This window comes from Gopherus evgoodei, unplaced genomic scaffold, assembly GCF_007399415.2.
Source record: "Gopherus evgoodei ecotype Sinaloan lineage unplaced genomic scaffold, rGopEvg1_v1.p scaffold_31_arrow_ctg1, whole genome shotgun sequence".
Classification (NCBI taxonomy): domain Eukaryota; kingdom Metazoa; phylum Chordata; order Testudines; family Testudinidae; genus Gopherus; species Gopherus evgoodei.
In genome coordinates this window covers 2,507,169-2,570,077 of record NW_022059983.1, presented here as the reverse complement: position 1 = coordinate 2,570,077, position 62,909 = coordinate 2,507,169, and the positions used below count along the sequence as shown (strand labels likewise).

The 62,909-nt window shown below is 49.0% G+C and overlaps 1 protein-coding gene across 1 annotated transcript; it reads left to right on the top strand.

Annotated features, from left to right (window-relative positions):
* Nucleotides 1–12,171: 12,171 nt before the first annotated feature.
* Nucleotides 12,172–37,002, top strand: LOC115640459 (IgGFc-binding protein-like). The gene is made up of 11 exons (XM_030543214.1): nucleotides 12,172–12,264; nucleotides 13,291–13,344; nucleotides 17,716–18,942; nucleotides 25,058–25,395; nucleotides 25,781–26,354; nucleotides 26,754–27,352; nucleotides 28,856–29,423; nucleotides 32,207–32,796; nucleotides 33,684–34,254; nucleotides 35,401–35,600; nucleotides 36,563–37,002. Exons 2-11 carry the CDS (start codon nucleotides 13,293–13,295, stop codon nucleotides 36,710–36,712), a joined length of 4,869 nt encoding a protein of 1,622 aa, XP_030399074.1. The 5' UTR covers nucleotides 12,172–12,264; nucleotides 13,291–13,292; the 3' UTR covers nucleotides 36,713–37,002.
* The last annotated feature ends 25,907 nt before the right edge of the window (nucleotides 37,003–62,909 follow it).

Below are 62,909 nucleotides of genomic sequence, written 5' to 3'. Positions count from 1 at the left end.
TTACTCCTCATTTGCAGATACCTATGTAACAAATGGATGCAGTCGACCCTTCCCTGCCTTAATAGGCCATCATTGGGTTTGTGGAACCAAAGCTTATACTGTATTACCAGCTAACTGGTCAGGTATCTGTTATCCCACCCAACTCTTCCCACAATTCCGAGTACTAGAGTCCCTCCCACGATAACGCCTCCGTAATTTCAGGCGAAAAAGAAGGGACTTACCAGATGCCCAATGATACATACATAACATAAGCCCCTTAACTTGGGAAGAGGCCATTGGCACTTCCTTTATCCCACTTGGGGGAGTAATACACCACGCAAGAAGACTCCTAAGGTTACAAGCAGTGGTTGAAATAATGGCAAATGAAACCGGAGAAAGTTTAAAAACCCTGGCCAAAGAAACAGGGGTGATCAGACAGGTAGCCCTCCAAAACTGTCAAGCATTAGACATAGTGTTGGCGGCCAAAGGAGGGACCTGGCTCTCATTTGGAAAGAATGTTGTGTGTTTATACCTGACAATACCAATGAGGTAATAGATCGCGCTAGCCCCTTAGAACAAATAGCATATCTTCCTCATGAAGAGCTGAGTTCTTTATAACCTGTTCAATTTCTCTGGCATAGGAAACTGGTTGTTTCAGGGAGCCCTAGCTATCCTGTTTGGAATCTTAGTGATTTTTGTGTGCTTTCAGTTAATCTCCTGTTGTATCCAGAATTGTGTCACCCAGATGACTGCCCCAAAACATAGTGCTAATATGATGATTTTGAATATCACTGATGAACAAAGAGATAAGGAACGGTTAATTTGTGGAACCCAGTAAGGGTTGGTCATGGCGTACACCTGACCAAAAGGAGGGATTGTGAAAGTAGAATGAATTATATAGTAAGAATAGAAAGGATTAAAGAAACGTTGTCTGTACCTTTAAGCAAAATTGTTGGAATGCTGCAACCAGGTGTCAGGAATAAAGACATTAACATCGAACAATTGCACCGTTTAAGGGCAATTGGTGAAGCATAAGCCTCAGATTGATAACAGTTGGTAAGGAAATAGGATATGCATGCTGTGCCCCAGGTGAATTTTACTGCTTTGATTTCTTTGTCCCTTTGTCTAATTCCCTCTCTTTTATCTGTATAAATAAGACTGTTTGGGCCTTACATGGCCACTCACATATTCTGAATGTTATTGGCGGAGCACTGCGCTAATAAACAGAGTGGTCTGACAAATTGTGAGTCCTGATTCTAACTTTGACATGTGTGATGAGAGGAGGCCAAAGACTCACAATGTGCTCCTCTCTCTCTGCCGTCAAAGGAAAAGTCCACACGGGTAGTGACACTGTCAGCTTGATTTCTGTGAGAAGAAGCTACAAGTATGGATCAAGGAAATATCCTGCATCTCTGGAGTGTTTGGACTCTGACAGGGAATTGTATCGGATACAAAGCAGAGATCCCCAGAGACAATCTGGATACTCTGAAAGGACTGTTTATTACATCACTGCCCCCAGCTGGAATTACAAACTGTGACTCACCTGTGCATATATTTTACCTGTTTCAACCCTCAATAACTCTCATGTCCTTTTCTTAGCTAATAAACTTTTACGTAGTTTACTGTAGAACTGGCTGCCAGCATTGTCTGTGGTGTAGGATCTAGGTACTCATTGATCGGGAGTAAGTGACTGGTCCCTTGGAACTGGGAGCAACCTACTGTGGTGTGATTTTTGGTGTAAGTGACCTTTTATCATGAAGTCCAGTTTGCCTAGGTGGCAAGACAGGCTGGGGAGTCTAAGGGGACTGTCTGGCTCCATGGTAAGACTGTACAGTGATCAAGGAGTTCACCTTTGTCACTTTCTTGGTGAAATCTAATCCTAGTCCATACCACCAGCTCGGGGTGTCTGCCCTGTTCTCTGGCACTCTGTCCTGAGGTAGCACTCACAGTCGTGAGGCACTTCAGACAGCGTGACAGCCCATGTCCCATTCCCTGGCTCCCTGAACTAGCATTAGGGAGCACTGAATCAGGGCCTTTTGCCTATGTCCAGTTTGCACCCTGGGTCTGTTGCCTTCTTTCTCTATCCACTGTGACAGACCCAGATCAGTGGGGTACAGGAGTCTGGTAGAGGGCAAATATACTGGTCACTGGATGAGTAGTTTTCTGTTCCCTGAGTGACCAGAGCAGGGGCTGCACTAGAGTAATCAGGAACCTGCTAGAACCAATTAAGGCAGACAGGCTGATTAGAACACCTGCAGCCAGTCAAGGCAGGCTAATCAGGGCGCCTGGGTTTAAAACGGAGCTCACTCCAGTCAGCTGGGAGGGAGGGAGCCAGAGGAGAGGAAGTTCATGTGAGGAGCTGGGAGCAAGAGGCACCAGGAGCTGAGAGTGACTAAGGCACCCAAGTGTTATCAGACACCAGGAGGAAGGTCCTGTGGTGAGGATAAAGAAGGTGTTTGGAGGAGGCCATGGGGAAGTAGCCCAGGGACTTGTAGCTGTCATGCAGCTGTTACAGGAGGCACTCTAGACAGCTGCAATCTTCATGGCCCTGGGCTGGAACCTGGAGTAGAGGGCAGGCCTGGGTTCCCCCCAAACCTCCCAACTCCTGATCAGACACAGGAGAAGTTGACCCAGACTATGGGGAAGATCACTGAGGTGAGCAAATCTGCCAAATAAGCACAGGACCCACCAAGGTAGAGGAGGAACTTTGTCACACCTCCCACAGTCCCCTGAATTCCTCTTAGCTTCTGTGCCTGTCCAGGGTGCAGCTAGCCAATGTCTCTGCCCCCACTTGGCTGACAATTGTACCCTTGTGCTCAGAGCCTGAGATGAAAGAAGAAGGGGTGAGAGGGAACCTTACAAAAGATAGGATAAGAGAATCTGAGTCCCAACGCTCTCATCAGAGTTTGTATTGGGGCCCGACCGAGAGCAGGGCCCCTGCTGCGCCGGGCGCCACAGAGCCCCCGACCGAGAGCACGGCCCTAGGGCCTGCAATAGGGTCCAGTAGGTTAGAGCAGGGGGCTGGGAGCCAGGACTTCTGTGTTCTACCCCTGCTGTGGGCAGGGGGAGAGTGGGGTTTAGTCATGGGGGTTAAGGCAAAGTGCAGGGCTGGGAGTCAGTCTGGGGATAAATGTTGTTCTTTGTGCTGAGAGTGAACAATTTTGACAGGTGTCCTGGCACCCATTCTCCACACAAGGTCCTTCTCTGTGCCTCAGTTTCCCCAGTCATCTGAAAGTCCAGTAACCCAGTATGGACCTATTGCCTGCTAGTGGCAAAACCTTGCACAGCAGCTCTCCCATCAGCTGCTGTTTTTAAGCCAGTGGTTTTCGACCTCTGGTCCATGAACCCTTGGGGATCCACAGACTATGGCTAAGATTTCCAAAAGTGTCTGCACCTCCATCTGAAATTTGTTATGGGGCCTGCAAATGAAAAGAGGTTGAAAATAGGGTGACCAGACAGCAAATGTGAAAAATCGGGACAGGCGTTGGGTATAATAGGAGTCTATATACGAAAGGCTCAAAAATCGGGACTGTCCCTATAAAATCGGGACATCTGGTCCCCTTGGTTGATAACCACAGTTTTAAGCTACTGCTTCTTTGGCTCAGACAGAGCTGGTCTGTGGTCGTAGATTTACAGGTTGCTAGTTCAGTGGCCTATGTGATCCAACTGGTGTTATTAGAGATGCAGGATAATAATACACCTCTGGGTTTGTAACGAGATGCGATAGCTCCCAATGAAAATCCTCCCCTCTGAGCTGAGTCTCACAGTATGAAATCATTGACCATCAATAATCCACAAACATTAGCTTGCGAAATCACATGGCGGGTCCAGGTGCAAATCCTGGAGTCCTCTTCCCCCAGCCCTTTCAGAGCCGGACCTGTTTATTCAAGCTGCTTTTTGGAGCTCAGGTTATTTACAGAGGCGAATACTCAGTTCCTTGGAAAAGCCCGTCCCCTGACCTGGCTGGGCTGCATTCCAGCCCTCAGCCCTCGCTCATTCAACCACCCCCAGGGGCTGAATTCCTTCCTTGTTTAGGTATCAGTTGTAATCTCTGCATTGCAAAGTAAACACTTTCTTCCTTTTCACTTCTATTGAATGGGGAATCTGATCTGGGGCCTTTCCCAGCCTCAAGGCAGAGCACTGGGCTGATGCAGGCGGGTGAGGAATGGGGCACTGGGTCTTTCCCCTCTAGGGATGTTCCAGTCCCGGCACTGGCTGGGCTGGGGAACATGATGTGTCAGTATAAATGAGAACACCCATCGCCAGGCAGGGCAGAACTAGCCCCAGAACAGTGGCCCTGCTGTGAATGAAGGGGGATCGGGCCCAGAGATGTCAGCTAAGGCCCTACCACTGGTCCAGCACAGACGTAGGTGTCTCTGTCTCTGCAGGATCCGGGCAGTTCTGGCCAAGAGCACGTGGCAGCCAGACTCGTATCACGAAGCATGTCCCCTGGGCTCCTCGGTTTGCCTTGGCAGCCTGCGTCTATTGACTGCACTTCCCTGGAGCTACAGAGCTTCCCAGGCCGGCACAGGAGCCGGGTCAGCTAAATATGGCCAGGCTAGCAGGACAGGAACACAGTGCCCTTCGATCCCGGGCACAGAGAAAGGATTATGATCTCAGCTTCTCTGGAGTCATACCCTGATTTCACTTGGGTCAGGGCCACATGCTTTTCATGGTCACACTTGACATGGTGGCTACAGGTAGGATCCCTGGTGGGATAGAGGCATTGCAACGCTGAGCGTCACAGCACCCCAGAAAATCCCAGGGACCCCTACCCAACGATGCACAAAGCTGAGGGAGGTGCGGCTGCTCCTAAGCCTCAGTCAGAGTAAGAGGGGTGCCTGAGAAGGGGATCCATGAAAGCCACCACACCAGGTGGGTCCCACCCTTCTCACAGAGTTTGATGCCTAAATCCAGGATGCAGGCAGGCCCCTGTGACAGGTGAGGGAACTGCAGCTGTATGTCCCTCTGTATGGTCCACCGAGGGCAGCCACCCTCAGCCTTCTGGCTCCCCAGCCATTTTGGGCAGAGATCTAAGTTTCTCGCCTTCCTGACGAGGGTACTTCCAGCAGCCTGCCTTCATGACCAGCCTCTCTCTGCACTTGGCTTGCTCTCCAGAGACTAAGAACAGAGCAATTGCTTACAGTTGCAAATTACCGCACAGCTTGCCCTAAGTAAGCACATTTATTCCAAAGGCAAAAGCAAGACAGAGAAAACATTAAAACAATAAAAGAACCTACCCAAGTGAGGAGATCCCTACTGCCCCCTGCCCCCCCCCCAGCTGTCTCCAGCATGAGTCTGGCAGGTGTCTTGCCAGCCCTGCAAAATGGTCTCTTTCGTGGTCCAAAGTTTCAACAAGCTCATAGCAACCTCAGCTCAGAGCCAGCCCACTCGTGGCCAGTTTAATCCCTCCTTTATACAGGTTGGGGGGCTTTGAGTGGGACTTTCCAGGAGCAGGTGATCACTGGGTGATGGGCCTTCCTCTGCAGGGTATAACTTCAAAAGGCCTCCAAGTACCTCTTAGGAAATACATGTCACACGCATTGTCCTAAGGAGTCCTTTGAAGGTCCTACCATTTCCCCAAGGCTGATATTAGACACGCTGTGATGTTTTGTACCTCGGGGGAACATCCAGCACCCCCATGTTTATGCTTATAACATGATATTGTTGTATTTAATGCAAAGTTTGTCATGTCGGGTGTCTTTGGAAGGCTCGGGATGTAGTGAGCATGGTTGTTATAGTAATCTTATAGTAATCGTAGTTATAGTAACATTATGGGTTGTCATTTCATGTATATAGTTATGAGGCTGAAAATGTGTCCTCATGGCTTAGGGCAAGCCAAGGCAAAAACTCCCCAAGAGCAGAGGGGCAGTTCCCACCTCATCAGCGCAGGTATGGGACAAACCCAGCCCAGCCTCACAGGGACAAAGGACACTGGCCTAGGCAGCAACAAAAGGAGCTGATGGGCTCTCGAGTGAGCCACCCCGCTTCCTTTGGTCAGTTTGGGACTGCGATGAGGTAATGTGGTCATCTTATTTGTACGTATGTATCACTCTTGTATCTGAAACTAGAAATATGAAACATAACTCTGAGGGCCTATTGTAATTATGCAAAGTGTGGGCCATTAATGGTGGTTTGGAATCTTGAGAGTGGGCATATCTGGACACTGCAAGATGGAGGTTCCTAGGGTTGTGTCTGGGACTGGAGATATTGGCTAGTGTCATTTGGTTGCACAAGCCAAGGAACAGCTGACATACCAGAGGCTGTGCGTGAACAGCCCATGAGTGGGGTTCTCACAGCAGAGCAGGGTAAGGCTGGCTCCCAGAGTCAAGGATTGGAGTGACCTAGCAGATCATGGGCCCAGATAACACCAGAGGGGAAAGTCACACATGCTCACCATAAACCATAAATTCAATCCAGGCCAGCTGAATTCAGTAAGATTTATTTTGAGTCAGTCAGGCTTGTCCAGGATCTCATCCTCTGCCACGTTGTCTGCTCTCTGTTTGCAGTCCACAGCCTGGAGCCAGCTGCCTGGGGTCAGACAGGCTCAGCGCCTGAGTTGTTACTTGAGGGAATGAGGTGGGGCCAGCCACTGCCCCACACAAACTGCCCAGTGAAGGAGGAGATGATGGAGCCTCCCTCACTTATAACTGGACCCAGGTTCAGTTCCCCCAGCTGGCAGAGGGGGAGGAAGGAGTGAAACCAGGACCTCCCACTGCTTGGGAGGCTGCTCTACCCCCTGCCAACGAGACATTCCCAGGCCAGCACCCCCCCGCCCCCCGCCATATGCTGTTTGGACCTGTAGCTCTCGGCATGGATAATGGAAAGTGATTGGAGCAGGAAGATAGAGCCCAGGGCTCTATCCTGCCAGGGGAGTGGGGGGGCTACCCTAACCCCCTGAGCTAAAGACTCATTCTCACACTCATTCACTCTCTCTGGCCCCATGTCTAGTGAAATGTTTATCCACAACTGGTCACCCCTCTTGTGGTCTAACTCCAGATCTAGAAAGAGCAGGGGGCGGGGAGCCAGGACTCCTGGGTTCTAACCCCAGCTCTGGGCAGGGAGTGGAGTCTAGTAGGTTAGAGCAGGGGGGCTGGGACCCTGGACTCCTGGCTCTGGGATGGGAATGGGATCTATTGGGTACAGAGGGTGGGGGCTGGGAGCCAGGACTCTTGGATTCTATCCTCAGCTTTGGGAGGGGAGTGGAATCTAGTGGTTGGAACAGGGCAGGCTGAGAGTCAGGACTCCTGGGTTCTATTCACAGCTCGGGAAGGAAGAGTCTAGTAAGTAACTCCTCACTTAAAGTCGTCCCAGTTAACTTTGTTACGTTGCCGATCAATTAAGGAACATGCTCTTTTAAAGTTGTGCAATGCTCCCTTCTAACGTCGTTTGGCAGCCGCCTGCTTTGTCTACTGCTTGCAGGAAGAGCAGCCCGTTGCAACTAGCTGGTGGGGGCTTGGAACCAGGGTGGACCGGCAGTCCCCCATCAGCTCCCAACTCCCCTAAGTTCCCTGTGCAGCAGCTGCCTGCAGTTCAGCTGTCCCTCCCCCACCACATGCTACTCCTGCCCTCTGCCTTGGAGCCGTTCCCCGAGACTCCTGCTTGCTGTGTGGCGGGAAGGGAAGAAAGAGGGGGGCTGTTGGGGGTGTCCCCTTCCCCCCTGCTCCTGCACCCCACTTACCCCATCTTCCATAGAGCAGGGGGGACACACCTGGGCTCAGGATGGAGGGAACTTGCAGCAGCTGGGGTCTCATCAAGCTGATCTAATTAACAAGGCAGTGTACTTAAAGGGGAAATGCACATATCTGTCGCACACACATACAGTGTGTGTCTCTGTCTGCAATGTCTCCCCTCCCTCCATTCCTGCTTCCTTGTAGAGTAAGAGGGTTAACCCTTGAGGGCTCAGCCAATTGCTAGTTCATCATTTAGCAGTAAGGAAAATATCCCACTCTCTGACTCCTCCCCCTCAACCAAGCTTTACAATCATCAGCACTGTGTGCCAGTATTAAATTGTTTATTTAAAACTTATACTCTGTGTGTGTGTGTGAGTGTGTATATATATATATATATATATATAGTCTTTTGTCTGGTGAAAAAAAATTCCCTGGAACCTAACCCCCTCTCCCTCCCTATTTACATTAATTCTTGTCATCATTTCACTTAAAGTCGCATTTTTCAGGAACGTAACTACACCGTTAAGTGAGGAGTTACTGTAGTTAGAGCGTAAGGGGGAAAATTGAGCATAAGGACTCCTGGGTTCTACCTGCAGCCTTGCCATTTCAGCCCACTCCCTAGCCATGCAAATCTCTGCATCCCATCCCCAGCCAGTCCATCCCCAGTCAGCACTTTGCTTTGCATTTCACGTTTAGCAACTGATCACTGGCCAGGCCTGGCATGATTTACTGCAGTGCTGCACCTGACCTATGCAACCAAGGGACATGTTCCCACTGGGTTATTTGCATTTGCCTGAGTGTTTGCTCTGCTGGAATATCTGCTCTTGAGCTGCATACCAGCGCAAACCACAGACTTCTTCCTCTGCAGGAAGCTCTGATATCCAGTGACTGGTCCCTTTGTTTGGATCTGGCTGGCAAGCACTTAGGAATGAAGTGTCTCAAGACAGAAACAGAAGCAAGGCCGGCCAGGGGTGGTTTATACAGGACCTGGGCAAAATTTTTCCACTAGAACACCCCCTCCCCGCCATGGAAAATACCTTTTCTACAAGTTTTTGCCAAAAAAATTGTTATTTTAGGTGAAAACGTTTAGGGGGTGGTTGTTAAAAAACAAAAACATAAATCTGAATTAGTGTGTGTGGCATGGGGGGTCTGATGATTCAAGGATGGTGGGCTGGGAGCCAGGGCTGCTAGGTTCTAGCCACAGCTGTGGGATCTAGTGGGTTAGAACAAGGGAGCTGGGAGTCAGAGCTCCTGGGTTCTGTTCCCAACCCTGGAAGGGGTGTGGGGTATAATGGGTAGGGCTGGGGGAGTCTAGTGGTTAGCAGAAGTTATTTCCCAGCCAGCTTTAGTTTCTCCATATTTTGTGAGAAAAGCATGAGTGAACTCTGTTAATATTTAGGGCTCCCTACTAGATTTTATATGAAATTCTAGCAGGAACAGGGCTCAGCCATGAATATTAGTCTGGTTCCCTTTGATTTTATGAATTAATTACATCAATTTCTGGATCAAGTTAAACAGGTGCCATACCCTGTGTAGACGCACTGATATGGGATTCATTTGCCTGCATTGATTTAGTCTCATGTACTCAGGACTTATCTACACACCAAGCTTGCCCTTCTTTCCATATGGGATTTGAAATCGATTTAATTAAACTGGTGCAAACGCCTTTCTCTTCAATGAAATGGTTCTGATTACCTCCAGTAGAGGGCAATGATCACACGCACACAGAGTTCAAGGCACTGCCAACCCTTGTGTCTCTGTGGTTAATTCAGTCTTGGGGTCTGACTGACAGACCCAAAAGAAACCTGCCTGGTAGGTGAGAATCCACAAGATCTCAGCTAGATCTGATGGGAAATGGAAATTTAGTGGCATCTCAGCAAATTGAAAAGAGTTTTCAATCGCCTTCATTTTTCATGATGATTTGACTTTATTTTGAGGGAATTTTCAGCAGAGCTGCCTTTTTCAATAGCTGTTTCCCCTTGATAACTGCTGAAAAAGAATTTTTTTTTAATTTTAGTAAAAATCTTGGCACCAATCAAAATCGCAATTCAGATACTCCCCCCTCCCCCTCAAAAAAAATAGAGGACAGAGGACAAAATTTGTGACCTGGAAATTTTTCCTAGCTTAAGCTCTGATTTCATTGCAAGTTTCTGTTGGAAAATGTTGATTCTGACAATTTGCCAATGGAAAAACATGTGAAACAACTTACATTTTCCCCCACACGCTTGTCTTGTCAAAAAAAAAATGGATGCAGGAAAGTACTTGCATTTCCTTTTCCTTTTTTAAACTCCTTTTCCAGGTGACAAAATAAAAGGAGGGAAAAAAACAATTTTTTTTGTTTCCAAACCCAACACAAAATGATATTTTAAGTGGAAACAAAACAACTGTTTTCATTTTGGAATCAAGGTTTTGAAATGGAATTACATTTTTTTGTTACAGTTTTATGTGTCCTGCAGAACACAAATTTCAAACTGTCAAAGGGGAATTTTTTCCATGGAAAATTTAGTAGGAAAAATTCTGGCTTCTCAAAACTCAAAAAATAAACAAACCCAAAAAACCTCTTGCTCTGTCTTTCTATCTATCCTCTACATACAAATCTCTCTCTCTCTCTCTCTGTCTCTTAGAAAGACCAGTAGGAAACCATTTTTTGCTTCGTATCAGAGGGGTAGCCGTGTTAGTCTGGATCTGTAAAAAGTAACAAAGACTCCACTGACTAAGTGGGTATTCACCCACGAAAGCTCATGCTCCAATACATCTGTTAGTCTATAAGGTGCCACAGGACATTTTTGATTAACATTTCCACAGAAAATTTTCCCCAAAAATAATTTTGGGGGGATGGAGAAAGAAATCCAAATGTTTTCATGAAAAATTCCAGTGAAGGGAGGTATTTGAGGGTGAAAAATGTTTTTCTTTGAAACTGGCAGCCAGCAGTGCTGATGTCACAAAATGGACTAATGGCAGACGAGACAGAGCTACCATAGGTTGCATGATGGGCTGCTATTCCCAGCTGTGCTACTGATGCACCCTGTGACCTTAGGCATGTCTCTTCTCCCTTCAGTGCCTATATCTTCCATCCCCCTATGTCACTGTTGACTGTAGGCTCTTTAGGGCAAGAGACTGTCTCTCAGTGGATGTCTCTGCAGTAACTGGCATGAAGGAGCACTGATCTCCGTTACTGCGTGTCTGTGCAGCGCCCAGCATGAGAGCCTGATCTCGGTTACCGTGTGTCTGTGCAGCGCCCAGCACAATGAGACACCAATCTCGGTTACTGTGTGTGTGTGCAGTGCCCAGCACAATGAGACACTGATCTCGGTTACTATGTGTCTGTGCAGCGCCCGGCGCAATGAAACACTGATCTCGGTTACTGCATACCTGTGCAGCGCCCGGCACAATGAAACACTGATCTCGGTTACTATGTGTCTGTGCAGCACCCAGCACAATGAGACACTGACCTTGGTTACTATGTGTCTGTGCAGCACCCAGCACAATGAGACACTGACCTTGGTTACTATGTGTCTGTGCAGCACCCAGCACAATGAGACACTGACCTTGGTTACTATGTGTCTGTGCAGCACCCGGCACAATGAGACACCCATCTCGGTTACTATGTGTCTGTGCAGCGCCCAGCATAATGAGACACTGACCTTGGTTACTATGTGTCTGTGCAGTGCCCAGCACAATGAGACACTGATCTCGGTTACTATGTGTCTGTGCAGCACCCAGCACAATGAGACACTGACCTTGGTTACTATGTGTCTGTGCAGTGCCTGGCGCAATGAGACACTGACCTTGGTTACTATGTGTCTGTGCAGTGCCCAGCACAATGAGACACTGATCTCGGTTACTATGTGTCTGTGCAGCGCCCAGCATAATGAGACACTGACCTTGGTTACTATGTGTCTGTGCAGCACCTGGCGCAATGAGACACTGACCTTGGTTACTATGTGTCTGTGCAGTGCCCAGCACAATGAGACACTGATCTCGGTTACTATGTGTCTGTGCAGCGCCCAGCATAATGAGACACTGACCTTGGTTACTATGTGTCTGTGCAGCACCTGGCGCAATGAGACACTGACCTTGGTTACTATGTGTCTGTGCAGTGCCCAGCACAATGAGACACTGACCTTGGTTACTATGTGTCTGTGCAGTGCCCAGCATAATGAGACACTGACCTTGGTTACTATGTGTCTGTGCAGCACCCGGCGCAATGAAACACTGGTCTTGGTTACTGTGTGCCTGTGCATTGCCCGGCGCAATGAGACACTGGTCTCAGACAGCGTGCTATAAAACAACTATGTAGATGCTGTGGCACAAGTACTAGCCACCCGAACTTGGACCCCGGGGAGCAGGAGAGTTTGGGCTTAGGCCAGTAGCTCACCTGTGTTGCAATGTCCACACTCCTTTAGCCCACTAGCTGGAAGAGATCTAGCACGTGCATGTCTCCCCAGGCTGGCCAGCTGCAGCAGACACATACTCTGCATGTTCTGGCACTCCAGGAAGCTGTGACTAATATCTTGCTCCATAGGTGTCACCTTAAGACACAGAGCAGAGTGTCTCTTGCTATATAAAGCCCTCAGGCTCCGGTTCTGGGCTGGCCAGGTGCACAGAAGAGGTAAGTCCAATTTCCTCCTCTCTTTCTCACCCCACCAGCCACCCCTTGGCTCTGTCTCACCAGGCATGGGGCTGGAAACTTGGCATTTGGAATTCCTTCCCCCGCCCCCAGTTCTCTGAGCTCTGGGGAAGTCAAATGGGCTGCCCAGGACAGCAGCGCCAGGTGCAGGGTGAGATAAGCCGGTGCAGATTTAGGCAGTGTGTAGCCAGATGGGCACTATGCAGAGACAGCCGGTACCAGAGACAGGACAGAGAGATGGGCATCGCAGAGAGAGAGGAGGCTAAACCCAGCCAGATTAGGCTCCCAAATCCCTGGTTTGGCACCTCACTGAATGGCCTTGTTGGATACCCACAGGTCAGGACGACGTCCCTGGGTTCACCCAGAGCCCCCAAAGGGAGGTCACTGAATGAGGGGCAAAATAAGGGGGTCGGAGTTTGACACTGAGTCGGAAAACTGTGACAGACAGCTAGACGGAGCCACAGAGCGGTGTGTTGGGAGGGTAGGGGTAGGTGGATAGGTAGACAGGTGGAAGGGTGTACATGGGGAGGCAGGGATGGACAAATAGATAGGTCTACATGGGGAGGGATACATAGGTTTTTATAGACATATATAAAGGTCACACAGTGAGTCAGCGGTGCAGCCAGGACACCTGGCCTCCAGCCCCCCTCCTTTCACTCACTAGACTTCACTCCCCTCCCAGAGCTGAGGAGAGAACCCAGGAGTCCTTAGTCCCAGCCCCACACCCCCCCCATACCCCATTTTAACTATTAGATACTCTGTGATACCCTCACATCAGATCAGGTCAGAAAGTGTCTGGGTTTGTCAGGGGTACCTACCCTCCATACCTATAGTCACTGAGACCCCTAGCATCCCCATCTCCACTCTCCAGGGGCTCCTGGGAGAATTCAAGGGGCTCCCCAACTCCTGTGGGTGAAGGTGGCCCCCAATTTCTCCTAGGGGCCCCAGGGCTGGAAGCCACAGCCTGTCTCCCCAAATTAACTGTCTCCCCTGCCCCTTGTTTTGCAGCCATGGCGACCAGGAGGAGTCTACTGCTTTGGGCCTGGCTGGCACTGCTGGGGGGTGAGTGTGACATGTGGGGCACGAGGGATCCCAGCATTCGGGGTGCAATGTGGGTGTCTCTGCTCAAGAAGATGCAGCCCCCTCCTTCTGGGCATCATCCTCAGCTGCCAAAGGGGACTGGATTGGAGCTAACAGGGAAACGGTTTTCCCATCCCAGGAAAGTTTTCAAGATTTTGGGGAGTGGGGTCTACTGTGGGGGCTGTGGGGCAGGACCCCTGGGTTCTCTTCCCCAGCTCTGGAAGGAGAGTGGGTCTAGTGGTTAGAGCAGGGGGGCTGGGAGTCAGGACTCCTGGGTTTTATCTCTAGCTCTGGGATGCAGTGGGGTCTGGTGGGTAGAGTGGGAGGAGCTAGGAGCCAGGACTCACACTGTGATTTCTGGGGCCAGTGACTTCCCCTTCTCTAGGACCCAAACCCCAGCCCCACCTTTCCACCAACCATGGTCTCTGGCTACTTGGTTTGGTGGGAGTGCAGGAGGACTGTGACTTTCATGTCCCCCAAGAGCTACAATCTTCCTCTCCCTCAGTAAACTGTTTCTGCCAGTGTGAGTGGAGGGCTCTGGCATGGTTGTGTTGCACACCCAGTTTGCACTAGTGTCACTGGGGACCCAACATGTAGGGCATGTTCTTTGAGTCACAGTGCTGGGAACGAACCAGTAAAGCCAGAGGGAGCAATAACCATGCCCAACAGCAGCTCAACCCCATCTTGCTGACCGCTGCCCCTGCTGGTAGGTTCAGATGTGTGCGTGTGTGTCTGTGTGTGTGAGAGAGAGAGAGAGAGAGAGAACACTCCTCCTGCTGATAGGTTCAGGCGTGTGCATATGTGTGTAAGAGCAAGAACCTCCTGCTGGTAGGTTCAGATGTGTGTGTGGGTGTGAGAAAGAGAGAACACTGCCCCCTGCTGGTAGGTTCAGACGTATGTGTGTGCGTGGTGTGTGTGTGTGTGTGTGTGAGAGAGAGAGAGAGAGAGAGAGAGAGCACTGCCCCCTGCTGGTAGGTTCAGATATGCCTCTGTGTGTGTGTGTATAGGCGTGAGCACAGTACCATGCTGGCTAGGTTCAGGGGTGTGTACGTGTGTGTGTGTACTGTACCCTGCTGGCTAGGTTCAGGGGTGTGTACGTGTGTGTGTGTGTGTGTGTGTGGCTGTACTGTACCCTGCTGGCTTGGTTCAGGGGTGTGTGTGTGTGGCTGTATTGTACCCTGCTGGCTAGGTTCAGGGGTGTGTACGTATGTGTGTTTGTGGCTGTACTGTACCCTGCTGGCTTGGTTCAGGGGTGTGTGTGTGGCTGTATTGTACCCTGCTGGCTAGGTTCAGAGGTGCGGGTGGGTGGGTGAGCACTCCACCCTGCTGGATAGAATTACCCAGGCCTCTCTTGGTGGAGGCAGAGTTCCAAGCCCCTAACTGGGGTTGAGGTGCTGCCTGGTGCCCGCCCTCTGCCCAGGGCTGAAATTCTGCTAGAGGGAACTCGCCCGGGGCTGAACAGAGCCTGGCCACAAGCCCTGAGCACGAGCCGGTGGCAGGCATAGGTGCTGGATCTAAGGGTGCTGGCAAGAGCGGCGCCAAGGTTTTTGGCACCCTAGGCGGGGGTCCTTCCACGCTCCCGACAATTCTGCAGCGGGAGGTCCTTCCGCGCTCCCGGTCTTTGGGGCACTTCGGCGGCGGGTCCCGGAGCGAGTGAAGGACCCACTGCAGAATTGCCAACGATGACCCAGAGCACGGAAGGACCCCCCGCCGCCGAATTGCCGCCAAGGTCGGCAAAATGCCGCCCTCCCAAATCCTGGCTCCCTAGGCGACCGCCTAGATCGCCTAAATGGAAGTGCTGGCCCTGGGTGCTGGGGGTGCTGCCGCAGCCCCTGCCTTGAAGTGGATTCCATCATACATAGGGTTTACAGTGTGATTCAATGGCTCTCAGCACTCCCACTGAAGCTGGGGTGGGAACAAGGTCTGAGTGGTGCATTTCCCTCCCCTTGGCTCCTATGGGAGGCAGCAATTGCTGCTAATCCTTACCAACAGCTAATTCCCTCTCCCCCACCCCCTGCCCCACACACAGCAGGGCTGATCCCCTCCAGCAGGGGGCAGCAGACAAACATGTACGTACACACACACACACACACACACACACACACACACACACACATTTCTGCTGGGCAATGCTTTGGCGGAGTGCCAGTGACTTCACCAATTTTTTGCCCAGCTGCTCCTGGCTGAAGGGCCAAGGGGTAGTGGAGGGGTCTCTGCTAAAGCATAAGTGGATTTCATGATTCACAGAGTTTAAGGCCATATCATAGGCCAGGGGAAATCACTCAGCCATTTCCCCCTACCCTCCGTACTGAGCCCAGTCGCTGTGAGATGGGAGGATCCCAGGCCCGGCCAAAGTCGGGCAGTTTACACAGCAATGAAAGAGCCCCGCAGCCAGAGCCCCGCGAGCCCAAAGTGGTTAGCACAGGCCAGCCGCAGGTTTTTCTCTGCTGTGCAGACATGGCTGAAGAAGAGCTGAAGAAGCCAGAACTTTCCTTGCAAGTTTGTGCCACAGCTTAATGCTGTCACTGTTAAAAAGTTGAGCCTACTTTCCAGTTGGAATATGTCTGGCTTGGACTCCCAGCCATTGGCTCTTCTGCCTTCCTTTAGCCCCTATTTTTCTCCCCACCAGGAAGTTATTTCAAGGCACCTCTCAATCTCCTTTTTGATCCGCTAAGCACAGCGAGCTCTGTACGTCTCCTGCTGTCATTTTTCTCCAGCCCTGAATCCTTTTGTTGGCTCTTCCCTGTCCTCTATGCAATTTTGCAATGGTTTTTTTAAAATGCAGGCACCAGAATTGGATGCAGGAGGATCCCAGTGGAAGTCTCTCCAAAGCCATACACAGGGGGAAAATCACTTCTCGACTCCTACTCACTAGTCCCGTTTATACAGCCAAGGACTGCAGTAGCCCTGGGAGCTCATGTCGAGCGGCTTGTTGGCTATGGCCCCCCTCAATCCTTTCCGGAGTCACTGCTTCCCAGTGCACAGTTCCCCAGCGTGGTGCTCTCACCTGCATTCCTTCTTCCTAGATGTAGAACTTGACATTCAGCGATATTAAACCACATTTTGCCTGAATGGGCCCAGCTCACCAAGCGACCCAGATTGCTCTGGGTAACAGCCCCGTCTTCACTGTTCTTTACCATTCCACCAAACTTTGCGTCATCTGCCAATTTTATCAGCAGTGATTATTTACTTCCAGATCACTGGTGAAAATGTACCGATCCCTGCAGAACCCCCCACCCAGTTCGACCATGATCCACCAGTTCTCAAGCTGTTGATCCATTTAACATGTTCTCTGTTGATATTGAATAGGGCTAATTTTTTAGACAGCACATGGTGCATTGCTAAGTCAAACCCTTACAAAAGTCTGCTACATCTACAGTTATCTCCATCAACCAAACTTGTAATCTCATCAAAGAATGAAATTGGTGTGTTTGACCAGACCTATTTTCCATGTCAAGGGATGTTGTGAAGGCCAAAAGGGTAATTGGATTCAAAAAAGAAATTGATAATTTAATGGAAGATAGGTCCATCAATGGCTGTTAGCCAATAGGTCAGGGACGCAACCCCATGCTCTGGGTGTCTCTAGACTCTTGCTGCCAGAAGCTGGGAATGAATGACAGGGGATGGATTCCCTCAGTAATTGGTCTGTTCTGTTTATTCCCTCTGAAGCACTTGGCATTGGCCACTGTCAGAAGAGAGGATACTGGACTAGATGGACCATTGGTCTGACCCAGTATGGCCGTTCTTACGTTTTTATCTCCTAAAATCAGGCTGATTGGCAAGAATTATAGCCTCATTCTTTAATCCGGTGTCAACTTTTCCATTATTTTGCTCAGGCTTGTTGTCAAACTAACCAGCCTCTAGCCATGACGTCATTAACATTCTTCCAGTCTTCTGGAAACTCTTGATGTTCTAAGTTTGTGAGATATAATCTAACCCCCCTAGCAAATCTCTGCTTCCCACAAAATTTCTTCATATTCAGAGATTCTTATATTCAAAGGCCAGAAACTATCACTGTGATCATCTACTTTGACTCCCCTGTACAACACAGGCCAGGGAATGTCCCTGAATTCATTCCTGTTTGAAGTAGAGCAGATCTTTCAGAGAAACAGCCCATCTTGGTTTAAAAATGGCCAGTGATGGAGAATCTCCCACAACTCTCAGTGAGTTGCTCCAATGGTTAATTACCCTCTAAGAATTTGCACCTTATTTCCAGTCTGAATTTGCATAGCATCAACTTCTGGCCATTGGATCTTATGAGACCTTTGTGTGCTAGATGCTCTTGGTGCGTTATGTGTTCAGGTGGTGTCTGGAATTGCCTTCGGTTTAGTTTGCTGTGTGTGCTCCTTCCAGGCCTCTGTGAGTCCAGCCACCTCGGCCAGGAGTTCATCACCGCCTTCATGCAGAACAGTGGCAAAGGCAAAGATCCTGACTTCCAGCTGCTCATCACCGGCTACTCTGCCATCACCTTGGTCACCGTCACCGTGCACAACTCCACTTTCCGGAAAGAGATCACAGTGGAACAAGGGCAGACAGTGACGGTGCATTTGCCACCTTCCGTGGAGATGGTGGGCAGCAGGACATTCAGAAGCACCGTGCTGGTCTGTGCCAATAAAGACATCACTGTTCTGTCTCTCAGCTACAAGCAGTATACGTCTGAAACCACTGTTGTGTACCCTGTGGAGAGCATGGGGAGGTTGTATTATGCCATGACGCCAAGCGGCAAGGCGGATGACCCCTACAAGGAGTTTGCTGTGTTGGCTTGGCAATTCCCCACTACGGTCAGCATCCAGCTGAAAGGAGCAGTGACTTTCCGAGGGGTCAGGTACGCAGCAGGAAGCAGACTCACCGTTTTCCTCCTGGCTTTCGAAGCTGCCCAGTTCCAAAGCCGAGAAGACTTATCCGGCTCTAGGATTGTGTCCTGGAAACATGTGGCCGTCCTGAGCGGCCACAGCTGCACCTCCAAACACAGCTCATGTGACCACGTGGTCGAACAGCTCCTGCCTGTCTCCAGCTGGGGCATCACCTTCATCATCCCGCCCTTATCTTTCCAACCTAAGTATGACTTGGTGTATATCGTAGCCTCCCAGAGGAGCCACCTGAGTTATCACTGGGGGAGAGAGACCTCCAGGAAGGACATGGTGGCTGGGGAGGTGATGACCCTTAATATCACATGCTCCAAGCCCTTGTACATCACCTCCAGTGCTGTAATCCAAGTTGTCTTCTTCTTCACGGGCAGAAGCAAAGAGGGCTTCACGTATGACCCCTTCATCATCAACATCCCTCCCATCACAAGCTATTGCAGGTCCTACCACCTGGATGGGATAAAGGGCTTCCAGAACTATGCACTGATCATTGCAAAAAGCTCCGAAGCTGATGGGATCACCACGGATGGACAATTGCTTGGCAGCATCCAATGGAAACCAATCCAGGGCACGGATTTCTCCTGGGCAGAGTATGGTGTGGGTGAAGGGGTTGGCTCCCACTCCCTGGAGAGCCCCAACTCCGCCTTTGGGGTGCTGAGCATTGGGATCTCAACGGAGTTTGCGGGGTATGGCTCGCAGGCTCTCTGCAGGTGTGGTAAGTCCAATTTTTTCTATCTTCGTTCCTTGTATGTGGGGTTCGGGAAAAGTTTCCAGACAAATGGCTTTTTTGCCAAAAAAGGCAGTTTTAGGATGACCCAAAACCAGTCAAAAATTTGACAAATAAAAAACATTTGGATAAGATTCATAAGGAGTTTTTGAAACCATCCATGTGATAGCTGGAGCCCAGGGGTTATGCCGCTCCCCTGAAATGGGGGAGACACCTCCCAGTCTGAGCAGCGATTTAACCATGGCTTGTGCTACGGAGAGGTGAATGACCTAACCCCAAAGCCGTGGGCTGAGCTGGTGCTGGGGGAATGTTTCAATGTTGAAGTGGTTCCATTTTGTATAAATAATTAAATATTCATGGAAGGCGGGGCTTGAATGCAAGCTGGGCTGTCCCAGGTAAGCACGTTCACCACCAGGCTAAATTGGGGAGGGCTGGGAAATGAGCCATGAGAGTGATTAAAGGATTAGAAAACCTTCGCTAACATGATAGCCTCAAGGAACTCCATTTACTTAGCTTAACAAAGAGACGGTTAAGAAGTAACTTGATTACAGTCTGTAAGTACATAAGAACATAAGAGTGGCCAGACTGGATCAGACCAAAGGTCCATCTAGCCCAGTATCCTGTCTACCAACAGTGGCCAATGCCAGGTGCCCAGAGGGAATGAGCAGAACAGGTTATGATCAAGTGCTCCATCCCCTGTTCCCCATTCCCAGCTTCTGGCAGACAGAGGCTAGAGACACCATACCTGACCATCCTAGCTAATAGTCGTTGATGGACCTATCCTCCATGAACTTATCTAGTTCGTTTTTGAACCCTGTTATAGTCTTGGCCTTCACAACATTTTCTGGCAAAGAGTTCCACAGACCAACTGTACGTAGTGTGAAGAAATACTTCCTTTTGTTTGTTTTAAACCTGCTGCCTATTAATTACATTGGGTGACCCCTAGTTCTTGTGTTATGAGAAGGAGTAAATAACACTTCCTTATTTACCTTCTCCACACCAGTCGTGATTTTATAGACCTCAATCACATCCCCCCTTAGTCGTCTCTTTTCCAAGCTGAAAAGTCCCAGTCTTATTAATCTCTCCTCACACGCAAGCCTTTCCATACACCTAAAGCACCTACCTGGGGAACAAAATATTTAATAACGGGCTCTTCAGTCTCATAGAGAAAGGGCTAAATGATCCAAGGGCTGGAAGTTGAAGCTAGACAATTTCAGGCTGGAAATAAGGCGTAACTTTTTAACAGTGAAAGTAAGTAGCTATTGGAACAATTTGCCAAGCATTGTGGTGGCTTCATCATCACTGGCCATTTTTAACTCAAAATTGGCTTTTTTTCTAACAGCTCTGCTCTAGGAATGATTTGGGGGCAGTTCTCTGGCCTGCGTGAGACAGAAAAATCTTCCGTTTGGGGGAAATTGCAAAACTTGGTTTCAACATGAAATGTTGGTATTGCAATTTATTTTAGAGTTTTTTGATTATTTTTATATTATTTCAAGACATCACAGGAGTAACAGTGCATAATATGACACAATAGAAAAACTGGAATATTCCATTTTAGTTGTATATTTTCTTTTAAAAAAAGCTGCAAGTGCAGTTGCTACTTAATAGGTACAGAAACATCTGATCTTCTTTTCCAGATCAAAGTCTCCTGCTGGGCTCTGTTTCTCTATGACACCAAATGGGTGATAGCCTTGCTTTAGTGAACCAAACCAAACCAACCAGAAGGCCGCTACCAAGTACAGACTGAAATATCTTATCTCATTCTTTAGATCGAAATGGCTCCTGCTTGTGCTATAAGGAAACACTCTGACACCGTGTCAGCCTGTCTCATTGCAAGGCAAACAGGTCACACTTTGATCTAGAAACGAAGATCAAATGTTTCGATCTGTACTAAGCAGCTGACCTGCGTGGGTTTTTTTTTTAAATGAAACAGACTATTGTAATGGTTGTATTATGTCTAGGCTGGGCAGAATTCAACTTTTATTGTTTTATAATTTTGACAGGTAATACTGAACTTTATTTTTAAATTTTAAATTTTCACCGGTGCACAAAATCATGGGTTTAAACATTACATTCATGTAAATATTCACAGTTGCAAGAAATTATGGGGTGAGAGTCAGACAATAATTATGTAATAACAGAAAACAGCACACACTGTTATATAACACTGAGAGATAAAAAGTTAAAGCTTTATCACCATCAAGACGCATATTGCCCCTATCACATATCAAAATAGACAAAGGAAATAATCTTAAACCAAACTCTAAGGTGGTCTCAGGCTGCCTCTTTCTTTCTTTGTCTAGCTGTACATTTCAATTATTATGGATGGATATATTTTCCAGCGGATCGTCTGTTCTGTGTTGTTGACATTGAACAACCAAAATAGAAACCAGCCAAGCCCAGTTATGTCACACAGGCTGTATAAAAGCTAGGTATTGTTACAGAGCAGCTGAGGATCTGAAACACAAAGGGTATGCCTACATTGTGCTGTAAATCTGAGTCTGTGGGCTCTGGGTTTGCAGACTCAGTGTTTCCAAGCCTGTGCTTGAGCATCTGCCTTGTTCTGTAAATCTGGGTTTACAGTTGCTGGACACAGATCTCACAGCCGTGCTTGTGTGTCCATATTGCATGGTACCGACCTTCTGACTTAGGTCTGCGGCTTGAGCCGCATCCACACTGCAAAGTGGCAGCAGGACTCGGGCTCTAACTGCCCACACCCCCAGTAGGGTCCTAGGACTCTTGTTGACCCTTGTCAGACTGATTTGTGTGTGGATGGAAAGGGAACTTGGGGTCAAACCTGAGTTAGAGTCCCGGCTTAGGGTACAGTGTAGACATTCCCAGAGAGGCTACAGACCATGTTTCCAAAGGTATTTTAAGCACCTGAGGATGAAAATACGTGCCAAAAGCCAGATCCACCAAGACTTAGAGATTTTTACACCTAACTCCCCAGTCTGTCCCGTTCTTAGGTGCCTGGCTGACATTTAGGTACCACTGACATCCTCAGCTGCCTAAATTTCCTCTGTTCAGTGTTCACAAAGCCCCTTGAGTTCCAGGTTCAGTGCCTAACTCCCATCACACTCACACAAGTCATCGATGCGTTGTGACTCAGTTTCCCCATCTTAAAAATGGGGCCATTATCAGTGTGCTAGTAGCACTGAGAAGCTCCATCATGGACCAGTATCAGAGGGTAGCCGTGTTAGTCTGGATCTGTAAAAGCAGCAAAGAATCCTGTGGCACCTTATAGACTGACAGACGTTTTGGAGCATGAGCTTTCGTGGGTGAATACCCACTTCGTCAGATGCATGTAGTGGAAATTTCCAGGGTCAGGTATATATATGCAAGCAAGCTAGAGATAACGAGGTACCCACAAGCCTCCTACTGCAAGACAAACCCAAGAAAGAAACCAACAGGACTCCACTGGCCATCACATACAGTCCCCAGCTAAAACCCCTCCAACGCATCATCAGGGATCTACAACGCATCCTGGACGATGATCCCACACTCTCACAGGCCTTGGGTGGCAGGCCAGTCCTCACCCACAGACAACCTGCCAACCTGAAACATATTCTCACCAGTAACTGCACACCGCACCATAGTAACTCTAGCTCAGGAACCAATCCATGCAACAAACCTCGATGCCAACTCTGCCCACATATCTACACCAGTGACACCATCACAGAACCTAATCAGATCAGCCACACCATCACCGGTTCATTCACCTGCACATCCACCAATGTAACATACGCCATCATATGCCAGCAATGCCCCTCTGCTATGTACATCGGCCAAACTGGACAGTCTCTACGGAAAAGGATAAATGGACACAAATCAGATATTAGGAATGGCAATATACAAAAAGCTGTAGGAGAACTCTTCAACCTCCCTGGCCACACTATAGCAGACCTTAAGGTGGCCATCCTGCAGCAAAAAAACTTCAGGACCAGATTTCAAAGAGAAACTGCTGAGCTTCAGTTCGTCTGCAAATTTGACACCATCAGCTCAGGATTAAACAAAAACTGTGAATGGCTTGCCAACTACAAAACCAGTTTCTCTTCCCTTGGTTTTTACACCTCAACTGCTAGAACAGGCCCTGCATCCTTCCTGACTGAACTAACCTCATTATCTCTAGCTTGCTTGCATATATATACCTGCCCCTGGAAATTCCCACTACATGCATCTGACGAAGTGAGTATTCACCCACGAAAGCTCATGCTCCAAAAGGTCTGTTAGTCTATAAGGTGCCACAGGATTCTTTGCTGCTATCATGGACCAGGAGCCTGTGGTTCTACAGCCACAGTAAAAAAAGCCAGCCCCTGCCCCAAAGAGCTTTTGGGAATAGCAATCATCCCTGCCCCTCTTTAGGCTTTTCACCGTGGGGACTGACTCTTTAGTATGTATCTGTACAGCACCTAGCACAACTAGAGGGGGTAAGGTAGCATGGGCAAATAGGTAGAGCACTGGTCGGCCCCTCATTACTCCTAGGGGTCTATTGCTGGCTTTGCTGCTGGGTGACCTTGGGTACGTCACTTGCCCCCTCTTTCCCTCAGTTTCCCCATCTGTCAAAAGAGAATAATGATACTGACTTCCTCGGTAAAGCCCAGGGACATCTATGGATGACAAGTGCTACAGAGGAGCTAGGTGGTGGTGGTATTATTATAGGTGCTACCAAATACCCTAACAATGTAAAAAGTGTTCAGTAAAAGGAATCTCATGGTGATTTCTTTTCTGTCAGGAGGAGTTACCAAACATTTTTGGCTTTAGCCAATGCCTTGTATAATAATTTTCCGAGAGAACATCAATTGTACTTTTTAATTTCTTTTTATTTTACTGTTATTGATTTAACTGTTAAGAGCTGCAGAGAATTTTCCATTTTAAGGTCTTTTTTATTTGTTTAAATGTGTGCAGTTGTGGGAAAAGATGGGGGCAGCAGATGTTAATTATTTAACGACAGACTTTGAGATTCAAAAAGTTAAACCTTTAGAACTGTTCAAACACAACTTGTCAACAGCACTTGTCAAAATCTGCCAAGTAAATAGCTGTCAGTCAATCTCCAATCAGTTCTCAAGCAGCCATCTTTTCCCTTGGCCTGTCTGTAAACGTGAATGATTATCAACGGAAATATTTCGTTAGTTTCCTGTGTGTAAGGGGAAACAGCCATTTATTGACATTTACTGATAAAAAAATCGAATCCTTCCAAGCCAAGCTCTATGCTACCAAATGCACTAACAACGTATAACTAGGCGTGAAAGGCCTAGATTGTGATGAGGAAATGTTGCTGGCAAACGTCGATTTCACTACACACCCAAAACCGACAAGAAAATATTTCCATTGGTGATCATTGAAATGTACAGACAGGCAATGTGAGAAAAATGCTACTTGAGAATTTATTAGAGTTTCATAGAATGCCTGGATTGGAAGAGACCTCAGGAGGTATCTAGTCCAACCCCCTGCTTAAAGCAGGATAACTCCCCAGGCAAATAATTGCCCCAGATCCCTAAATGGCCCCCTCAAAGATTGAACTCACAACCCTGGGTTTAACAAGCTAATGCTCAAACCACTGAGCTATCCTTCCCCACAATGTGAAGGTAGTTCCTTGGTAGAGCTGGACAAATGATGTGGACAATTTTTGTTTTATCGGTTCTAAAGCTTTTTGAATCTCAACATCTACTGTCATTAAATCATTTGCATCTTCCCCCCAGACCCTCCCCATAATTTCCCACAGCCATGGAAATAGAAATTGATTTAAATAAATAGAGGGGAAAGTGCTTAAAACCATGAAAATTTAAATTGATACTAATTGAAAACTATGCTTGAAAACAAATCGATATTATCATCAAAATTATAAAACAATAAAAATCAAACCCTGCCAAGCCTGTGTTTGTTAGCGAGACAAGATGGGTGAGGAAATATCTTTGATTGGACCAACTTCTGCTGGTGAAAGAGACGAGCTTTTGAGCTACAGAGCTCTTCTTCAGCTCAGGACCAGTTCTGCTCTTTGCTAGCTGGTGTGATGACAGATATGTGGGTCAATCATGATGCAATACAGTCCATCTATCACAGCTGGTGTGGGGGGTTTTGTGGCCTGGCAAACCTTTCTCTCCAGACAGCCCACATTCCTGCAGCACCATTAAGTGCAGGAAGAAGGAGAGATGCGAGATCACAAACTGCAGCCCAGCGTGCATCGCTGACTCAGAATCCACCTGCCGGGTGCAGGGAGAATCGCATTATCACACCTTCGATGGGCAGGCTTTCAACTTCACGGGCACCTGCACCTACGCCATCGCCAGGACCTGCGGCTCGGACACCACTCTCCCATCGTTCAGTGTCGAGGCCAAGAACCAGAAGCAGGGCAATACACGCCTCTCCTCTGTTGCTTTCGTGACAGTCTATGTCTACAATGTCACCATTTCGATGGACAGATTCACAAAGGGGCTGGTGCAGGTGAGTCCGCAGCGTGGTAGGCCTTATTTCTGGATTTCCTTGTGGTCCTGTGAATCTCAGTGTGCCCTGCTATCCCATCCCTCGGCTCCCTGACCCTAGAGCTCTGCTGGTGCCCCTCACTCCCGATCTGCAGCCTATATCCAAAGGGGAATGATGAATTCTTGGGTGGCCTCATTCATCATGGCGCAAAATGGGCTGGATTTCATGGGTCCCTGGGGGAGAAGCACCACAGGATAAATGCCCATGAGAGGTCAACCCGGTCTGGAGCCAGGACTGTCTGGAAGGCTGCTAAAGGGGGGAGCTGCAGTAGCCAAGCTAAATGGAGCGGGTGGACTTGGGGTCTCAGCAGCTTGGATAGTCAACAATTGGTTTGTACACCCTGCAGGTGAATGGCCAGAGCTCCAGCCTCCCCATCTCCCTGATGGAGGGGAAGCTGAGGGGGTATCAGAGTGGGGGCTCCGTGGTCATCGAGACTGACTTCTCCCTGAGGGTCTCCTATGACTGGGGCAGCTCCCTGGCGGTGCAGCTCCCCAGCAGCTTCTGGGAGCATGTGTGTGGCCTGTGTGGCAACTACAATGGAGACCCTGGGGATGACTTCACCACCCCCACGGGGGTGCTGGCTGCCAGCCCTGTGGAGTTTGGGAGGAGCTGGAAGGTGGAGGATGGGGACAGGTTCTGCTGGGATGACTGCCATGGAGAATGCAAGAGCTGCTCCCCAGAGATGGTCAGCAGGTACAAAGCTGAGCCCTTCTGCGGCTGGATCAACAAAGAGGCAAGTGGCCCCTTCAGCCGGTGCCACTCCGTGATTGACCCCAAAATCTACCTGGACAACTGCGTCTATGACCTGTGCATGAATGACGGCCTCCAGGAGATGCTGTGCCAGGCGCTGACGAGCTACGCCGATGCCTGCCGGGGAGAGGGGGTGGATATCGCTGAATGGAGGACGCTGGTGGGATGCTGTGAGTACACCCTGGTAGAGGGGAATTGTGTAGGGTGGTCCCAGGGTGATTGGATGAGTATGAGCCTGGGGAAACCAGTGGGGGGCACCAGCTAATGGGCAGATCTATGGGGCCAGGAGACCTTCTCCCCAAAGAAGTCCCCTTGCTAAAAACATTTAATGCTAGATGGACAGACCTGAGAACAGGGGACAGTTCGGCCCTGGCCAAGGGTGCTGGAGGAGATGGGACCTGAGGGGCTCTGCCAGCTTCAGTTCTGTGGGTCAGAACTCATGGTGCATTCGAGGGCATCGCTGGGAGCTGCTCAGCTGCACAGAGTTTGCCAGGCCCCCTCAGCACTGTGCTAAGCTGGCCAAATGCAGCAATATTCCCAGTGACCCCCATGTCCCTTCCCTTTGACAGCTCTGCCCTGCCCGGAGAACAGCCAGTACCAGCTCTGTGGCTCCGCGTGTCCTGCCACCTGCAATGACCAAGTGGCCCCTAACAACTGCTCCTTGCCCTGCGTGGAGACCTGCCAGTGCAATGAGGGCTTTGTGCTGGACGCTGGGAAATGCATCCGCAAGGCCAGCTGTGGGTGCGAGTTCCAGGGGCGTCTCTATGCTCCTGGAGAGCAATTCTGGGGGGACAGCACCTGCACCAGACGCTGCATGTGCGACCCACAGAGCAGACAGGTGAGCTGTGAGGCTGCAGGGTGCAGGACTGGGGAGCAGTGCCAGGTGAAGAAGGGCTTCCCAAACTGCTACCCCACTGGCTACGCCAGCTGCATAGCCAGCGGGGACCCCCACTACACCAGCTTCGACGGGCACAGGTTTGACTTCCAGGGCAGCTGCCTGTATCAATTGGCCGGACGGTGCCAGGAGCGGGAAGAGCTGGTGGATTTCCAGGTCCTGGTACAGAACGACAACAGGGGCCTCCGAGCCGTGTCCTTCACCAGAGCCGTGGAGGTCCGAGTGTACGGAGTGAACATCACGGTCAGCAGGGACTATCCAGGAAGAGTTCTGGTGAGTTCAGGCATTGCCCAGTCCTGAGACACCATTCATTAGAGCTTCTGCTTTGCGTTGCATTTGTCCACAGCTTCCTGGTTTAGGTCATTATCCAATTTTCCCATCGTCTTCTTTATTGTCTTCACTCATCATTGCACTTTTCATCTTCCTTCTGCATGTGTCATCAGTGAAGCTGGGTGGAAAATGGCGAGAGGGTGGAGATTCTGCAGGGAAAAACTCAAGTTTTGGGCAAAAAAAATCTAAATCTGAAACATTCTGCCCCAAAACCAAAATATTTCCTTTCTGAAATGCCCCTGCAGTGCCTCAGGGGAGTTGTAGTTTGGGTTCCTCGGTAGTTTGGGCCTTCAGGTCAGACTACATCTCACATGATGCATCAAGGGCTGTCCTCTTGGCGAAGAAAGGCAATACATCATGGCAGCACATGACCACAGGGCATCATGGGAGATGGAGGTCAGCTGGGGGGCTCTGCATATCAAGGAAAATTGCAACCCAAACTACAACTCCCATAAAGCAGGATGGTGGTATTTCAGAAGCAAAATATTTCATTTTTTGGACAAAATATTTCAGTTTGAGGCACAAACCAACTGATGGGGTTGAAAAAGTTTTGCTGCAAACAAAAATCCAATTTTTTGTGGCCAGCACTTTTGCAGTGAATGTCATTCAATAAACCAATCAATTTTCCATCAAAAAATAGTTTTCCCAGGAAAGTTGTGATCAGCCCTGAATCAGCCACGGTCACCCCTTTGTTCAGGTATTCACGTGTCATCATTGGGACCATTGTGATCATCTAGTTCACATTGTCAGAGATTTCAAAGCCAGAAAGGACCGTTGTGGTCACTTAGGCTGATGTCCTGAACAACACAGCCCAGAAAACTGCCCTGAAACTTTTTCCCACAAGCCTCTTCCAACTGCCAATCCCTTATTCAAAGTCAGACATTTTCACACCCCTCTTACATTTACCATAAGAGTCAAAAATGTATCATTGACTTGGTGCCACATTTTCAGGAACTGACAAAGAACACCCCTGACCTTGGAAGTTAACGGGGTACAGAAAGGAGACGAGAGAGTTTTTCTTTGCTTTAGATTTTAATAACATTCTCAATGTTTTCTTCAAGTTTGTGTTTGATCATTGTCCTCCTGGGATGTTGTGGGGTTTCATTGTGGTGCTGCTTCTTGCTGATTTGCACAAGGCAGGATTTATTCAAAAATGTGGGGGGAGGAGGGGGAGAAGAAAACCAACATATTCCACTGAAAATTCTGAGCATTTCAGTGCTTGGTGTGTGATGCCCATGTGGTGATTCTGCACCGCTGTTAAACATGCCCCACTCCAGCAGGGGCTGCATTCAGTGCTGGGTGGGTGATCCCTGTGCAGCATTTCTGCACAGCTGTTAAACATGCCCCACCCCACAGGCAGCTGCATTCCACTGCCGGAAGGCACATTGGGGCTTTGCAGGATGATGTCTCTGCCACTCTCACCGGTCCTTTGCCCATTGCTCGCAGGTGAATGGAGTGCTCATCAATCTGCCGTACAGCACTGACGATGGCAAAATCTCCATGTACCGGAGAGGGCAGGATGCAGCGATCCAGACCAACTTCCATCTCACCATTGCCTTCGACTGGCAGAGCCATGTCACCCTCACTGCCCCAAGCACCTACGCTGGGGCCCTGTGCGGTCTCTGTGGGAACTTCAATGGCGACAAGGGAGACGAGCTGACCATGAGGGATGGCAGAGTAGCCCCGAATGCAACAGCCTTTGGGCAGAGCTGGCGGGTGGCAGAAACACCTGACTGCGCTGAACCTGAGAAACAGGAGTGCTCCAACCTAGCAGCCGTTGAGAGACACCAGCGGAAAATCCAGGGGGAATGTGGGATGATCCTAGCGACAGCTGGGCCCTTCCGAGAGTGCCATCGCAAAGTCCCTCCAGAGGGCTACTTCCAAGACTGTATCTATGACTATTGCTTCTTCAGGGGGCAGCAGGCTGTTGTGTGCCAGATCCTCGCCAGCTACGCCGCAGCCTGCCAGGCTGCTGGGGTGACTATAGAGCCATGGCGATCCAACAGCTTCTGTGGTAACTTGGTCTCTTCTTCTGGGATGAACACTAATTCAGGGTGAAGGGAAAACTTGCAATCAAAGATCCTTAAAGAGGCCTCTGGGTGAGATCTAGTGGGTAAGAGCTGGGGGCGTTGGGAGAAGGGCTGGGAGTCAGGACTCATAGAATCATAGAATATCAGGGTTGGAAGGGACTTCAGGAGGTATCTAGTCCAACCCCCTGCTCAAAGCAGGACCAATTCCCATCTTCTATCCCTAGCTGAGTGGGGTCTAGTGGGTTAGAGCAGGGGAAACTAGGAGATTTCCAGGTTCTAGCCCCAGCACTGTAAGGAGAGTTGAGTGGTTAGAGAAGAGAGGCTGAGAATGAGCACTCCTGGGTTCTATCACCCAGCCCCAGGAGGGGAGTGGTCTCAAAGAATCATAGGACTAAAAGGAACTCTGAGTGGTCATCTAGTCCAGTCCCCTGCACTCACAGTAGGACTAAATCTAGACCACTGGTAGGCAACCTGCAGCTGGGAATGGCAAACCGTGGCCCCTGGGAGCTGCGTGCAGATAGTCAATGTAAACAAACTGTCTCGTAGCCTGCCAGCAGATTACCCTGACAGGCCGTGCCTGCAGGTTGCCCACCACTGATCTAGACCATCCCTGACAGGTATTTATCTAACCTGCTGTTATATATCTCCAACAATGCAGATTCCACAACCTCCCTAGGTGGTTTATTCTAGTGCTTAACTTCCCTGACAGGAAGTTTTTCCTAATGTCCAACCTAAACTGTCCTTGCTGCAATTTAAGCCCGTTGCTTCTTGTTCTATCCTCAGAGGTTCAGAAGAACAATTCTTCTCCTTCTTCCTTGTAACAACCTTTTATGTACTTGAAAACTGTTATCATGTCCCCTCTCAGTCTTCTCTTCTCCAGACTAAACAAACTCAATTTTTCAATCTTCCCTCATAGGTCACATTTTCTAGACCTTTAATCATGTTTATTGCACTTCTCAGGACTTTCTCCAATGTGTCCACATCTTTCCTGAAATGTGGCATCCAGAACTGGACACAATACTCCAGTTGAGGCCTAATCTGTTTGGAGTAGAGCAGAAGAATTACTTCTCGTGTCTTGCTTACAACAGTCCTGCTAACATGGCCCAGAATGATGTCTGCTTTTTTTGCAACAGTGTTATACTGTTGACTCATATTTAGCTTTGATCCACTATGATCCCAGATCCCTTTCCACAGTGCTCCCTTCTAGGCAGTCATTTCCCATTTTGTATATGTGCAATGGATTGTTCTTTCCCAAATAGAGTACTTTGCATTTGTCCTAACTGAATTTTATCCTATTGACTTCAGACCATTTCTCTAGTTTGTCCAGATCATTTTGAATTTTAATCCTATCCTCCAAAGCACTTGCAACCCCTCCCAGCTTGGTATCATCTACAAACTTTATACATGTATATGCTAGTGTCTAAATCATTGATGAAGATATTGAACAGAACTGGACCCAGAACTGATCCTTGCGGGATCCCTCTCGTTATGCCCTTCCAGCTTGATGGTGAACCACTGATAACTACTTTCTGGACCGGGAAGGCGGGTGGTCCAACCAGTTTTGCACCCACCTTACAGTAGCTCCACATAGGTTGTTTTGCCCTAGTTTGTCTAGGAGAAGGTCATGCAAGATAAAAAAAACTTTTACTAAAGTCAACATCTACCGCATACCCCCCATCCACAAGGCTGCCAACTCTCTTGAACTGTTTTTCCCCTTAGACTTGCTTCTCATAGGATCTTACCTATCAACTGCTTGAGTTTGCTAAAGTCTGCCTTCTTGAAATCCATTATCTTTATTGTGCTGTTTTCGCTCCTACCTTTCCTTAGAATCATGAACTCTACCATTTCATGACCACTTTCACCTAAGCTGCCTTCCACTTTCAAAGTCTCAACCAGATCGTCCCTATTTATAAAGATCAAATTTAGAACAGCCTCTTCCCTAGTAGCATTGTCTACCTTCTGAATGAAAAATGGTCTCCAATACATCCCAAGAACTTGTTGGATAATCTGTGCCCTGCTGTGTTATTTTCCCACTAAGTTCTGTGCTTTGGATGATTTTGTTAGTTGTTTAAAAACAGCCTCATCTATCTCTTCTTCCTGGTTAGGTTGTCTGTAGTAGACCTCTACCATGACATCACCCTTGATTTTTATAGAGTCTGATGGTAAAAGCAGCGCAGTTGTATAGGAATCAAAACATTTGAGTTTCCACAGAAAGTTTCAATTTTAACAAAATGGCATCTTCCAGCAGAAAACCATTCTGATGGAAAATTCTTGACCACCTCCAGTTTTGTTGTCCTTCATTTTCATGTTGATGATTCTATCATTCTTCTTCTAGGTGTTTGAATTTTGCTATTGCCTTCTTTTCTTCTCCTTTTTCCTCATTCTATTGTCCTTCTTTTATGTCTCTGGTGGTTATATTCTCCTCCCTCCTTGTCTTACTCTATCCCTTCGTCACTTGGCTCCATGCAGATCGTGTATCCTTGAGGGACTGCTTGGACCACGGAGACTGATCTTCCACTGAAGGGTTTGATCTTTGTATTTTACCAAGCAGAATATATTCATTTCAGAAAATGATCAATTTTGGAAGCAAACAAATTAATATAATTTAAAAAATCAGCAGAAAAAATATTTTAAAAATGAATGGAACCAAAGTGCTTTAAATTCACATGAAATTGTTCGGGAGGGATTTTTCTTTCTGACAAACTCATTGATTCCACAAGCTTTTTCTCACCCTCATCTGCACATTCTCTCTCATCATCTGCTGCAGACGCCACCTGCCCCCGTAATTCCCACTACGAACTCTGTGGGAGCGGTTGCCCTGCCACCTGCCACGGCCTCTCGGCGCCGGACGGCTGCGACGCCCCCTGTTCTGAAGGGTGTTTCTGCGATGCCGGGTTCCTCCTGAGTGGAGACCAGTGTGTCCCCATCGAGCAGTGCGGTTGTGTGCACCAGGGCAGGTACTACAGGAAGGGAGAGGTGTTCTACACCAGCGCCTCCTGCCAGGAGAAGTGCCGGTGCCAAGACAACGGAGTCGTCGAGTGCCAGGAGGCCTCCTGCAGAGCCAGTGAGGAGTGCAGGGTGGAGAGAGGCGTCCTGGGCTGCTATCCTGCAGGCAGATGCACTGTGGCTGGTGATTCCCACTACCTGACCTTTGATGGATGGGCTTTCGTCCTACATGGCAATTGCACCTACACCTTAGCCAGAGTCTGTAGCAGCGATGCTGGGCTGGTGAACTTCTCCATGGTAGTACAGAAGGAGAATGCTGGTGATGGTCGCATGGCTCGGATGAGGACAGTGGCCGTCTCCATTCATGGTTACACCATCATCATGGAGAGAGGGAGGAAGTGGAAGGTCATGGTAAGTTTACATTTCAGATTAATGTCACCAACATCTGAGGTCTACTCCGTGACTGACCCAATGTTCCCCAGTGAAATAAAGTTTATTCAGTTCAGAAAGTGGAGAGCAAATGAAAGGGTCTAATGGGTGAGGTTAACCCAGGTGACCACATCTGCAGCTATTCAAAGCCTCAGGGAGGGAAGCGTTTGTAAGGCCACGTCTACACTTACAAGCTTACAGCGGCATGGCTGTACCGTGTAGCCATGTTATGCCGATAGGAGAAAGCTTTCCCGTCGCCATAATAAAACCAGCTCAATGAGTGGCAGTAACCATGTTGGTGGGAAGGCGGGAGACGGTCTCCCACCGACATAGCACTGTGCACACGAGTGCTTATGCCAGCAAAACTTGTCTCTCAGGGAGGTTTTTTTTTCACATCTCTGGGAGACAAAAGTTTTGCGAACGGAAGTGCTAGTGTAGACAGGGCCTAATTCCAGCCCAGATTCTGCTCACACCTGTACAAGTGTAAATCTATTGACCTCAATGCAAATCCACAATGACTCTATTGACAGCAGTGTATAGCTGGAGGTACTCCATTGATGCCGATGTAAATCCCGAGTTACTCCATTGACATGATGAATATCTGGAGTTACTCCACTGACACCAGTGTAAATCCAGAATAGCTCCATTAATGCCAGTGTAGATCTGGAGTTATTCTGACACCACTGTACATCCAGAATAACTTCATGGAGGCCAGTATCTATCCACAATAACTACACTGACGCTTGTGTTACTCAGCTGACTCTAGTGTAGTTCTGACAATATGTGTAATCCTGTGCGTGTGTGTGGTGCCAGGACACAGTTGCTGAGTTCCCACCAGTGACAAGTGAATTTTCTACTTATTGGCACAGGTGGGCGGTGAGCTCTACAATCTGCCACTGGCTATGGACGAGGGGAATCTTCTGATCAATCAAGAGGGGAACAACATCATTGTCCAATCAGCCTCTGGCCTACAAGTCCTTTACGATGTTGCATCCTACCTCCTACTGTCCATCCCCAGCAACTACAAGGGACATGTATGTGGCTTGTGTGGCAACTTTAATGGAGACAAGAACGACGACTTCCTGCTGCCCAGTGGGAAGAGCGCCCAGAACGCGAATGAGTTTGGGAGCTCCTGGAAGGTGCCCGTTGATGGTGCCACGTGCGCCGATGGCTGCAATGACAGATGCCCTATCTGTAATGCAACCCAGACAGAACCGTACCAGACTGAGAGGTATTGTGGTCTCATTAGAGCAGCCTCAGGTCCCTTCAGAGACTGTCACTCGCTGGTCAGCCCTGCCGAGTACTTCAACCACTGTCTCTACGACATGTGTGCTACCAATGGGACAGGCAAGACCCTCTGCCAGAGCCTGCAGGGCTACACAGCCGCATGCCAGGCAGCTGGGGCCAAGATCAGAGCTTGGAGAACATCCTCCTTCTGCCGTGAGTTTATAGAGCAACCTGTAGCCCTGATTTCACCTTGTTGCATGTCACTTAAAGCATGTGCAAACTGCATGCCAGTCCAGGGAGTGTGGGGGAGGATGCCAGCTGGGTCAGACTGAACTGTGGAGGAAAGGGAAATGACTCTATCCTCAGTCGTCACCACATTTCACATCTGGGGCCTTCTGCACAGTGCTACCACTTGAGTGCTACTGCTTGAGCTAATTCAGAGATTCATAGATGCTGAGGCCAGGAGGGACCATTAGATCCTCTAGTCTGCCCAGTCAATCACAAGACCTTAAATTTCACCCAGTTACGCCTGAATGGAGGCCAATAACTTGTGTTGGCCTAAACACGATGGCATCCAGTCTTGATCCACCACTTCCCTTGGGAGTTTGCTCCAGTGTTTAATCTCCTCACAGCCCCACTGTTAAAAAAAAAAAAGTGCCTTATTTCTGATTAGAATTTGTCTGGCTTTTGCTTCAAGCTGTTGGTTTGTGTTCTGCCTTTCTCCACCAGACTAGAGGACTTTAGTACCCATTATTTTCTCCTCTTGAAGTTATTTACATACTGTAATCAGGTCACCATTTGATGAGCTGAACAGACTGAGCTCCTTAAGTCTCTTACTGTCCGGCATTTTTTTTCAGCCGTCAAATCATTTTTGTGGCTCATTTCTGCACCCGCTGCAGTTTTGCAACATCCTTTTAAAAATGTGGGCACCAGAGCTGGATGCAGTGTTCCAGTATCAGTCTCACCAATGCCTTATACAGAAGTAAAATCCCCTTCTTGTGCCTAATTTCTACTCCCGGTTTATATATCCAAAGGATACACTAGGCCTCTTTGCCACAGCATTACTCTGGAAGTTTGCATCTGGCTGCTCATCCAGATCCTTTGCTGTTCAGGATACAGTCCTCCATTCTGTAGGTGTGGCCTGCATTGTTTGTTCCTACATGTGTAACCTTGCAGGAATAAGTATTTCTTAATGGAAAACTGGGATCAATAGTAGGCTGTTATCCTCTAGAGGCAGACAGAGTGCACACACTTAACCAGAGTGTTTATAGGAGAAGTCAGTGGAGAGGAACATGGTTACTATCTATGGTGGAGTTTGTGTTCCATGGATCTCTGCATCTCATTTGTTTCACAATCTAGCTCTCACCTGCCCAGCTAAGAGTCACTACGAACTCTGCACCCGCTCCTGCGATTTCACCTGTGCCGGCCTGTCCAATTCACCCCAGTGCACGAAGAGATGCTTCGAAGGCTGCCAGTGCGACAACAGGCTGCTGTTTGATGGGGAGAGTTGTGTGTTTCCGGGTGGCTGTGGATGCTTCAGATATGGAAGATACATCAAGGTAGGCGACTGGTAACTAAAGCTGAGCAAATAACTGACAAAATAATTTGTGGGGCGGACGCGGGGGAAATTGCTTCAGGTCAAATGGAAAACTTTTTTGTTTTCTCGTGCCAAAAATAAAAACTGGAGAAAAAAATTATTTTGGGTGGGACAAAAAGTTTCATTTCATTTTAGGGTTTTTTTTATCTTTTTAAAAAAAATTCTACATGAAATGATGTTTAAAAACAATGGCTCAAAATGTCTTGTTTTGAAAATCTTGAAATTAGACATCTAGACATTTTTTTTTCTTTTTTTCCCAGAACTCTGTCAAATTCACCCCTATTTCCCAAGAGTTTCCATTGATCCAAAGCTGCATTTCTGGCAAATAAATTATTAATTCAAAAAATTTTCACCAAGCCCCTCTGGTTCCAGTGAAGCCTGTGTCTGGTTAAGATTCTCCTGGCTGCCAGAATCTTGGCACTTAGGTTGTTAGAGCAGTTAAGCTAAAACAAAATCCTGTCGGGCACTAAAGAACCCTTTCTGACATGCCTTTGGAGCTGAATATCAGTTACTGCACACAGTCCAGCCTCTTAGAGCCCAGTTCTTCCTGAGCTACTGTAAATCAACATGTTCAGTCAAAGAATAATGTCTTTGGTAACTAGCCATTTGCAGAAGCTTGGTCTTGTGAGGAAGCCACAGGATTGGCAGTCAGGACTCCTGGGTTCTATTTTCAGCTTTGGGAGGGGCTGGGGTCTAGTGGATCACATAAGGGGTGGGATGGACTGGGAATCAGGATTCCAAGGTTCTAGTCATCCTTCTGGGAGGGGACTGGGCTCTAGCACAAATCTGGTGTAAGTCAAGTGATGTCAATGGATACTGGGGGTGGGAAACATTTACAGCATTGAAAGGTCGAGTGGAGACAGTGAACGCATGTTTCTGACCAAGGACTAATGCGTCACATTTGACTCTTGCTCTCTTCCCCAGTCAACGGAGACTGTGATTTCTGCCAACTGCACTGAGAATTGTACATGCTATCTGAGGAGCAATCTTGTGTGTCTGAAAGCCACCTGTGAGCCGAGACAGACCTGCATGCTCAAGAACGGCACACACAGCTGCACAAAGGAGAGAGAATAGTGAGGGCCATGGCACCCAACAATGGACAAGTTAGAATGTATATGATTTAGAGCTACCATTGCAGTCGCTTTGTTTTATTGTGTTCTGTGGTGCTATCCATGACATGGGTGCATGTGCATTGTGCTTCTGAATTATTTTTTTATAATATTACTGGCCAGCCACAAGATGGCGCCGTTACAATAGTTTTGCCAGTTCTGTTAACTGAATGTATAGGAGATCTTGAAGAATGCCATGTGGTAGTTGTGGTGCATTTCTTTCTGTCTTCAGTAAAGTGGGTTCTTTCTGCTGCAGTGTCTCTGATGGACTATAATTTCTATGGGAACAGCTGCTGCCCACATCTTGTACCTGCAAAAATTAACAAAGATCATCCAATGATGCCCAAACCTTGCACTTTGTTTCACTCTGTGAAATCTTGCACTATACAAACCTGGACTTCATAAAAGCTAGTGCATTGCAACCTCGACCTTCTCAAAGACATTTCTCTCCCAAACTTTCAGCACATAAATTGTGAGCTTTTGGGGGGCAGATTACATATCTTTCACTTCTCTGTGAAGTGATATGCACACCTGTAGCACTGTAGAAACCATAGGCGCTGACTCCGTGTGTTCTCCAGGGCTAATGGGACTTTTCAGCATGGCCATGCAAAGGAGAGGAATTGCAAGTGGGCGGCTGCTGCTCCATGGGGGACAGGGCACAAGACGGCAGGGAGCCAGGTCCTGGCAACTAAGAGCATGGGATGTTTCCTCAGTTGGAGGCAGCAAGACCATCTCCAGTGAGGACAGTGACCTCTGCCCTTCCACCACCCCATGAGCACTGGCTATCTACAGCCCTTTATTTTCATTTTTTACCAATTTTCACTCTTTTTAAAAGAATTGTAATAAGCACTGATAAATTCCTGGGAAATATTAAACAAAATAAAAAACCTAAAATGCAAGGCCTGACTTCTCCACTCAGTGTATAGCAGCATGTGGCCCAGAGGGGAACTGAGGGGACTTGTAAAAAAATATTTCCCAAATTCCCACCCAAATATATAATTGACTCTACAGCAATAACCTGACACTCCTGCTCCCAGACTGAAGTGATTAACGTGGGCACCCTCTCCCCCAGCAGAACTGGACAGCGGGTGCCACAGACGGGGCAGAATTAGAGGGGTTCAGGGAAGGGTGACAAACTGGACTCAGAGAAGGAGGCCAGGTGTCATTCCAGACAGCTCGGTGGAGACCTCTGCTCAGTGCACAGCCAGGGTCATAAAAGCTAACACGTCGATAAAGACAAGTGCAAAGTCCAACACTTAGGCAGGAAAAATCAAATGCATGACTACAAAATGGGGCATAACTGGCTAGGGGGTCCTACCACTAAAGAGGATCTGAGGGTGACAGTACATTGAATATGAGTCAACAACGTGATGCAGCTGAGAAAAAGGCTAATTCCTTTCTAGAGTGCAATAACAGGTGTATCTTATGTAAAACATGGGAGGTCATCGTCCCTGGTGAGGCCTCAATTGGAGTACTGCATCCAACTCTGGGTGTTGTCAGTCGGTGTGCGTGTGTGCTCTCGCCACATGCTGTGCCAGGCCTACACTGATAGCCAACCCAGCAGACCTCGATAGCACTACCCAGAAAGACCACAGGCGCGGTTCAGTGGCGAAGGTTTATTGGCCTCAGGAAACAGTATTAGCTTCCCAGATCAGTGTCCACAGCTACACTAACACATGAGTGCCAAGTGGCAAGGAACAGCTCAGTCAGCAGCAGGACGTTTTGTGGCTCCCTAGGCCAGACCAAGGGGAAAGGTGAGGTACCCGGACACTCACAGACTGAGAAAAAACAACTTATGTACCACCTCACGTGTTGCATGACAGCAGCTTGTTACCGCCCCTGGTACCTTACTCCAGGTGTCTCGGGCAGAACATCTCTGTCCATCACTTCTGTCTAACCCTCCTATCTCATGCTAGGTCAGGATGTCCCGGGCTAATCTTGTGGAGTGTGTTCACACACATACTCAATATCTGCTGCTTCTCAGGAGTGACTGTGTGCCAGCCACACTCATAGTCCCTTTGCCAAGGCGTGTACCCTCACAGTGAACTTGTAAATAACTGCTTCGATCCATGGCCTGACTTTGGTTCACAGCCTCTGGTTCAGGCCTCAGGCCTTGCCCCAGGGCCCATGCTCCAGGCTACACTGGGCACTGCACTGTAGGAAAGATGTGAACAAATTGGAGCAAGTCCAGAGGAGAGCGACAGAAATGCTCAGAGGTTTAGAAAACCTGTCCTCTGAGGAAAGGGTGAGAACACTAGCAGAAGCAGTGGTTTTCAACCTGTGGTCCATGGAGGCCTGGGGGGCTGCAGACTATGTCTAAGATTTCTAAAGGGGTCGGCACCTCCATTTGAAATTGTTTAGAGGTCTGCAAATCAAAAAATTTTGAAAACCACCGATCTAGAGAAAATAAGACCAAGAGGGGACTTGGTAACAGTCTTCAAATAAGTTACAGGCTGTTACAAAGAAGAGGGGGATCAATTGTTCTCTGTGTCCACTGAAGGCAGGACAAGCAGGAATGGGCTTAATTTGCAGCAAGGGAGATTTAGGGTAGTTATTAGGAAAAACTTTCGAACTCTAAGGGGAAATAAAGCTCTGGAACAGGCTTCCAAGGGAGGTTGTGGAAGCCCCATCACTGGAGGATTTTAAGAATAGGTTGGACAAACACCTGTCAGGGCTGCTCTAGGTTTACTCGGTCCTACATTAGCGCAGGGGGTTGAACTTGATGAATTCTCTGATTCTATGTTGGGGTGGCAGGGAATGGGGAGAGAATAATACAGAGATTGTTGTCATGGTGTTACATTAATCAATGGTGTGAGCTCACTGGGAAGTGAACACCCCCATGTCCTAATGGATATTGCCAGGACTTCAGAGACGGGCAGTGAGAACAATGCATGGCCTGGAAAAACTCCCCTGGGGAGCAAGATTGGGAAGATTGGGATTGTTCACGTAGAAAAGGAGATAGGTCAAAGGGGATGTGCTCAAAGTCTATAACGGGTCGGCAACCTTTCAGACGTGCTGTGCCGAGTCTGCATTTATTCACTCTAATTTAAGGTTTTGCGTACCAGCAATAATGTTTTTAGAAGGTCTCTTTCTATAAGTCTATAATATAGAACTAAACTATTGTAGTACGTAAAGTAAATAAGGTTTTTAAAATGTTTAAGAAGAAGCTTCATTTAAAATCAAATTAAAATGCAGAACCCCCGGACCGGTGGCCAGGACCCAGGCAATGTGAGTGCCACTGAAAATCAGCTCACGTGCTGCTTTTGGCATGCATGCCATAGGTTGCCTACCCCTCCCCTGGTCTATAAAATAACAAATGGGCTCAGACATTCACCCTGTCCCATCGCTCCAGAACCAGGGAGGGTCAATGAAACCAAGAGGTGGCAAATGCAAACTGATCAAAGGAAATATGGGCATTGGGCACTGAGTGACAAAGAAACCTTTCCTTCTTTTTGCTGGCTCAGTGCCCATGTGCTGTCTAGGTCTCAGGCTAGGCAAGCCAATTGTTTCCTTTCGCTTACCCAGCTGCTGCTTCTCGGCTCCTGCCCCCAACATAACAGCAAGGGGGGAAACCAAGATGCAAGGAGTCACTGAGAGAGAAAGGGAAACAGAGGGGCCAAGAAACAATGGAATGGCCAGTCTGGATCAGAACCGAGGTCCAGCTAGATCAGTATCCTGGCTCCAGCATCACACAGGCACCAATGATCCAGAAGAAGGTAGAAGAACCCCATAGGAGCAGCTGTGGGGTAATCTGCCCCCCACATTAGCTCTCATCGTGACCATTAACAGTCAGAGATTGGCTTAAACCCTGAAGCATGAGGGTTACTATCCCTTACAAAGTTTTTATTTAGCATTAATGACAAACAACATCAATATACAGAGACAAAATTAGAAAGGCCAAGGCACAAAGTGAGATTAAACTAACAAGAGACATAAAAGGTAACAGGAAAATATTCTACAAATACATTAGAAGCAAGAGGAAGACCAAGAACAGGGTAGGCTCATTACTCAATGAGGGGGGGAAAACAGGACAGAAAATGTGGAAATGGCAGAAGTGTTAAACAACTTTACTGTTTCGGTTTTCATCAAAAAGGTTAGTTGCAATTGGACTTCTAACTCCAGTGAAAATGAGGTAGGATCAGAGGCCAACATAGGGAAGAAAACAGGAAAAAATTATTTAGACAAGTTATATGTCTTCAGTTCACCAGGGTCTGATGAAATACATCCTAGAGTACACAAAGATAAGTGACTATCTTTGAAAACCCATGGAAGATGGAAGAGATACCAGAGGACTGGAAAAGGGTAAATATCGTGCCAATCTATAAAAAAAGAAATAAGGACAACCAGGGAATTACAGACCATTCAGCTGAACTTCAGCACCTGGAAAGATAATGGAGTAAATAATTAAGCAATCAGTTTGAAAACACCTAGAAGATAATAAGGTGATAAGTAACGGTCAGCATGGATTTGTCAAGAACAAATCGTATCAGACCAACCTAATAGCTTTCTTTGACAGGATAACAAGCCTTATGGATGGGAGAAGAGGTAGATGTGGTATATCTTCACTTTAGTAAGGCTTTTGATACTGCCTCCAATGACCTTCTCATTAACAAACTAGGGCAATACAACCTAAATAGAGCATAATGAGATGGGTGCATAAATGTTGGAAAATTGTTCCCAGAGAGTAGTTATCAGTGGTTCACCGTCAAGCTGGAAGGGCATATCAAGGGAGATCCTGCAGTGATCAGTTCTGGGGCTGATTCTGTTCAATATCTTCACAGTGATTTAGATAATGGCACGTACACATATAAAGTTTGCAGGTGATACCAAGCTGGAAGGGGTTGTAAGTGCTTTGGAGGATAGGATTAAAATTCAAAATGATCTGGACAAACTAGAGAAATGGTCTGAAGTAAATAGGATGAAATTCAATAAGGACAAATGCAAAGTACTCTATTTGGGAAGGAACAATCAGCTGCATACATACAAAATGGGAAATGACTGCCTAGGAAGGAGTACTGTGGAAAGGGATCTGGGGTCATAGTGGATCACAAGCTAAATATGAGTCAACAGTGTAACATTGTTGCAAAAAAGGAGAACATCATTCTGGGGTGTGTCAGCAGGAGTGTTGTAAGCAAGATACAAGAAGTAATATTTTTGTTCTACTCCGTGCTGATTAGGCCTTAACTGGAGTATTGTGTCCAGTTCTGGGTGCCACATTTCAGCAAAGATGTGGAAAAATTGGAGAAAGAGCAACAAACATGATTAAAGGTCTGGAAAACATGACCTATGAAGGAACATTGAAAAAACTGGATTTGTTTAGAGAAGACTGAGAGTGGACATGATAACAGTTTTCAAGTACATAAATGTTGTTACGAGGAGAAGAGAGAAATATTGTTCACTTTAACCTCTGAGGACAGGAAAAGAAGCAGTGGGCTTAAACTGCAGCAAGGGAGGTTGAGGTTGGACATTAGGAACAACTTCCTAACTGTCAGGGTGGTTAGGCACTGGAACAAATTGCCTAGGGAGGCTGTGGAATCTCCATCAATGGAGATTTTTAAGAGGAGGTTAGACAAACACCTGTCAGGGATGTTCTTGATAATACTAGAAGAAGTCTTGAGGTCCCTTCCTGTCATATGATTCTATGATTAACTATTCTAACTCTGGCTATTTTTGTTATCCATTGAAATGTCAGTGCCTCTTTGATCTGGCTGTGTTCTTGGCCTCAGCAACATCATGTGGCAATGAGTTCCACAGGCTAATCACACATTGTGTGAAACAAGTCTTTTCATGGGTCATTTCTGAGTTTGCCACCTTTAAGTGTCCCCTGGTTCTGGTGATACAGGACAGGGAAAACAGAAACTCCCAATCTGCTGCCTCGATCCCAGATGTTGTTTTACAGACTGTTATCATTTCCCCTCTTGCCCCTCTCCTTTTTAGAGAGAACAATCCCAGTCTTCTGAGTCTCTCCTCACATGGGACATTTTCCAGACCTTGGCTGGTTCTCATCACTATTCAGACACAATGTCGTGAAGCTGAGAAGTACCAAGCACTCTCACAAAAGAACAAGTCTCATGGCACAGTTGGCTAAGATCTCACCCTCTTTAGGAAACTTCTCCTTTGAGCAGGTCTTTCCACTATAAGTAACACTCATAATATGAACACCCGGTTCCTTCCCCAATCCCCCACCAGCTACATACCCCCAAAAATCACCAATCTTGACAGAGGGAGAAGCACCAGAGACTCCATGAAGTCTACTGGAGACTTCACTATTGATATTGACTTCATGTGGAAGACAGCTAGATACTACGGTGATGGATAACAGTACACAACTGAGATAGATAGATAGATAGATAGATAGATAGATAGATAGATAGATAGATAGATAGATAGATAGATAGATAGATAGATAGATAGATAGATAGAAGGACAGTGGGTATGTATGGGGATAAATAGATACAAGGGCAATGGCCGAGTATGAAAATAGATAGATGTGGAGCTAAGCCCCTCACCACTTCCTCAGACATCTTTCTCTGTGTCCAGGATCTGACATTCCCAGGATCCCTGCACCCAAGGGCCTGCTTGTAACCCAGCAGCTGCACCGGCCTCCCCAGCACCAGTATTGACACAAAGCAATGGGTGCCTATAACTATGCTGCCTTTGGTGGGACATTACTGAGAGTATCAAATCAGGACAAATTGCTTAGAACAGGGGAGTTACAGCCCAAGGCTGGGGGTCCTTCACTACAAAGCCACAGCAAACCAACCCAACAGGGAGGACTTCGGTTTTACCCCACTGGTTAACCAAATGGCACACAAGCAAGTCCCTCAGACACTCCAGTTTCCCAGTATCACCGCTAGCGCCACTTGTTATGGGGACAAATGGTTATGAAAACCAACACCCCAGTAAAAGAAAAAAGGTTCTCCGGATCCTAAAGGACCAAGTCCCCGACCCAGGTCAATATACAAATCAGATCTTACCCACAAATCATGCTGTTGCCGATTCTTCAGAATCTAAAATCTAAAGGTTTATTCATAAAAGGAAAAAGATATTGATGAGAGCTACAATTGGTTAAATGGAATAATTACAAACAGTAATGGCAAAGTTCTTGGTTCAGGCTTGTAGCAGTGATAGAATCTGTAGGTTCAAATCAAGTCTCTGGACTACATCCACAGCTGGGATGGATCACTCAGTCCTTTGTTCAGAGCTTCAATCTGTAGCAAAGTCCCTCCAGAGGTCAGACGCAGAATAGAAGACAAGATGGAGGAGATCAGTAGCCTTTTATAGTCTCTTGCCATGTTGTCTCTGCTTTATTTGTCCCAAAGACAAGCTATCCAGCACATGGCATGGAAAAACCTTAGAGTTCTATCCATAGGCTTTTCTCTTCATGTCTTCATAGAATCTCAGGGTTGGAAGAGACCTCATGTGCTCATCTAGTCCAACCCCCTGCTCAAAGCAGGACCAATTCCCAACTAAATCATCCCAGCCAGGGCTTTGTCAAGCCTGACCTTAAAAACCTCTAAGGAAGGAGATTTCACCACCTCCCTAGGTAACTCATTCCAGTGCTTTACCACCCTCCTAGTGAAAAAGTTTTTCATAATATCCAACCTAAACCTCCCCCACTGCAACTTGAGACCATTACTCCTTGTTCTATCATCTGCTACCACTGAAAACCGTCTAGATCCATCCTCTTTGTAACTCCCTTTCAGGTAGTTGAAAGCAGCTATCAAATCCCCCCTCATTCTCTTCTGCAGACTAAACAATCCCAGTTCCCTCAGCCTCTCCTCATAAGTCATGTGCTCCAGACCCCTTATCATTTTTGTTGCCCTCTGCTGGACTCTTTCCAATTTTTCCACGTCCTTCTTGTAGTGTGGGGCCCAAAACTGGACACAGTACTCCAGATGAGGCCTCACCAATGTCGAACAGAGGGGAATGATCACATCCCTCGATCTGCTGGCAATGCCACTACTTATACAGCCCAAAATGCTGTTAGCCTTCTTGGTGACAAGGGCACACCATTGACTCATATCCAGCTTCTCGTCCACTGTAACCCCTAGGCCCTTTCTGCAGAGCTGCTGCCGAGCCATTCAGTCCCTAGTCTGTAGCAGTGCATGGGATTCTTCCGTTCTAAGTGCACTTGTCCTTGTTAAACCTCATCAGGTTTCTTTTGGCCCAATCCTCTAATTTGTCTAGGTCCCTCTGTATCCTCTTCCTACCTTTCAACGTATCTACCACTCCTCCCAGTTTAGTGTCATCTGCAAACTTGCTGAGGGTGAAGCCCATGCCATCCTCCAGATCATTAATGAAGATATTGAACAAAAATCGGCCCCAGGACCGACCCTTGGGGTACTCTGCTTGAACCTGGCTGCCAACTAGACATGGAACCATTGATCGCTACCCTTTGAGCCCGATGATCTAGCCAGCTTTCTACCCACCTTATAGTCCATTCATCCAGCCCATACTTCTTTAACTTGCTGGCAAGAATACTGTGGGAGACCATATCAAAAACTTTGCTAAAGGAAAGGAGTAGCACATCCACTGCTTTCCCCTTATCCACAGAGCCAGTTATCTCATCGTCTTACCCTTCCTGAACAGTTTATATCCATCCATGACAGTACTCCAGTCATGTGAGTTGTCCCACCAAGTCTCTGTTATTCCAATCACATCATAGTTCCTTGATTGTGCCAGGACTTCCAGTTCTCCCTGCTTGTTTCCCAGCCTTTTTGCATTTGTGCATGGGCACTTAAGATAACTCACTGATCATCCTGCTTTCTCAGAATGAGACAAGAATCCTCCTCTCTTACGATCTTCTGCTCATGCTTCCTCCCAGTATCCCATTTCCCCACTTACCTCTGGGCTTTGGTCTCCTTCCCCCGGTGAACCTAATTTAAAGCCCTTCTCACTAGGTTAGCCAGCCTGCTGGCGAACATGAAAACGTTTGCTCACCTATATCTCCATTGCTGGTACATGGACGCTCCTCTTTCTTCTTCTGGAGGTCACAGGCTGCCAATTTTCTTCACCATCCTTCTGTCCCCACTGCGTCGCCTGATCTGATTCTTCAGAATGTTGTGCCCGTAGAAGCATATCCTGACGTCTGTCCAGGAAATCTTCATTTTCTCTTATGTAACACAGGGTCAATACTTGTTTCTCCAGACCTTGCACCTTCTCTTCCAATAAGGAGACCAGCTTGTACTTTGTACAGACAAAGTCGCTTCTGTCCTGTGAAGAAAGACAGACATGGCACATCATGTGCAGGTCACAACAGCTGAATGCTCACCCTCCAGATTACCTTCCTTCTAAGAGTTTCCTCAGCTGTTGCAGAAACTACTCAGAGAAGCCTGCAAAACGAAAGCCTCAGTGGGCTCTCCCAAGGCGAACTCCCTGTATTAGCCTCCGCTGTTCTCAGCTTAGCTGGTTTGCTGCTGACTGCCTTTTTATAACAGGCAGGCCCAGTCAAGGCCTACCGGGAACAAAGCTCTCCCAGTTCACACTTTTCAAGTACACGTTCAAACTGACAAACTGTCCCCGCAACAGACACTCAGATACTCACCAACACAACCCCCCAGTGCAGCACATAGCATACCTCCTCTCAGACAGATCCTAGGCAAACTCCCTCTGTCAGCCTCCACTGTTCGCCGCTGAGTCACAAGGTGTATCTGCCTTCTCTCAATGGGTTAGTTGTACAGCTGATGTTCCTTAATGGGCCATCAAGCAAGCTAAGCAGTGCTGACAGCAAATTGTCTGGGGTGTCACCCAGAAGCATAGCACAAGTTTGAAATACAGATAGTACAGAGCCAATACTTATAACTTTAAATACAAAAATGATACATGCATACAGATAGAGTAATCATAACCAGCAAACCATAACCTTGTCTTAGACACCTTATTTGACCCCCTTTATACAAGATTTGGTGCCACTACAGGACTTTGGTTGCAATAATGATCTATATGGTCCCAGTTTGTGTTAATAACCTCACAGCACCTGGCAGGTGTTAGCAACTGAGCTGGGGAAATACCCTGGGCAGGAACAAACCCAGCTCCAAGGTGAGGGAGCAGTCTTTCCTCATCAGGATACGTGGCAGAGGGAGTCACTCCAGGGCCTCAGCCGCAACAGGAAATAAGTCAACTTCCTTCTACCCTGGCTAGTTCTCATTAGCTTCAGTTTGTGAGCAGCAGGTCAAGAAGAGCTCTGCCCCTAGTTGGTTCCTCCAGCATTTGCACCAGGAAATTGTCCCCTACACTTTCCAAAAACTTCCTGGATTGTCTGTGCACTGCTGTATTGCTCTCCCAGCAGATATCAGAGTGATTAAAGTCTCCCATGAGAACCAGGGCCTGTGATCTAGTAAATTCTGTTAGTTGCTGGAAGAAAGCCTCGTCCACCTCATCCCCCTGGTCTGGTGGTCTATAGCAGACTCCCACCACGACATCACCCTTGTTGCTCCCACTTCTAAACTTTAATCCAGAGACTCTCAGGTTTTTCTGCAGTTTCATACCAGAGCTCTGAGCAGTCATACTGCTCTCTAACATACAATGCAACTCCCGCACCTTTTCTGCCCTGCCTGTCCTTCCTGAACAGTTTATATCCATCCATGACAGTACTCCAGCCATGTGAGTTATCCCACCAAGTCTCTGTTATTCCATTCACATCATAATTCCTTGACTGTGCCAAGACTTCCAGTTCTCCCTGCTTGTTTCCCAGGCTTCTTGCATTTGTGCATAGGCACTTAAGATAACTCACTGATCATCCTGCTTTCTCAGTATGAGGCAGGAGTCCTTCCCCCTTGCACTCTCCTGCTCGTACTTACTCCCAATATCCCCATTTCCCCACTTATCTCAGGGCTTTGGTCTTCTTCCCCTGGTGAACGTGTTTAAAGCCCTTCTCACTAGGTTAGCCAGCCTGCTTGTGAAGATGCTTTTTCCTCTTTTCGTTAGGTCAGTTAAGGCCAGTTAGGCCAGTAAGTTTCCATATGATCCACTGTCTCCTGCTCCAAATGTATTATCTAATTCTCCAGAATCTCAGCGTTCAGTTAAAATAAAATTAAGTTTCTTGTAGTCAGGGCCGGCTCTAGCCATTTTGCCACCCCAAGCACGGCAGCACTCCGCGGGGGGGCGCTCTGCCACTCGCCAGTCCCACGGCTCTGGTGGACCTACAGCAGGCGTCCCTGCGGAGGGTCCGCCGGTCCTGCGGCTCCGGTGGACTGCCCGCAGGCGTGCCTGCGGAAGCTCCATCAAGCCGTGGAACCAGTGGACCCTCCGCAGGCACACCTGCGGGAGGTCCACCAGAGCAGCCTGCTGCCCTCCCGGCAACTGGCAGAGCGCCCCCGCGGGATGCCGCCCCAAGCACGAGCTTGGCGCGCTGAGGCCTGGAGCCGGCCCTGCTCGTAGTTATAGTTGTGAAGAAAACTTCAGAAATGTGAACTGAGTGTAACTGACACAGAGATGAGTCTGCAGAGAGCCTGAATACATCACTCCAAGAGGAAGGAGCCTCCTCTAGTGTGAGCGATGCTGCCTGGGTCTGCAGAGAGCCTGAGCCTGCCATTGTGACCGTGAGATGGGGGAGCTGCCCAAGTGTGACCCATGCTGCAATGAGTCTGGAATAAGAGCTTGGAGAGGTGTGATTTGCCCCTCTGCTGATGTCAGTGCTAACTCAGATGCCTGTGATGATCATTTAAATGCTCACACCCTCAACTGCTTCATCCCTCATGAATGAGAAGGAGGCAGGAGGGTCCCAGTTCACTGTCTCATCCCAAGGCCCCCGGGAGGGTGGCATTAGGGTGATGCCTCCACTCAGGTTTTTCTTGCCATACAGCAGCAGAGCCCATGACGCAGGTTCACAACACACTGAGGGGCAGCCAAGCCCAAAGACCTAGCAGCCACATCATCAAACATATGCAAAACCTACCCCACAGGGGCACCTCATTCTGGAGCCTCACATAAGGTGGGGTTTATTTTATGGGAAGAACTTAGAAGAGCTCCTCCTTCCTTCCAAAGCGTTCCCCTGTGACCTGTCCCTACAGACAATGGAGTTCGGATTTAAAGGGGTAGTACCTGTCAATGCCCACTGGACTAGATGGGGTTTGAATGACTGCCCACAAGGAAAGAGTTTGGCTCTCCCTATCTCTCGTGTTTCATTTTTCACCTGAGATAGTTTTATGGGACTTAGCTGTGCATCCCACCTGTCTGAGTTACTTTATTGACCTATTTAGGGTCAATGCTCTGTTTAAATACAAATACTATGCACATAATTAATGCAGTGCCATAAACTCATTCAGAGACCAGCTGGAGTGTGCCTGCTGCAGTGTAAACACTCTGGGCTCATTCCTTCCAGCCACCCTGAGTTGAAACCAATGAGCCTGAGGAAGTGGCTGACTCGGGAGGGTAGGAAATGGGACATGGGGAATTTCCCCTCTAGGTGGTACCATTTCTGATCTACATTTCCTTGAAACATTTGCTGCCCCAATATCTGAGCAGGAGGGCCCCAGGGGTGGAAGAAGAGTCAAGCTCACCCCCTGTGCTCACCCAATGAACAAAAAGTGGGAGGGGAAACAGAGGCCCGGACAAAAGAAGGAACTTGCCCGAGATCACCCAGCAAGTCAGTGAGAGAGCTGGGAATACAGCCCGGTCCCTGACCCTGAGTGCCAGCCCAGCACTTTGTCCAGGAGGCCGCAATGGCCACCTCTCTGGCCTACCCATCCCCATTCATATCTACCTACCCTGTCTAATGTGCACACACCCTTCTATACCCATACAGAGCTATGCATCCCCATTCACATCTATCCATCCATCTACCTATCCCCATACATATATAATCCATCCTGATTCACATCTATCCATCCCCATACAGATCTACTCACCCCCATTCATATCTATCCATCCATCTACCTATCCCCATACGTATATATCCACCCCCATTCACATCTATCCATCAACTTACCTATCTCCAGACAAATCTATAGATAGATAGATAGATAGATAGATAGATAGATAGAGGGGGTGTGTGGGGATAGATAGATAGATAGATAGATAGATAGATAGAGGGGGTGTGTGGGGATAGATACATAGATAGATAGGTAGATAGATAGTGGTTCTCAGTCTTCCCCACACTGGGAATGCCTGCCCCGGGAAAGCCTGCCCCAGAAATGCCCACCCACCTCGCTGGGATCTGTCCTGGATTCCCAACCCATGTTGATCACCATGATCCCAGGTGAGGATGCCCTGATAATTAGAGTTAGCCCTAAGCTGTCCTAAAGGCAGTGTTACCTGGTGGGTAGAGCACTGTGCTGGGACTCAGAACTCCTGGTGACCTTGGATGAGTCCCTGCCCTGGTCTGTGCCTCAGTTTCCCTACCCATGAAATAGGGGTAATGATACCGCCCTCCTTTGTAAAGTACTTTGCAATCGAATGATGATAAGGGCTATAGATGGAAAGATGATTGCAGCCATTAAATACACCTGGCTGTGACTCACAGCAGGAGATGCACATTATCTCCTCCAGGAAGTTGCGATAAAGTCTGACCTCTCTGATGCCCCCTAATCCATGGGTGTCACCCATGGTACCAGGCTGCCCCTGGTGTCCCCCACCAATATAAACCCAGCAAGCTCAGGCTCTGGGCTAACCAGGAGCTTCCAACAGGTACGTGCAGCTCTGACTTCCAGAAGGTGACCAATGTAGGATCATCTGATCTGCCCATGGGGCTTTGAGGTGGGGGAGACCCCGCACCTGTACTCAGCCCCCAGCCCCTTTCACTCCATTCTGGGGAGAGACCCCTGCAATTCTCTAGAGCAACTGGAGAAAGAAAGTGTAGGGTCTCTGCTGATCTAACTACTAGACACCACTCCCCTCTCATAGCCAGGGATTGAACCCAGGAGTCATGACTCCCAGCTCCCCCTGCTCTAACCTTCCAGACCACACGCCCCTCCCAGAGCTAGGGATAGAAGTCAGGAATTCTGACTCCAAGCCCCTCTCCCTACACACTGCTCTAAGCAATGGTCCCCACTCCCTTCCTAGGGCTGGGATAGAACCCAGGAGTCCGGACTCCCAGACCTCCTGCTCTAAGCACCAGATCTCACTCCTGTCTCCTCCCCTTCCCAGAGCCAGTGGGCCTGCCTGACTCCCCTTCTTCATTCCAAGGGGGTGTCCTGGGGGTGAACGAATCCCTGGACCCCTCCCCCCACTGGCTCCAGGGCTGGCGGCTGTGACCCCATCTCCCCTGATTAACCCTCTCCCGTTCCGCTTGCGTTTCAGCCATGGTGACAAGGAGGATGCTGCTGCTCTGGACTGGACTGGCGCTGCTTGGGGGTGAGTGGGAATCTGACACAGGGTTGGGGGAGCTCAGAGTGTGGGAGGATCACAGGGGCAAAGCGGGGATGTGGGATTACTAGAGCTGGGAGTGGAGCAGTAAAGAGCATTCAAGGGCTGGGACCAGCCTCAGGCGAAGGAAACTGCAGGGCAGGGAGGTTCGGAGAATTCTCCACTCACCCTGGCTAAACCAGGAGAGACTCCACTGCGGTTAGGGGGTCTGAGTTACTCTCGCTGCCTCCATGTAAATCAGGAGTGATGCCATTCGGGTCACAGGGAATTCCGCTTTCGCTGCCCCAGTGTAAATCAGGAGTGACTCCATTGAGGTTACAGGGGATTCCCCTCTGGCTGCCCCGGTGTAACTCAGGAGTCACGCCATTGGGGCCACAGGGAATTCCCCTCTTGCTGCCCCGGTGTAAATCAGGAGTGACTCCACTGGGATCCTGGGGGCTGATTTTGAGTCTGAGATCACTAATGCCGGCTCCACGCAGCTGGGATTCTTCCTGGGGAAATGCACTTTACTGATTAGCAAGCACTGGATGGTAACGGACAGTTAACCTGATCACCCCAGAGCAGCAATTAGTTTCCAGTTAGTTAGTTGCTATTGCTAATGATCATTTGAATGGTTTCTTAACTCTTGTAATGGTTCATTACCGACTGTCGGTGTTCAGGGGGTAGCCAGTCACTTTTAATATATAATTCCTAGTTATCTGTGGGTTGGGACTGACCAGCAGAGCTGTGGGCTGGGCAGATCCCAGGGCTGGGACACCAGGGGCTGTGGGTTGGGACTGACTGGCAGAGCTGTGGGCTGGGCGGACCCCAGGGCTGGGATAGCAAGGGCTATGGGTTGGGACTGACTGACAGACCTGTGTGCTGGGAGGACCCCAGGGCTGGGATAGCAGGGGCTGTGGGTTGGGACTCAGGAGCACCACCAGAGCTGTGGGCTGGGTGGACCCCAGGGCTGGGATAGCAGGGGCTGTGAGTTGGGACTGACTGGCAGAGCTGTGGGCTGGGCGGACCCCAGGGCCAGAATAGCAAGGGCTGTGAGTTGGGACTGATTGACAGACCTGTGGGCTGGGAGGACTCCAGGGCTGGGATAGCAGGGGCTGTGGGTTGGGACTCAGGAGCACCACCAGAGCTGTGGGCTGGGTGGACCCCAGGGCTGGGATAGCAGGGGCTGTGAGTTGGGACTGACTGGCAGAGCTGTGGGATGGGCAGACTCCAGAGCTGGGGTAGCAGGGGCTGTGGGTTGGGACTCAGGAGCACCACCAGAGCTGTGGGCTGGGTGGACCCCAGGGCTGGGATAGCAGGGGCTGTGAGTTGGGACTGACTGGCAGAGCTGTGGGTTGGGCTGACCCCAGGGCTGGGATAGCAAGGGCTGTGGTTTGGGACTGATCGGCAGAGCTGTGGGGTGGGCGGACCCCAGGGCTGGGATACCAGGGGCTGTGGGTTGGGACTGACCAGCAGAGCAGTGGGGTGGGCGGACTTCAGGGCTAGGATAGCAGGGGCTGTGGGTTGGGACTGACCGGCAGAGCTGTGGGCTGGGCAGACCCCAGAGCTGGGGAGCAGGGGCTGTGGGTTGGGACTCAGGAGCACCAGCAGAGCTGCGGGCTGGGTGGACCCCAGGGCTGGGATAGCAGGGGCTGTGAGTTGGGACTGACTGGCAGAGCTGTGGGCTGGGCGGTCCCCAGGGCTAGAATAGCAAGGGCTGTGGGTTGGGACTGACTGGCAGAGCTGTGGGCTGGGCTGACCCCAGGGCTGGGATAGCAAGAGCTGTGGGTTGGGACTGACCGGCAGAACTATGGGGTGGGCGGACCCCAGGGCTGGGATAGCAGTGGCTGCGAGTTGGGACTGACTGGCAGAGCTGTGGGCTGGGCGGATCCCAGAGCTGGGATAGCAGTGGCTGTGGGTTGGGACTGACTGGCAGAGCTGTGGGCTGGGCGGATCCCAGGGCTGGGATAGCAGTGGCTGTGGGTTGGGACTGACTGGCAGAGCTGTGGGGTGGGCGGACCCCAGGGCTGGGATAGCAAGGGCTGTGGGTTGGGACTGACCGGCAGAGCTGTGGGCTGGGCAGACCCCAGAGCTTGGGTAGCAGAGGCTGTGGGTTGGGACTGAGGGGCGCTGGCAGAACTGGGGTCGGGAGAACCCAACGCTGGGTAGCAGGGGGCTGCAGGTCGGGACTGAGGGACACCAGCAGAGCTGTTTGTGAAGAAATGGGGAACCTGTGACATGCACATGCTAAATCACCTCATCTCACTATTCATCTCTGCTCCCAGCCGCCTCTGGCACCGGCCCCCTGGGGAAGCGATTCATCACAGCCTTCCTGGAGAACCACTTCCCCTATATGTCCACTCCCCAGACAGCCCTCCAGCTACTCATCACAGGCTACTCACCCTCCACCATGGTCACCGTCACCGGGGAGAGCTTGGGCTTCCAGAAGGTCGTCACCCTCAGCTCTGGCCAGACAGTGCCCGTCCAGCTCCCGACCTCGGCGGAGATGGTGGGGAGTGGCTTGTTCAACAGCACAATCATGGTGGAAGCCAACAAGGACATCTCCGTCCTCGCCCTGAACTACAAAAACCAGACAGCAGACAGCACGGTGGTGTATCCTTTGGAGAGCCTGGGCAAGGAGTATTATATCGTCACTCCCAGGGAGATACTGACCAGGGTCAGCAACTCCCCGGAGTTTGCTGTCGTGGCCGGACCAGCTTCCACCACCATTCAGATCCACCTGAAAGGGTTAGTGTTTTTCGGGGACCGTTACTATAACCAAAGTAGCCCACTGTCTGTCACGCTCCGGCCCTACCAGGCCATCCAGCTGCAAAGCCGGGATGGCTTTTCTGGCACCAGGGTGTCTGCCCAGAATCCTGTGGCTGTCTTGTCTGGACACAGCTGCATCTCCCTCATGTACGGTCAGAGCCACGTGGTGGAGCAGCTGCTGCCCGTCTCCAGCTGGGGATCCATCTTCGTGGTGCCTCCTCTTGGGGCGGGTTACTTCAACTTTGACCGAGTTTACATCATTGCCTCTCAGCCCACCCATGTCAGGCACCAGCGCGGGGAGGAGTCCGGGGTCCAGGACATGGCAGCCGGGGACGTCATGGAGGTGGAGATGGGAGGCACCAAAGCTCTCTCCATTAGTGCCAGCGCCCACATCCAGGTCCTCTACTACTCACCCGGCGGGGAGAACTACGGTGCTGACTATGCCCCATTCATCATGAACGTCCCGCCCGTCACTAGCTACTGCCTGTCCTACCGCCTCAGCGGGCTCCAGGAGTTTGATAACTACGCTGCGGTCATAGCTAAGAACTCAGCAGTCCCAACGCTTACCTTGGATAAGCAGACACTGGGGCGTAGCCAATGGCACCCAGTAGACGCCATGCCGTACCTCTGGAGCATACGCAGCCTGGGCAAAGGGTCCAGCAGCCACATCCTGGAGCACCCTAGCTCCACCTTCGGAGTCCTCAGCTTCGGGGTCTCCCGGCTCAATTCGTATGGCTCTGTGGCTGTCTGTGCCAAAGGTGAGGGGTGCTTCGGAGCTGGTCCTATCCATTGGCCCTGAACAGTGAGAGTTGGTTCCCACCCCAACCCCTGCAGTACGTCCATATCCTCCCAACATGGATGGTGCTGCCCCTTTGCCACCCCTCTCGCAGTCTTCCCCTCCCTGCACCAGGCAAAGGGGAATCCGATGCCCTCATCTCCTGATAAATAATTGCTTCCTTATTAGCAGCCTCCAATATGACCCTTTCCACACTGGTCACCTGTGCATCTAACTGGCTCTTCTGGCGTTATTTTCTCCCACTGATGCAGACTCCCCAGCTAATCCAACGTCCTCTTGTGACACCGTCCAGTGCAGAAAGAAGGAGACGTGCCAGATGGTAAATGGCAGCCCAATGTGCGTGGCACAATCCTCAGCCACTTGCTGGCTCTCGGGAGACCCCCATTACAAGACCTTCGACGGGCGTTATTATGACTTCATGGGCACCTGCACCTACACCGTCGCCAAGACCTGCGGGCCCAACGTGACGCTCCCGTCCTTTAGCGTTGAGGCCAAGAACGAGAACAGGGGCAACACAAGGGTTTCCTATGCTGGTTTCGTGACAGTCCGTGTCTACAATGTCACCATCTCGGTGGTCAGACGTGAGACCGGGTTCGTGAGGGTAAGAAATTAAAATGATTTTCAGAGGTGCTCAGCAGTGTTTCATTCGTGGATCTTAGAGAACTTTGTAAAAGGAGGGTGTCATGGTCTAATTCCCCACTGTGAACCTTAGCATCCAAAAGATGGGGTACCAGCATGAATTCCTCTAAGCTTGATTACCAGCTTAGGACCTGTAGCGCTGCCACCAACCAGGAATTCCAGTGCCTGGTACACTCTGGTCCCCCCAAAACCTTGCCCGGGGACCCCCATGACCCAGACCCTCTGGATCTTACCACAAGGAAAGTAAACCCTTTCCCTCACCGTTGCCTCTCCCAGGCTTCCCTTCCCTGGGTTACCCTGGAAGATCACTGTGTGATTTAAACTCCTTGAATCTTAGAACAGAGAGGAAAGTGCACCTTCCCCCCTCCTTCTCTCTTCCCCTCCCAGATTCTCCCTGAGAGAGAAAGTTATCCTGACACAGAGAGAAAATTAACCTTTCTCTCCCCCTTCCCTCCTTTCTCCCCACCAGTTCCTTGGTGGATCCAGACCCAGTCCCCTGGGGTCTCACCAGAATAAAAAAAAAATTAGGTTCTTAAACAAGAAAAGCTTCTAATTAAAGAAAGAAAAAACAATAAAAATTATCTTTGTAAATTTAAGATGGAATATGTTACAGGGTCTTTCAGCTATAGGCACTGGGAATACCCTCCCAGCCTAAGTATACAAGTACAAATTAAAATCCTTTCAGCAAAATATAAATTTGAACTCCTTCAGCCAAATACACATTTGCAAATAAAGAAAACAACCATAAGCCTAACTCGCTTTATCTACCTAGTACTCACTATTCTGACCTTATAAGAGCCTGTATCGGAGAGATTGGAGAGAAACCTGGTTGCACGTCTGGTCACTCTGAGCCCCCAGAGTGAACAACCAAACACTAACAGCACACACACAAACTTCCCTCCCTCAAGATTTGAAAATATCCTGTCCTCTGATTGGTTCTCTGGTCAGGTGACAGCCAGGCTCACAGATCTTGTTAATCCTTTACAGGCAAAAGAGACATGAAGCACTTCTGTTCTATTAACTCTTACTTATCTGTTTATGACAGAGGGTTAGTGAGTGTCCGTGTCCCCATTTTACAGATAGTGGGAATAGGCATGGAGGGAGAAATGATTTGCCCAGGATCACAGAATGGGTCACTGGTAGAGCCTGGGAGAGAACTTAAGTGTCTTAGAATCATAGAAACATAGAAGATTAGGGTTGGAAGAGATCTCAGGAGGTCATCTAGTCCAATGCCCTGCTCAAAGCAGGACCAATCCTCAACTAAATCATCCCAGCCAGGGCTTTGTCAAGTCAGGCTTTGAAAACCTTTAAGGATGGTGATTCCAACACCTCCCTAGGGAACCCATTCCAGTGCTTCACCACCAACCTAGTGAAATAGTGTTTCCTAATAACCAACCTAGACCTCCCCGACTGCAACTTGAGACCATTGCTTCTTGTTCTGTCATCTGTCATTACTGAGAACAGCCGAGCTCCATTCTCTATGGAACCCCCCTTCAGTTAGTTGAAGGCTGCTATCAAATCCCCCCAACTCTTCTCTTCTGCAGACTAAATAACCCCAGTTCCCTAAGCCTCTTCTCATAAGTCATGTCCCTGATCATTTTCGTTGCCCTCTGCTGGACTCTCTCCAATTTGTCCCCAGCCTTTCTGTAGTGGGGGGCCCAAAACTGGATGCAGTACTCCAGATGTGGCCTCACCATTGCTGAACAGAGGGGAATAAGCACTTCCATCTATCTGCTGGCAATGCTTCTACTAATGCAACCCAAAATGCCGTTAGCCTTCTTGGCAACAAGGGCACACTGCTGACTCATATCCAGCTTCTTGTCCACTGTAATCCCCAGGTCCTTTTCTGAAGAACTATCCCTTCGCCAGTCAGTCCCCAGCCTGTAGCGGTGCATGGTATTCTTCAGTCCAAAGTGCAGGACTCTGCACTTGTCCTTATTGAATCTCATCACATTTCTTTTGGTCCAATCCTTCAATTTGTCTAGGTCAGTCTGGACTCAATCCCTACCCTCCAGCATTTCTACCTCTCCCACCAACATATTGTCATCTGCGAACTTGCTGAGGGTGCAATCTGTCCCAGCCTGGGCCCAATCTCCCTGGTCCAAAGTCTTTGTTTTCCAGGAGATCTTGCAGGTCTTGAGATGAAGGGGGAGAGGCCCATTGATGGTGTCACTGCCCTTCTTTTATACTTCCTTCCAGCTACTAGAAAGATCTGTGAAAGAAGCTGTGACATGGGTTCGTTGGCCTCCATGGTGTAGGTGGCTTCTCTGAGAACACTCCGGGATAGTTGATTCTCCTAGATGGGCCATTAACACCTGTCTGGCCCTCCTTTGTTGCAATTGAAAGGCTGGTCATGGGTGTTTCCAAGCTCACAACATATTTCAGTAGCACATGTAGCAATACCCCATAACTCCACATACAATGCTAGTACATGCAGCAAAGAATCCTGTGGCACCTTATAGACTAACAGATGTTTTGGAGCATGAGCTTTTGTGGGTGAATACCCACTTTGACAGATGCATGTAGTGGAAATTTCCAGGGGCAGGTATATATATGCAAGCAAGCTAGAGATAACAAGGTTAGTTCAATTAGGGAGGATGAGGCCCTGTTCTGCAGTTGAGGTGTGAAAACCAAGGGAGGAGAAACTGGTTTTGTAGTTGGCAAGCCATTCACAGTCTTTGTTTAATCCTGAGCTGATGGTGTCAAATTTGCAGATGAACTGAAGCTCAGCAGTTTCTCTTTGAAGTCTGGTCCTGAAGTTTTTTTGCTGAAGGATGGCCACCTTAAGGTCTGCTATAGCATGGCCAGGGAGGTTGAAGAGTTCTTCTACAGGTTTTTGTATATAGCCATTCCTAATATCTGATTTGTGTCCATTTATCCTTTTCCGTAGAGACTGTCCAGTTTGGCCTATGTACATAGCAGAGGGGCATTGCTGGCATATGATGGCATATATTACATTGGTGGACGTGCAGGTGAATGAACCGGTGATGGTGTGGCTGATCTGGTTAGGTCCTGTGATGGTGTCGCTGGTATAGATATGTGGGCAGAGTTGGCATCGAGGTTTGTTGCATGGATTGGTTCCTGAGCTAGAGTTATTATGGTGCGGTGTGCAGTTACTGGTGAGAATATATTTTAGGTTGGCAGGTTGTCTGTGGGCAAGGACTGGCCTGCCATCCAAGGCCTGTGAGAGTGTGGGATCATTATCCAGGATGGGTTGTAGATCCCTGATGATGCGTTGGAGAGGTTTTAGCTGGGGATTGTATGTGATGGCCAGTGGAGTCCTGTTGGTTTCTTTCTTGGGTGTGCCTTGCAATAGGAGGCTTCTGGGTACACTTCTGGCTCTGTTGATCTGTTTCCTTATTTCCTCATGCGGGTATTGTAGTTTTGAGAATGCTTGGTGGAGATTTTATAGGTGTTGGTCTCTGTCTGAAGGGTTAGAGCAGATGCGGTTGTACCTCAGTGCTTGGCTGTAGACAATGGATCTTGTGATGTGCCCGGGATGGAAGCTGGAGGCATGAAGGTAGGCATAGCGGTCGGTAGGTTTTTGGTATGGGGTGGTGTTAATGTGACCATCACTTATTTGCACCGTGGTGTCCAGGAAGTGGACCGCCCATGTAGATTGGTCCAGGCTGAGGTTGATGATGGGGTGGAAGCTGTTGAAATCATGGTGGAATTTTTTCAGAGTCTCCTTCCCATGGGTCCAGATGATGAAGATCTCATCAATGTAGCATAGGAAGAGAAGGGGCATGAGTGGACGAGAGCTGAGGAAGCGTTGTTCCAGGTCGGCCATAAAAATATTGGCATATTGTGGGGCCATGCAGGTGCCCGTAGCGGTGCCAGTGATCTGGAGATATATATTATCATCAAATTTGAAATAGTTGTGTGTGAGGGTAAAATCCATGCAACAAACCTCGATGCCAACTCTGCCCACATATCTACACCAGCGATACCATCACAGGACCTAACCAGATCAGCCACACCATCACCGGTTCATTCACCTGCACGTCCACCAATGTGATATATGCCATCATATGCCAGCAATGCCCCTCTGCTATGTACATAGGCCAAACTGGACAGTTTCCATGGAAAAGGATAAATGAACACAAATCAGATATTAGGAATGGCTATATACAAAAACCTGTAGGAGAACACTTCAACCTCCCTGGCCACACTATAGCAGACCTTAAGGTGGCCATCCTTCAGCAAAAAAACTTCAGGACCAGACTTCAAAGAGAAACTGCTGAGCTTCAGTTCATCTGCAAATTTGACACCATCAGCTCAGGATTAAACAAAGACTGTGAATGGCTTGCCAGCTACAAAACCAGTTTCTCCTCCCTTGGTTTTCACACTTCAACTGCTAGAACAGGGCCTCATCCTCCCTAATTGAACTAACCTTGTTATCTCTAGCTTGCTTGCATATATATACCTGCCCCTGGAAATTTCCACTACATGCATCTGACGAAGTGGGTATTCACCCACAAAAACTCATGCTCCAAGACATCTGTTAGTCTATAAGGTGCCACAGTATTCTTTGCTGTTTTACAGATCCAGACTAACATGGCTACCCCTCTGATACAATGCTAGTACATATAACGCAACTGATTATTAATGTTCCACAGATCAAGATGATACCTCACAAGACATGTATTGTACCAAACACATCATAATCATATCACAGTGGTGATTATGGGGGCTCCAGGGTGCTACTTTGAGGTACCACATGTCACAGACCAAGACCCAGGGATAGAACCTAGGAGTCCTGACTCCCAGCCCCCATGTTCCAACCCACTAGACCCTACCCCCTGCCCAGAGCTGGGGAGAGAACCCAGGAGTCCTGGCACCCAGTCTAGTCCCATGTCCTTTGGTAGACATTATGTCCCAGCTCCACAAATGTAATTGTCACCTTCTATTCCTCTCCCAGGTGAACGCCCAGCGCTCCCACCTCCCCATCTCCCTGCTGGAGGGGAAGCTGAAGGTGTATCAAAGAGGGGTCTCTGTGGTCATTGAGACTGACTTCTCCCTGAGGGTCTCTTATGACTGGAACAGCTACCTGGTGGTGCAGATCTCCAGCAGCTTATGGGAGCATGTGTGTGGCTTGTGCGGCAACTACAATGGGAATGCCAGGGACGACTTTGCCACCCCCATGGGGGTGCAGGCTGCCAGCCCCGTGGAGTTCGGGAAGAGCTGGAAGGTGGAGGATGGGGACAGGTTCTGCTGGGACAACTGCCACGGGGAGTGCAAGAGCTGCTCCCCAGAGCTGGTCAGCAGATACAAAGCTGAGCCCTTCTGTGGCTGGATCACCAAAGAGGCGAGTGGCCCCTTCAGCCAGTGCCACTCTGTGATCAACCCCCAAATCTACCTGGACAACTGCGTCTACGACCTGTGCATGAACGATGGCCTCAAGGACATGCTGTGCCAGGCACTGGCAAGCTACGCTGATGCCTGCCGAGGAGAGGGGATGGATATCTCCGACTGGAGGACGCCGGCAGGGTGCCGTGAGTACATCATTGAGGAAGGGAATTATGTAGGGTGATCCCAGGGGAAATGGGGTGAGCATGAATGCAGGGGAAACCAGCAGGGAGCACGTGCTAATGGGGAGATCTATGGGGCCATGGATCTTCTCCCCAAGGAAGCCATTCTGTTGATAGTGCACAAAAAGAACTCCAGTCCCTTCTCCCGTCGCTGGGCTCCTGAGAATGAAAAGCAGGAACATGTGTTTGTCCCTCCGATCAGCAGTGATGACCCTGATCCACCCCGGGTTGGGCCAGAAGGCAGGGAGAGCCTTTGCTACTTTGCTTTTCAGGGCAGAACTGCACACAAACAAAACGAACACATTCCATTTTGTAGGGGACAAGGTGGCAATAAAGTTGCCAAATGCAGCCAGATTCCCACAAGTTAAGGGGTGACTTGATCACAGTCTCTCAGAGCCTACATGGGCTCTTCGGCCTTGCAGGCAGAGGTCTCGTAAGCTCCAAATTCAGGCTGGAAATCAGGAACAAATTTTTAACAGTGAGGGAAATTAACCACTGGAACGATTTGACAAGGGTCATGGTGGATTCTCCACCACTTGCAATTTTTCAATCAAACTCGGATTTTCTTCCTAAACATCTGCTCTAGTTCAACCAGGAATTATGCTGGGGCAGTTCTCCAGCCTGTGTTTTGCAGGAGGTCAGATTAGATGATCACAATGGCCCCTTCTAATCTATGAATCTATAAATCTATGAAACTTTAGAACTGGGTAATAGAGCTTGTGGGAGCTGGAGGAGATGGGACTTGATGGGGCTCTGCCAGCTCCAAGTCTGTGGGTCAGAGCTGATGGCAGGTTTGGGGCACTGTTAGGGGCTGCTCTGCTGCAGAGCATCTAGCCGGGATCCCTCAGCGCTGTGCCAAGCTGGCAAAATGCAGCAATATTCCCAGTGACCCCTGTGTCCTATCCCTTTGACAGCTCTGCCCTGCCCGCAGAACAGCCAGTACCAGCTCTGTGGCTCCGTGTGTCCTGCCACCTGCAACGACCAAGCGGCCCCTAACAACTGCTCCTCACTCTGCGTGGAGACCTGCCAGTGCAATGAGGGCTTCGTGCTGGATGCTGGGAAGTGCATCCGCAAGGCTGACTGTGGGTGTGAGTTCCAGGGGCGTCTCTATGCTCCCAGAGAGCAATTCTGGGGGGACAGCACCTGCACCAGACGCTGCGTGTGTGACCCGCAGAGCAGGCAAGTGATTTGCCAGGCCATGGGGTGCAGGACTGGGGAGCAGTGCCGAGTGGAGAATGGCCTCCAGAACTGTTACCCCATCAGCTACGGAACCTGCTCTGCTTCCGGGGACCCTCACTACACCAGCTTCGACGGGCACAGGTTCGACTTCCAGGGCAGCTGCCAGTATTACTTGGCTGGGCGTTGCCAAGAGAGGGAAGAGCTGGTGGATTTCCAGGTCCTGGTGCAGAACGACCACAGGAGCCACCGAGCCGTGTCCTTCATCAGAGCCGTAGAGGTCCAAGTGTACGGAGTGAACATCACGGTCAGCAGGGACTATCCAGGCAGATTCCTGGTGAGTTCAGTCATTGCTCCATTCTTCTTTCAGTCTTTGGTCATCATTTGTCCTACCCTTTTTGTGAGGGGAGCTGTGAGCTTCTTTGTCATTTAACTGTCCTGTCGTGGATTCACAGGGTCTGGCCTATGCCCCAGCCCATAACCATCAGGAGTGCCCTCTTTAGAGGCCAAACCCCAAGGATCCACACAGTTCCATGGGGCAGACACGTGGCCTCCACCACTCTGATGATGGGCCTTCGGGCAGTGGCAAACTCTGTCCTTCTCCATGGCTCTTTGCAGCCACGCCAGACTCCTGCGTGTGGCTTGTCCCTGCCCCTTCCAGGCGCAAGGCTCTCAGTGAGTATTTGCAGTGACACTGGCAGCCTTTTTCAAAAGGAGGTAACGATTCATTAGTCCCCTGGCTACAGAATCTGAAAGTCCCTAGGTCAGCACGGAGAAGCAAAAGTTATGGCCAAGTTCAGACTGGCAAAGGCCCTCTGGAGGCACGCTGCTGAAGGAACCAGCTTTGCTTCTCTTTTCAGTGTTCATTCCTTTGTTTCTCAAACCCAAGTGATTTCCACAAGTGTCTCCATGTGCACAGCTCATACCACAGACACCCGACATCGCTTGTGCCATTCTCCTCCTCC

Excerpts from the sequence above, each read along its gene's own strand:
- LOC115640459 (XM_030543214.1), top strand. The coding sequence starts at position 13,293 with ATGGCGACCAGGAGGAGTCTACTGCTTTGGGCCTGGCTGGCACTGCTG. Across the intron at positions 29,424-32,206 it reads GCGATCCAACAGCTTCTGTG|ACGCCACCTGCCCCCGTAAT; the intron begins GTAACTTGGTCT and ends CATCTGCTGCAG. Across the intron at positions 34,255-35,400 it reads GAGAACATCCTCCTTCTGCC|CTCTCACCTGCCCAGCTAAG; the intron begins GTGAGTTTATAG and ends TTCACAATCTAG.